Raw genomic sequence first — 68,387 nt, forward strand, 5'->3', positions numbered from 1 at the left:
GGCGGGGCTGGCGGAGGGGCCGGGCCGCCCCCTTCCAGCGAGGGCAGGCGGGGCCGCGCCTTTAAATGCGGCCGGGCCCGCCGCCCGCAGACCGTTGGCCCGGAGGGAGCGGGCGCCTCTCCCGTCGCCGAGCCCCGGGCATGCCCCTGCGGTCCCGGCGCCCGCCCGCCTGAGCCGCCGGCGCATGTGGCCACGCGCCCGCCCGCGTCCCCTCCGTCGGCCCCCCGCGCCCGGCCCCCGCGCCGCCTCGGCGTCCCCGCTCGCCCAGGGCCGGTCCCCCGCGCTGCCGCCCGCCGCCATGGCCATGCAGGCGCGCGCGCTGCTCCTGGCCGCGCTGGCCGCGCTGGCGCTGGCCCGGGAGCCCCCGGCGGCACCGTGCCCCGCGCGCTGCGACGTGTCGCGGTGCCCGAGTCCGCGCTGCCCCGGCGGCTACGTGCCGGACCTCTGCAACTGCTGCCTGGTGTGCGCCGCCGGCGAGGGCGAGCCGTGCGGCCGCCCCCTCGACTCGCCGTGCGGGGAGAGCCTGGAGTGTGCGCGCGGCGTGTGCCGGTGCCGCTGGGCGCACGCCGTGTGTGGCACGGACGGGCACACCTACGCCAACGTGTGCGCGCTGCAGGCGGCCAGCCGCCGCGCGCTGCAGCTCTCGGGGACGCCCGTGCGCCAGCTGCAGAAGGGCGCGTGCCCGTCGGGTAAGCGCTCGGCCCCGGGCGGACCGGCGTGGGTGGGGTTAAGGGAGTGAAGCTTTCTCCTGGGGGAAGCTGAGGCTCAGCGCTAGAGCGGAGCCTCGAGGCCCACACTCCCTGGGAGCAAGTGGAAGGCTCTGTAGAAATCATTTAGCCAGCCCTCTGGTCTTCCAGGTGGGGAAACTGAGGCCCAGAGAGGTAAACTCCTGTCCCTGAGGTCACAAAAGTCGTGAAAGTGAACCCCGGGGCTCTCCTGACTAGAGAGGGGCCTTGTCCAGCTCTGGCATGTGCCGACCTACCTGTCTGCGCCTGGTTTTCGCCGTCCGTGTGTCCCTGCTCTGGCTGGGTGCTTGGTGGGAGGCAGTCCCAAATGGCCGTACATCTCCGGTCTGGGTACTGTCTTCAGTGGCATCCAGTGTTCTCTTTCTTCTTAACTGCACTTAAAACACGTGTCTCCAGAGGGCTGTTGGGGAGTGCCTGGCGAGCTGTGGGGTTCCTGGGCTGCTCAGGGCTCCCTGGGGAGAGGCTCTTGGGGTAGAGAGCTTCTGAGCCCCTCCAAACCCCAGAACAGCCCCTCCTGGCATGGACTTGGCTCTGGATTGCTTCTTGCCACACAGATTAATGCTGTGCACGGAAGAACATGCTAGAAAACCCTGCAGCCCCCTTATTTTGGGGGGGCACTTCTTGGTAATGCAGGCTCCCGTGTGGGTTCAGTAAGTCCTCATGGACGCCCTGTGCTGGGCCCTGAGTGCCCTCAGCCTCCGTCTGTAGGGGAGGGATGCTGACCGCCGGGGCAGGCTCTCGGCCCCCATGCGGGGGTGCCACAGGGCGCACAGCCCGGCAGCCCTAAGGGAGCGGGGTCCGACGCTGAGTCTTACGGGACGGACAAGGCTTCCAGGTAGCCGGAGGCACAGGCTCTGTGGGAAAAGGGGCTAGCACAAGCGCCACGTGGAGGCTTGCTGTGTGTGGGGAGCCGTGCTGGGGGAGCAGAGAGCCCAGAGCAGCACGTGTGTGGGGGCGTGTGGGGTGTGGGGGCGTGTGGGGTGTGCGTGCGTGTGTGTGTGTGACACCTGAGGCTGGGCAGGTCGGCAGGCTTGGGCTGACAGTGGCCATAAGCATCGGGCCAATGGCTTAGACTTCATCCGGTTGGCCAGGGCTTCCCACATTGTGTCGGGTATTCTGAAATAAGTGCCCTGTGACCCAAAAAGGTTGGGAAAGTAAGTGCCGGCCCTGCAGTGGGGATTCACGCCACACTGGAGTCTGTCAGAGGTTCTGAGAAAGCTCGCAGTGAGAACACACGCGCACGCACACACGGTGATAACGCCCAGGGCCTCCCGAGAGAATTCCAGCAGAGCTCTTCTTTCCTGGCACACTGGGGTTCCGGGGAGCCCCGTTTGGGAAGCACTGAGTGGGGTTCACTATGAGTATACGGGAGGGCCGTGGAGGGGCTTTAAGGGAAGTGAGGGTGGCGAGGTCAGCTTGTGTTTAGATTGTGCCCAGGAGACCAAGGGGCGAGGGCGTGTGCCCCTCGACGTCTCAGAGATGGGCATTTTCACTCGGCAAGTGCCTGCTGCCCCCCCGGGGTGGCCCGTCGGATTTGGGGCTCGGTACCCGCAGGCCCAGCTCGGGCCGCGCTGAAGGGTCTGAGAGGCGGAGGGCTCAGGGGGCCTGGCGCCTGCCCGCTGAGCTTGTTCGTGCCTGTGACCTCCCCGACCCCGACCATGCGGTGGACGCTGTTTGAATAAGGCACCAGGGCCCGGGGCGGGCCGGGAGGCTGGAGGTGGTCCAGGTTTGGACCTTCTCTGTGTGTTCTGCTGGCCCTGGGCTGGTGACAAGGGCTCTGCGCTGAGGAAGACCCCGTCCGTGCCCTCAAGAAACTTAGACGAAGCTGAGACTGGGAGGCAGCGCGGTGAGCACAGACAGGTGCAGACGGCGCTCAGCGGGCAGGAGGCCTGGGCAGGAGGGCGCGGGCGGGGTGTCCCGGCGCTTGGTACTGACGGCATGGCCTTGGGTCCTTGCCCCAGTTTCCTGGTCGGTCCGGTGGGGGTGACGGCGACGCCGTCTGGGGAGAACTGTTGCTGGGTGAGCGAGCCGAGGTGCGTGCCTCCGTGAGCATCCTTAGACCGGTCGCTATTCCGTGTGCTGTTCTCTGGGCCATGGCTGCCGCCACCGTCTCTGTGTCACCTGCCAAGGTCAGGGCTGCCTCTGTGCTGAGTGTGGAAGGTGAGCGGGAGGGCTCAGCCAAGGTGGGGAGCACGGCGAGGGGCGGGCAGAGCGGAGGCGGAGGGACCGGCCTCAGAGGCGCAGGATCCCGTCTGAGCCCAGGAGGTTGGGACATGGGGCGGGGACCCTCGGTGCGGGAGGCAGGGCTGGACGGCTCCGGTCTGCGAGCACCTTCACTCTGTGGTCTGTTGCTCCTGCTCTTGGGCCTCGTGCGAGCGCTGTCACCCCAGTGCACGGGGACCTCAGACACCCGGGCCTCCGCAGGGCCTCAGTGCAGGATCCCGTCCTCGTGGAAGGCTTGCTGGCGCAGGGTCTCTCGCCAGCGCCGTCTCACCTGCTCCACGAATCTGGTCCCCGCTCTCCACCGCGGATGCGCTCACTGGGCCCGGCTGGGATCTGGCTGGCATTGAAAGCTTCCTCTCGCTGGCCCCAGGCTTCCACGCGGGCCGGGACAACAGGCTCCCTGAGGTGTGGAGTCGGGTCCATCTGGCCCCCTGGCTCCATCGGGCTCAGCCCCGAGAGCATCACGGGCAGGGTCCCCTCTCTACGCTCCCCAGAGCCCGGCCAGAAGTCACTGGGTGACGTCCACACATAGTGGCCTCAGGGCATTTCCACACGGAAGTCCTGCCAGCTCGCCCCTCGCCTGGGCCGGCCACGTACCCTTTTGCCCCTGGTGGAGGGTCCCTACCTTCTCCTGTCCCCTGGAGTGCCCCTCCCTCCCCTCTCCGCCCTCGGCTCCTCCCCTCCTCCTGGCTCCCTTCAGCCCCGGGGGAGCTGTCCAGTCCCTCCTCCAGATGCTCCCAGGTGCTGATGACTCAGGGTCCTGTCTCCAGCCTGTCTCTTCCCTGAGCTGGACTCCTCTGTCCGCTGGCTAACAGTACTGACAGGAGGACCACCCCAGGCTAGTCCTTGGCTCAACCTTGAAATGTCCCCCCAGCCAGCCATGGCTCCTTCTTGCTCTGGCAACACAGTCTCCACAGGCTTCCCCACCTCCCTCATCCTCCCTCTGGTCACTTCTCCACACAGCAGCCAGCATAACCTTGATAAATCCGTCTTGCTCGTCACTGGTGGGGCCCCCTCGGCAGCTCCCCAACTCTTGCCGTGACCCACAAGGCCCTGTGCCATCTGGCCCCTTCACACCCCTGTAAGGCCATCTCATCCTCTATACTCCAGCCACTCTGGTCTCTTTCGTACCTCAGGGTCTTTGCACATGCTTTCCCCGATGCTGGAATTCCCATTGTCTCACCATCCTCTCCCCTCATCCTGCCTTGGCCTGGGTGACCCACCACCGCTGAGCTGCCTTCCCTGCCCGCCATGTCCACGTCCTCCCTTCACTAGCCTCACGAGGGCCCCTGGGGTCTCCTCTAGACCCCTCACACCACCTGTTGATGCCATGCCTTTTCTCCATCTCCACCGGGCTCTGAGCCCCACAGGGTGGCGCCCTGGTCCAGTGCCTGGCGCACAGTCAGTGCTGTGGAATGAATAGATGGCCCCTGTGATGTGTGAGTGTCCTATGACCCTCCCCACGCTCCTTGCACACCCCCCAGGGCCAGGGGCTCACCACCTCTCCAGGGAGCCCTTGCCTGGTGCCGCCTCTGCCTTAGGGATAGCGTGGCTCCGTGTCTGTCAGTGGGGTGAAAGAAGGAAAGAAGGGGCTTGGGGGCTCTGTGCAGAGGAGAGGGTCCCTTGCACTTAACCGGAGCTCTGGGTCCTTGGGCCTCTCGGCCTGCAGCTGCCGACTAGACGGCCTGGGAGTGCGCAGTCGCGGGGCTGGGAGCCCGGCGGCTTCACGAGGTGGCGTCTAATAGCTCGGGTTGTGCGCCCGCGGCAGGTTCCAAGGGTGCCCTCGGCTTGACTTACTCAAGAGCTTTGCTTGGCTTTTGACTTTTAATCCTCTGAGTGGCTTCCTGGGGCTGCGCCTGTCTTGGACTTCAGCCTTTGGGCCTAAGCAGCGGGATGACGCCTGCCCTCCTCTCTGCGCCCCTCCCCGCGCGGGGACAGCAGAGCGGAGGGCACATCTGACCGTCCAGGGACTCTGAGGCCTCGGCGCCCAGGGGTTGGGAGCCTGGAGTGCAGCCCGGGAGGAGCTTCGGGGCCCAGGCCCTGTGCAGCTGGCCTTTCCCGCCAGGGCTTGGCCCAGGGAGCACCCTCGCCCTCCGCACCTCACCTGCCAGCCTCGGGCTATGGCTGGGACCCCACGGCACCCCTGGGGGTCTGCCTGCCAGGCCTCTCCCTGTGCCATGCACCTCCACACAAGGGCCCGAGGGGGCATTATGAGACTCCATCTCCCCGCCCCGGAAGCCTGGCTGTGGCTCCCCCTGCCTTCAGGATCAAGCACAGACTTCTGCGGCGGCCTGCAGGCTCGGTGCACTCTGGCCTCTGCTCTCTGCCCCCCATCGCCACCACCCAGCACAGCCCCATGAAATCCCCGATCCCACGTTGTGAGGGACAGACGTGTAGAACCCAGGCAAGGAAGAAACCACCTCCAGGATGGGGAGAGGTGTAGGTCAGGGAGGGCTTCCTGGAGGAGGTGGCATCTAAACAGCCACAGGAGGTGGGCACAAAGGGAGGACAGCAGGAGACGCCGAGTACGGGCTCATGCCCGATGCAGGGCCAGGAGGGTGACCCAACCTGGGAGGTGAGGACCCTGGAAGGTTGACGAGTAACCAGCGTGCAAAGTGGGTGTGGGGGCTCAGCTCAAGGGGCCCAGTGCCCTGGGCAGGGTGAGCTGATGAGGCCTGAGCCAGGGAGGTGGCCGAGGGGGCGGGCTCCAGAGGCACTAGGATCTCAGGGCTCGGGGCAGGGGGGTGTCAGGGTGGGTGGAGGGCCCGCCTGGAGGGGTGGGTGTGAGGACGGGTTCAGATTAGGTCCCGGCGGGGGTCTGGCGTGGATGATGTCCAGTGGGGGACAGCCTTCTGTGGCGCAAGCCTGGCTGGCGAGTGGCCCCGTGTGCGTCGGTGGCCGTGGGGCTGCGTCTCTGCGTCACCGGGAGCGCGGACCAGGGCTTGGGACCGGGCAGCAGGCCCATCCTCCCCAGCAGGCCCGTGGAGCCTGCCCCGCCCAGCCCACACGCAGGTCCCAGTCTCACCTCCAGGTCCACTTCCAAGGGGGCCCGGAGGGGACCGCCAGCCACTTGGGGATGAGCAGCGCTGCCCCGATGTGGTCAGACCGTGAGCACTGTGCTGGGACAGCTGAGCCCGAGTGTGCCAGGGTCCACCCGCTGGCTTCTCTGCCTGGCCTGGCATACACCCTCACCGTCCGCCAGCTCACCGGCCAGCAGCTTGGGGGAAACGAGGCCGGGGGGTGACTCGCTTGGCCCCCTGGAGGCCTGGGGTTCATGTGGACCGGACAAGGGGGTGAGGGGCAGCTGGCCAGGAGAGCCGACCTGTCCTGCCCGAGAGTTTGAACGCCGCCACCTCCCAGAGCTGCTTTGAAGGACAGGAGCCAGCGGGGTCACAGGGTCAAGGGTGGACCCCAGGCTTGTGCTCTGGGCTCACGAAACCTTGAACACTCGTCGTTGGGGTGTTTGTGTCATGGCCCTTCTTAAGAAAAGGCTCAGCTAGGGCAGGGAGCTGCCCCAGGTCCCTCAGGTGGGGAGGGACAGCTCTGCCCTGAGCCCGGGTCCCCTGATTTTCCCACTATGAGGGCTCTGCTCGCTCGGCTGGCCTCCAGCACCTTGAGGAAGTGGCCTCTCTGCTTGGTTTTGTTAAGGGTGTTGAACAGGTGGGTAAGAAAGAGAATGAATCACAGACCCTTGTCCTCAGCGCATGAAGATGCGTATGTGAGTGTCCCAAACCGAACGCCAGGTCTAATGCAGGGGGAGCAGGTGGCCCCCTGGAGTTGTGCAGTGCACAACCTGCCCTACTGTATGATTTAGCCCCTCTACTGCGTAACCGACAGAGCTAGGATGGAGACCCAGTTCTGTTCCCCACGTCTGGCTGCTCAGGCGTGCGTCCCAGCTCCACTGCTTCCCGTGGCGAGACCTGGCGTGTCTCCTAATCTCGCTGCATCTCAGTGTCCTTGTCTGTGAAGTGGGGGTAAGAGCTGTTCCCTCCTCACAGGGTCAGCGGACAGTCAACTAGTTAATGAACTGAAAGTACTTTGCACAGCGTGCGAACAGACCTGAGTGTTGACAGGTGGAGTCAGGGAGGGGAAGGAAAGGAGGAGAGGCAGCGAGAGGGGAGGGAGCTGGAAGGGGAGCTCCACGGGCCCCATCCAGTCCCCATGTCACAGCAGAGGACCCTGAGCCCAGGGGGTCAGCCGATGGACCAGTCAAGGCAGGGAGGGCTTCCTGTAAGCGGCAGGCTAGGGGCTGGCCCCAGCGTGGCATCCATGGCTCGGGCGGCCCTGGAAGTGGCCCGGAGCCCCCGTGGCCTGCGGGACCCCTTTGATAAAGCACAGCAAGCTGGTGGCAGGGCCTCCTCCACGGGGCTGGCTGCAGCCCCAGCAGAGTGTCACAGCCAGAGGAGCCAGGCTGGCCCCAAGCCGAGGGCTGGCTGAGGCTGGGCTCCCCTGGGGGCCGCACAGCCAGTCACGCTGGCCGAGGACCAGCACGGAGTAGGGGAAGTGACTGGGGTCGGGGGTCAAGGGAGCTGGCCGCGGGCCTTGGGTGGGTCTTGTGACCCCCCTGAGCCTGTTCCCTGCTCTGCAAAGTGGGCTGACCGCTCCCGCCTTGCAGAGTTGCTGCGAGGATTCGGCCCTGGACCCTGGCGGAGGAGGCGGTGTGACGCTCGGCCTGGGCTGCAGCCCTCGGCCCTGCCTTCCAGGGACGGGAGCCTGGGGCCCGAGGGCTGCAGACAGCAGCACGGCCCCCCCGGGAGCCACCGCGGGATCTGAAGCCACCATCCGCGGCTGGGGGAGATGGGTCACTTGGGGACAGGCGAGTCTTCAAGAGAAAGAAAAACACAAGGAGCCAGCCTGGGAGCTAATTAGACCGGAGGCGGCCCGGGGCTTCAAAGCCCGCCCCTCGTGGGCGCTGGGCCTGGGGCTGGAGGCCGTGAAGGCAGCCCCCCCACCCCCCCAGGACCGCTCCTCTGACCCCACAGGACATTCACGCCCCTGCTCGCTCACTCGCTCATGTTCCTGCTGCTCGCAGAGCCCAGGCCGCGGGACAGTCCAGAGGGACAAGCCTTGGGGGCTTATGAGGTGCTGTGGGAGGCAGAGGCAGAGAGCGGTCGCAGCCTGTCGGGTCAGGGCAGCGCCCGGAGGAGGTGTGCTGTCTGGGCGTACAGGGGGACTTGACTATGCAAAGGCACGGTGACGCTTAGGAGCATGTGCTTAGGGAACGGGAGCCGAGGGCACCGAGGGGAGAATGGCAGTAGATGGGGCTCCAGGTGTCAGTGGGACCCGGACACCCAGGTCCTTCCTGCATTGCTAAGAAGGTGCCGTCTGGTCTGCAGGCTGTGGTCAGCATTGTAGACAGATGGACGCAGCCTGGGACCTTGCGGTCATCCGCTGACGGCCCCTCCTCCCCAGCTCATAGCTAACCACTGGGTGACAGAGGGGCTTCAGATTGCAGGGGGCAATAGAAAGAGGGGCAATGACCTTGGAGTTAGAGGAACAGAACTGGGTCTCGGTCCTGGTTCTCCCCACTATGAGCTGGAGGGGCACTGCATAGAGTTGAGCAGGCTGTGCACTGTACAACCCCAGGGGAAGCCAGTCACGCTGTGATCTTTGCTAATAACGCTCCTGGAGTTGTGCAGTACGCCACCTGTGCAGCAGTACAGAGCAGCCCCGTAGGGTGTCCAGGCCAGTCGCTTTCCTGCTCTGGGCTTCCATTTCCCCCTCTGTTCCATGGCACTCGTGACTGTCCAGAGCTGGCACATGGTGGTCCCCTTGCAGGACTGTCACTGTCCCCAGCCCTCTGGAAGCCCTGTCAGGATGCAGGAACGCTGGTGGTGGAGCCCCAGCCCCACTCCTCTCCCAGCTGGCTCCTGTCCAGTGTCCCTGTCCTGGCTGCGCCCCTTCCTCTCCCTGGAGGCCCCGCCGGACACCTGGCCCCCAGTGCTTTGCTCTGTGTCAAGCTCCTCCCGACTGAAACTTCCGAGGCCTGTGGATTTCAGTTTATTTTTGAAAAACAAAAAAAAATGCTCCCAGCTGCATCTGGCCAAGGCTGACTGTTGACTTCAGAGCTTTGGCTCGAGGACGAGGTGGGGGTGGGGTTGTCAAAACCCCCAAATAAACAGAGTCTGCTTCCCAGCCCTGGGCCGAGGTTTTCGTGTGGAAGGAGGCGGTGGGAAGGCCTCCCTGCCCACTGATTCAGGGGTGACTCATCTCCTGTGGAGGACCAGGAAACGGCCGGCCCCCCACCCCCACCCCCCACCCACCACCCACCACGGCGGCTTAAAGGGACAGAGCCTGGCAGGCCCCGTGGCATCAGCGGCCCACCCTGGGGGGCCCCAGGCCCCAGGGTCAGGGAGGGCGCGGGCTCTGAAGTCCACAGGACCTGGGGCCAGTGGGCAGGCCTGCCCCCCCCCCCCATCACAACAACCTCCGCTGCCAGCCTTAGTTTCCTGGGACCTAAGATGGGCCACTGATGCCACTCTTGTGAGGCTGCTCCTCACGGGACTTGTTAATAGGCTGAACAGTGTTCTTTGTGGTGGAGTTTGTAGACCTACTGTGTGCTGCATCAGAGAGGGTCAGGGCAGCATCCTTGTCCCCTCTCCCTCCCTCCCTCGATCCTCTTCTCCTCCCTCCCTCCTTCCATCTCTCCTTCCCTCTCTCTCTCCCTCCTTCCTGTCCTCCATGAGCCTGCTGGGCTCCCCTGTGCTGGTTGCTGCTCAGCTGTGGGAGGAGCCAGACCTGTCTCTGTCCCAAAGGAGCTGGTGTCTGGGCTGGAGGTGAGGCAGGCGGGCTTCTTCTCGGAGCCCACACTAGAAAGGGAAGCCTTGGGGCAGAGGCCGTTGGGTCGGGACCTCAGCTGCCTGCGTGGAGCCAGGGTCTGTACTCGCCCTGCGGCCCTGGCCAGGCGGAGGGCCGCGGCAGAGCCTTCCAGCGCCCTGTGGAAGGCTGAGCCTCGGCTCAGGACTCCCTCATCAGTCACGTCGTCCCTCCGCCTGTGTTTTCCAGCTGGGCCCAGTTTGGAGCCTGCCAGGTCCGTCTGCAGCTGCCTTCATGCGTGACGCTGCCTTTGCACACACTGTTCCAGGCCCAGGTCGGGGACACTGCTGGCTTCCCTCTGTCCCCTCGCTGGTTACACCGTGCTGTGCCTGGCCGGTCACTGGCCTGGACCTGGCGCAGGGTGCGCCCGGAAGGCCCTCGGCACGCGTGGACGGAATACACTCCCACAAAGCGAGTGCTGTAGGCCAGGCCCGGTGCTGGGAGCCCCGGGAGGGAGAGGCCCGCACTCCCTGACGGGGAGAAGCCTATGGGGGCTGCCTGGAGGAGGCGGGACTTGGGCTGGGACGACAGAGTGTGGCTGATGGAGCAGAAACTCAACAGGTTGCACAGTGGGGAGGGGTGACACCCGCCCGGATGCTTGCCCAGCACAGCATGGGGTGGGGGCACGAGCCTTAGCCGGGCTGGGCCTGGCGCCCGTGGGGGAGCCGCCGACCTGCCAGCCCTCCCTCCGAGGGAGGGGCCGTGGGTTGGGGCCTTGGGGGTCGGGGCTGTGGGGACGGCCTGGCAGGCGCGTCCTGTCCCAGAACCAGGCTGGCACCGCAGGCTTGGTGCCCACCTTCCTTCCCCGCCTGGAAGCCCGACAGGATGGTGCGGCGCCCCCCTCGGGGTGCACAGCCGGGCTCAGCCCACCGCTGCCTGGCCTCACCTGCTGAGCTTCCAGGAGGACCCGCAATCCTGCTTGGGGGCACACATACCCAGAGGGGCTTGCCCCTGACCGTGACCTCTGAACCTTGAACCCTGCCCGGACCCGACAGGCAGCCCTCGACTCCACTGACCACAGCAGGCTGGCCTCCGCGGCCGGGTGGGTGCGCCCTCCTTGCCACCCTGACCCCGCAGAGCCTGCAGCCAGCTCTCCTGTGGGCCCCAAGTCCCAGCTCAGGCTGAAGGGACACTCAGGGCCTTGGGGGGGGGGGCCCGCGGGGGGAGGCAAGGGCCCCGAAGGAATGGAGCCCTGGGCGGCCGGTGGTCCTCCTCTGCCAGGCATGTGTCTTGGTTCGAGGGAGTGTGTCTCCCTGAGCCTCAGTTTCCCCCCTTTAGAGTGGAGACAGTGGCCTCGGCCAGCAGGAGGTTGGTGGGGCTGCAGGTCGGGCTGCATTGGCCCGTAGTGCGTGCAGCCCTGACCAAGGGCCCAGGCTGCCCCCGTGGCTGCTCTCCACATTGGCCTCCCCTCCCTCCAGACAATCCGGAAAACCAGATTTCCTCCCCTCCTGACGTTCAGTCGCTTCCCAGAGATCAGCAAGAAAAGCAGTGCCTGCAACATTGGCCTCCTCAGGCCGGGCCCTCCTTGCTCACACCTGGCAGGGTGGCAGGGTGGGTGGTGGGGCCCCCTGGGCAGGGAGCTTCACAGTGCAGGTCATGTTCATCCCCGCTTCCCTCAGGCTGGGGTGGGGGTCCAGGAAGGGGATCTTCAGTCTCATTTTTCCCATGAGCTGTTGGGGCTCAGAGAGGGTAAGTGATTTGCCTGAAGCCACACAGCTGGAGGGCAGCGGTGCTCAGCCCAGCCCAGGGTGCTCGACTCTCATTCCAACGCTGCTTCCAGGCCCCAGGAGCCCCTTACAAGGTGCGCTGGGCAGCGTGGGTTCCAGGTGGCGCCCGCCTCTTGCAGGGACCTGGGAGACCTCAGTGCATGCCTGAGCAGGGAGACCAAAGGGCTCTGGGCCTCGTGCCACCCACACGCCTGTGGTCCCGGCAGGCAGCAGCCCCAGCTGCTGACAGCAGCAGAAATCTGAGGCCTGGCAAGTCAGACTGGGGCGTGGCCAAGTGAGGCGCAGACTGGGGGCGCTGGCAGCTCGGACCTTGGCAGCCCAGAGTGGCCCTGGAGGGGGCCACACTGTGGCCAGGCGAGGACAGCTCAGAAGGGACCACCTGGGGCTTCTGCTGTACCCTCGTCCGTCACTGCACCAGCCCAAGGGCTGGAGGGCTGGACCAGAGCCAGCAAGGGGAGGGGACGGTGTTCTTGTGCCAGGTCATGGCTGTTTATGAGACAAAGGCAAAGGCCCAGGGGGACCGGCTCAGATCCAGCCTGAGCATCACGTCACTGCTGTGCAGCCCCAGGGCGAGTGTCCTAACCTCTCTTGGCCTCCTGCCAGCCTGGGGATGTCAGGAAGCTCAGCTTTAACCGTTCTTGAGGCAAGCACGCCCTCCTTCCCAAATGTCTGGGTGTCACTGCGTCGCGGAGCCTGGGGTGTCCCAAGGGTTCTGAACCCTGTGGGGTCTCAGGTGGGGCCTCCTCGTCCCTCCCCCTGGGCGGGGTTCAGGGCGGTGTCTGGGTTTCCCTCACGCACCTGGTTCTTCCTGCCAGTGTAGGTCTCCACCAGCTGACCAGCCCGCGGTACAAGTTCAACTTCATCGCGGACGTGGTGGAGAAGATCGCGCCGGCCGTGGTCCACATAGAGCTCTTCCTGAGGTGCGTGAGCCCCGCGAGGTGTCCCCTCGTCTGCTGGGCCCAGACTAGGCTCGATTCTAGCCCTGGGGGGGGCGTTGAAACCAGGGGGGCTTGGGGTGAGGCGGAGCTCACGCTGACCCCCATGCCCCTGGGGAGGACGCACCCTCTCTGACTCGGGTATCCTCGCCTGGGGAAATGACAGGCGCCTCGTGCCTCACGGAGCTGTGGGCGCTGAGCAGGTGCAGAGTGGGTGGCAGCTGTGGGTCTCATCCATCCTCCATCATCCATCATCCAACCAGTTCCATCGGGCACCTGCTGTGTGACTGTTCCAGAGGGGCCGCCGGGTAAAGTGCAGAGAACAAATAACCACGTTATGGACGACGATGGAAGGGCTGAGCCGTGGAGAAGAGCGGTCATGCAGGAGGGCGGGCCATCAGAACGCTGGGGAAGGGGCGCCCTGCGCAACTGGGGTTCAGGGAGGCCCCACTGATCCAAGTTGGAGCAGACACCGGGGGAGGTACCCAGAGGACGTGTGGAGTCGGGGGTGGCCCAGCTCGCAGCAAGGTGCCAAAGTCTGCCTGTTCCAGGTCACGAATAAGGCCAGTGTGGCCGGAGTGGGGGACAAGGTGGATGATGACCACCCCTCCAGCCTCAGTCTCCTCATCCGGGCCCTCCTGGGCTCTGGTGACACCCCACGAGGGACTAGCGTGCTGTGGAGGACCAGTCCATGCATTTTTCCCTCTCCTGCTGTTCCCGTGGCCTGGACACCCTCTGCCCACCGCGTTGTCCAGGACCTCTTCGGTTGGACTAGCTGTAGGCATCCAAAGCTGCATGTCATGGAAAGACGAGGCCGCCAGCTGAGAGCAGGGTGGGCGGCCATGGCCACACGTTGCTGAGCAGCAGTCGGGCCACTTCTGGCCTCAGGGCTCTGCTCCACGGCGCGACCTCCCTCAGCCTCGCTCAGACGCTCACCGCGTCCCCGGCCCTCCCCTGTTGGCCAGCTGGGACGGGCGGCCCCCAGTGACACAGGACGAGAACCTGAGTGAGGAGGTTCTTGGTTTCCCACCAGACAGACCTCTTCCGGGCAGGGACTGCATCGAAGTCGTCCCGAAGTCCCCAGAGCCCAGGGTCTGCCCCAGAGTGGTGGCTCAGTGAGGGAGTGGGCGTGCGAATGGATGAGTGGGTGTGTGAATGGATGAGTGTGTGAGTGAGTGTGTGAATGGATGAGTGTGTGAATGAATGTGTGAGTGTGTGAATGGATGAGTGTGTGAGTGAGTGTGTGAATGGATGAGTGTGTGAATGAATGTGTGTGAGTGTGTGAATGGATGAGTGTGGGAGTGAGTGGGTGTGTGAATGGATGAGTGTGTGAGTGTGTGTGTGAATGGATGAGTGTGTGAGTGAGTGTGTGAATGAATGTGTGTGAGTGTGTGAATGGATGAGTGTGGGAGTGAGTGAGTGAGTGTGTGAATGGATGAGTGTGTGAGTGTGTGAATGGATGAGAGTGAGAGTGTGTGTGTGAATGAATGTGTGTGAGTGTGTGAATGGATGAGTGTGCGAGTGTGTGTGTGAATGAATGTGTGTGAGTGTGTGAATGGATGAGTGTGGGAGTGAGTGAGTGGGTGTGTGAATGGATGAGTGTGTGAGTGAGTGAGTGGGTGTGTGAATGGATGAGTGTGGGAGTGAGTGAGTGAGTGTGTGAATGGATGAGTGTGTGAGTGTGTGAATGGATGAGAGTGAGAGTGTGTGTGAATGAATGTGTGTGAGTGTGTGAATGGATGAGTGTGGGAGTGAGTGAGTGGGTGTGTGAATGGATGAGTGTGTGAGTGAGTGAGTGGGTGTGTGAATGGATGAGTGTGTGAGTGAGTGAGTGGGTGTGTGAATGGATGAGTGTGGGAGTGAGTGAGTGTGTGTGTGAATGGATGAGTGTGGGAGTGAGTGAGTGGGTGTGTGAATGGATGAGCGTGGGAGTGAGTGTGTGAATGGATGAGTGTGAGTGTGTGTGAATGGATGAGTGTGTGAGTGTGTGAATGGATGAGTGTGGGAGTGAGTGAGTGGGTGTGTGAATGGATGAGTGTGTGAGTGGGTGTGTGAATGGATGAGAGTGAGAGTGTGTGTGTGAATGAATGTGTGTGAGTGTGTGAATGGATGAGTGTGTGTGTGAGTGTGTGAATGGATGAGTGTGTGTGTGAGTGGGTGTGTGAATGGATGAGTGTGGGAGTGAGTGAGTGAGTGTGTGAATGGATGACTGTGGGAGTGGGTGGGTGTGTGAATGGATGAGTGTGGGAGTGAGTGAGTGAGTGTGTGAATGGATGAGCGTGGGTGTGTGAATGGATGAGTGTGGGAGTGAGTGAGTGAGTGTGTGAATGGATGACTGTGGGAGTGGGTGGGTGTGTGAATGGATGAGTGTGGGAGTGAGTGGGTGTGTGAATGGATGAGTGTGGGAGTGGGTGGGTGTGTGAATGGATGAGCGTGGGAGTGAGTGAATGGATGAAGGGATAGATGACTGACTGGAGGAGCGAACGAGCGAATGAGTACCTGAACGTACTGTGGAGGAATGCATGAATGAGGGAATTGACAATAGACAGAATGAATGAGTGGATGAGTGAATGAATGGTGAAGGAATGAATCAGAAGGGAAGCAGTGAGCAGTGCAAGCTACCCCCTTGCAGAGACAGGGCCCAGACCCCCTCCTTCCGCCCCTGGTCCCCCCGCCCCCACGCACCCCTCCCCCTCCTCCCCTGATCACAGGGCCCGTCTAGGGACCCCGAAGGCTGCTGCCCTGCAGACTGGTGGCCCCGGAATCCTGGGGTCTCTTCCCAAGTCGACTTCAACACTCTACAGAGAAGACGTTGACAGCGTGGCCTTGCCAGTTCAAAGTGTTTCTTGCGTCCGTCTGTCTTCCCTTTGGCCCGTGTGTGGGAGGGGCCCGCACACAGCCCAGATGAGGCTCGCAGGGTCAGAGCCCCTTTCCACCCTGAGGGCTCGGAGGGAGCTGGCTCGTGTGCGCCGTTCCACTGGAGGGGACAGTCACCACAGGCCGCGACTCCAGGGCCTTGTTTGTCCTCACAGCACCTTCCCCGAGGGCTGGGGGCCGGCCAGAGCCACTATGCTGACCCCGAGGCACGGAGGCCCGTGGAGGTCTCCGGGAGTGGGCAGAGCTGGCTACACCCTGATTCCTGGTCCCAGCACAGGGCCCCCTGCCTGCTGGGTGTGGAGCTTGCCCAGTGGGAGCCCTTGTCACAGGCATCTCTGTCCCCCATCTCTGGAGGCCAAGGACTGGGCTCCCCATGGACGCTGCTCCCTGGGGGCGAGTGGACCAATGGCCTGCGTGCACTGTCAAAACACCTACTGTGTCCTGGCCCTGTCTGCTGCCTTGCCCACATTTTTCAAAACAGCCCCGGTGCACGCCCACCTCACAGAGGCCCAGCTCCCCCCCCAGCGCTGACGGATCATGTGTGCAGGCACCGTGCCCCGAGGCCCTTCCACTCTGGTGCCCTCAGCATCTTCCTGTGAACCCCAGAAGGCGGGCTTTCCTGTTCCGGTTTTCTGGATGTGGAAGCAGAGGCCTGGAAACTTCCCCAGGCTCACAGAGCCCCTGAGTGCTGGGTTGGGGGGCCCCCAGGTCTCTCAGACCCCAGAGCCGAGCCCGTCCTTCTGCAGCACGCTGACCCCTCACGGCCCTCGCCTCGGGCACAGACCCTGAGACGGAGTCACAACCGGACGTGAGAAGTGGCACGCCCCTGGCCTTGCAGGTGGCTCGGACAGGGGCAGTATCTCTCCAGAGGCCCTGGGCGCCAGGCTCCAGCCAGCTAGTTGCCAACTGCGGCCCGGCCGGGCGGCAGCAACACAGTGTCCCGTCAGCCTCGGAGGCAGATGTCTGAGCCGGTGGGCGGGTGAGGCTGAGGCAGGCTGATCCCAGATGCAAATGATGACCACTGACCATGGCCCCGGGGGTGACCCTGACCCAGGCGAGGAGGCCTCTGGGCGGCCTGGACCCTTCTGCAGATAGGCGCCGAATGCTACACGCGTCAGGCCAGGTTTCTGGAGGCACTGGGGGCAGCTCCCGCCCAGGGCCCACGTGGACTTGGGTGGAAAGATGCTGTGGTCGCCTTGCAAGGGAGCCGAGTGGCCGGGCCGCTTGCTTCAAACCCCTGCTCTGCCCTTTGCCTGTCCAACCCAGGCAAGTGGTTCACGTTGCTAGGCCTGTTTCCCTGCTTGTAAACTGGAAACCTACCTGCCTCGTAGGGTGGCCATGGGTGGGAAACGAGTTCATCCCTGGCTCAGAGGCAGCTCTTGGTGCTGTTAGCCGCTGTCACCTGTCCTGTCGGCCGAGGCAGGGCTTCTGGGCCCGCCGAGACTCACCTCCCTGGGGGACGCCGCCCCTCTGTGCTTCCTCTCCCGCACGACTGCCAGCCCCTTCGGCCCGTTTGTCTCTCTCCTCTCTGCTGAGCAGCCTCAGACACTGAGCTCCTGCTCCGTCCAGGCCTGTGCTGGGATCCCAGAGGTGTCCTGCCCAGGAGAAGGTCCTGAGCTGTGTCCGTCCCCAGAGGGGGCTGTGACTCCTCCCCAGAGGGCTCCGGCGAGGGCTGAGCATTGTCCCCGTCAGGGAATACTGACCTCGGGCCCCACGCCAGCTGCATGGCCCATTCGGTCCCATTTCACGGAGGCACATGCCAAGGCTGGGTGTCACCTTATGTCTGTGGGCACTTGTCCCGTCCTGCCACATCTAGTGCTCCCCGTCCCCCTGTGTCCTCGGAAGCATGGCGCCTCGTGCGGAGTTTGCTGAGCAGAGCCCAGCACCAGCTCTGCTTGTCCACCATTAGGGGCTTTCAGGCAGGCATCCCGAGGGGAGGGGCCGGCGGGAGGTGGGAGCCTGTCCCCTCAGTGCTTACCCTCTCTGCCTAGTCAGAGATCTGGAAACTGGCATCCTCTGGGCTTTGTGACAGTCCCAGTGGATGCTGTGTGCACCTCAGTCATTTTCCTTTGTGCCAGTGACAGCCGTGTTTGTTGAGTGCATTCTGGGCGTCACTCAGCGGGGTGGGTGCTATTGTTCCATTTCCTGGATGGGGAGACCGAGGCTCAGAGATTAAATGACCCGCCTGTGGTCAGGCAGACAGGGAGTGGGGCCTGGACCTGAGACTGGAACCTGGGCTGTCTGGCTCTGGTGCTCTGATGTTGGGGTGGCTGTGCCTGCTGTTGGCATCACAGGCCCAACATTTATGGGCCTCACATCCAACTGGCAAACTGCAAGTCAGAGATTATCATCCCCTCCTTACAGCTGTGAAATGGGTCTAGACCTAAGCAACCCGGCGAAGGCCACAGCAGTAAGTGTGGGCCCAGTGGCCTCCAAGCCCATGTCCTCTACCCCCACCCTGGCTCTGCTCCTCGCCTGCTGGCCCACGGCTGTGTGACCCCTGTCTGAGTGCACACCCACCCTGAACGCCCGCCATGCTCATCTCCCCGCAGACACCCCCTGTTCGGCCGCAACGTGCCCCTGTCCAGCGGCTCGGGCTTCATCATGTCGGAGGCCGGCTTGATCGTCACCAACGCCCACGTGGTGTCCAGCACCAACTCCGTCTCAGGCCGGCAGCAGCTCAAGGTGCAGCTGCAGAACGGCGACACCTACGAGGCCACCATCCAAGACATCGACAAGAAGTCGGACATCGCCACCATCAAGATCCACCCCAAAGTGAGTGGGCCGCGGGGTGGGGGGCGTCTTCCCAGACCCCAGAGCTCAGAGATGCACCAGCCCAACCTTCCCACTGGACACTTGGAGGACTGAGGCCCAGGGGGGACCAGCTGCTTGTCCCCTGTCATGGGTCAAGTCAGACTGGGACTCTGGGTGCCTGCCCTGTGCTTCCCTGAGCCGTGGGGCGCGGCAAAGGGAGGCTGCCGTCCAGGCAACGTGCCGCCACAGTCACTCCCACACAGAGGTCCGCCAAGGTGCAGGGACACTTCCGTTGTCCCTCCCAGGCCCACTCCAGGAGACACAGCTGCCCCCACGGGAGTGACGGAGGCTGGTGGGGAGCACTTGGGACACGTACCCCAGTCCCTCCATCTGCACATCCGGACCCCCCATAGCTGACCAAGCAGACTTACCCTGCAGCCACATTGATGCTGCCGTCACCACCACCATGTGTCCGGGAGGCCTGCTGTGCACACTCTCCTCTCACCACAGCCCTTGATGGAGGGGCATCAGTGCCCTGCTGTCTCAGAGGGGAAACTGAGGGCAAGAGGGTCCAGGGAGCTGCTCGACACGACCCCAAGCGAGGGCAGGGCTGGCCCGCTCGGCTCTGTCTGGCCTTCCTGAGTGGTTTCTTCCTGTCCAGTGTCGCAGTGATGACTCAGAGCTGCCGCGGGTCCCTGTGGGTCCCTGCGCCCTGCTGCGCGTGAGCTCCGGGTGGTGGGGCCGCCTGTGCTGGCCGGGCCAGCTGGGCCAGGTTGGACCTGGCTTCTCTCTCTGAGTGACAGTCGACAGCGTCTGTGGGGAGAGGTCTCCTTCGAGGAGGCCTCCTCTTGCCCAGTGGAGGGCGAGGAGACAATGGCGCCACGAAATCGTCCTGTCGTGGACCCTTCCCCAATTTTGAGCCCTTTCACGGTTGTTATTGAGTCTGGGGGCGCCACTGCCATTTTAAAGAGGGGGAAACTGAGGCTGGGGGATGAGGATGTGCTTGAGGACAGAGGCTGGCAGAATTTTCCCATGAAGCAACGGATAGTAAATAATTTAGGCTTTTGGGGCCCCGTCTCCTTATGGCAGCCCCTCAACTCTGCACTGAGGCCAGAGAGCGGCCAGAGGTGACACAACGGGCGTGGCTGTGTCCAGTAGAACTTTACAGAACAGGCAGCCGGCTGGATTTGGTCCGAGGACCACAATGCGACCCTTGCCCAGAGACCCCTGTTGGCTGCCGCTGGGTCTCTCCCCTTCCGGGCGCTGTGACGGAATCCCGCGGGCAGAGGGCACGTCCCAGCAGCCACCTGTGGCCAAAGTTGCCGGTGGAGGGCCGGGTGCCCGAGACCCCCCAGGGCCTGCAGGCTTGGTCAGTGCCCACTGCTTCCTCCCGACCATGGACGCTGGTTAACCTGACTCCCATGCGGGGTGTCAGATGGAGCTTTGGGGAGCCTGCTGGCCCGCAGCCCACCCAGGCACAGCAAGGAAGGGCTGAATGGACCCTTCCTGCTCACCTTGTCCTCGGACGTCGTTGTCCCCTACTCTATGGCCAGTGCGCCATGAAAAGGATTGGCTCTCTAGTCCTTGCTCCTAAAATTGTTGGTCTAGTTCCTCCACATGAGACCCCCTGCGCCACTGACAGAGGCTGCTCCCACCCCAGCAGCGCAGAAAGCAGCGCAGCGAGGCCCCACGTGGGCAAGCACTGCGCCGGGTGGGCCGCAGCTCACTCCTGCTGACAGGCGTTCTCCTGTCTTCTTTTCCTGATAGTGTCAGCCTATGAAAGCAGAAACCGCTAAGAGGTAAAGCGTTTATTTGAGATCAAAGAATTGCAGTTTGGGGAGCACAGATTCAAGTAGCAACCCAAACAGCGTCCAGATTGCAGGAGAGAGGGGCAGGGTTTTTGTGGGAAAAGGGAGGAAGGTGAGGTGAGCTGTACTGGGGAAGAGTTCATTGGTGCTGGATGAGGCCAGGCTGGGTCTGTACTTCAGAGCTGGCGTGAGATTCGGTCATGGGGCAAAAGGCTAGACTTGTACTTCGTTGATTGGTCAGTGATTAAGTCATCAGCAAAGCCCAATTTCGTCAGTTTTTACAAATGGGATATTCTTATCCTTATTGACTTCTTGGAATGTTGGTGGTTTGGTACAGTTTGGAAGATACAGAAAACAAGATGGGGGCTGGCCCGTGGCGTAGTGGTTAAGTTTGTGTGATCCACGCCGCTTCCACCACCCAGGGTTCGTGGGTTTGGATCCCGGGCACGGACCTACACACCACTCGTCAGGCCATGCTGTGACGGTGTCCCATATACAAAGTGGAGGAAGATTGGCAACAGATGTTAGCTCAGGGCCAGTCTTCCTCACCAAGAAAAAAAGAGAGAGAGAGAAAAGAAAAGAAAAGAAGACGTGCAAGGCAATTCCTCTGAAATGCTTGCTCTGGCTCTATTTTAATATGGCTCCACTCGTGTCATCTTTCACAATAGCTGATAGGAGAGATGCCTCTTTAAAGAAACAATTCTGTATTTGACATGGAGAAGGGACAGCCGCTGAAACGGGAAGGAAGAGCAGCGGCAGGTGGAATCGGGCAGTCCAGTGGCCGGGTGGGTCCTGCCTGCCCGTCTCCAGATCTCTAGAGTGAGGGCCCTGGCATCTGGCCGTGGCCGTCTCCAGCGCCTTGTTAGAAAGCTTTTTGTCTGGAAATAGTTCCAGACTCACAGGAAGCTGCAGCAGCCGTGCTGAGGGGTCCCCGTGCCCTCCTCCCAGCTGCTCCGAGGTGATATCTGACACGGGCGGTGCAAAACCACAACCAGGAACTCGACGTGGGTGCAGGCACCGAGCCCCACTCCCACCTCCTGACACACGGGGACCCCTCCCCTGCGCGAGCTCCCGGCAGCTCCTGGGACGCGGAGGCAGGCAAGTCACAGCCCGCTCTCAGAGCCCCAGTCTGGTCACAGAGTCAAATGACAGACAGACGCTGCAACGGCTCCATGTGAAAACAAGAGGGCAGTGTGTGGTGTCTGGGTGTGCAGGGATGATGGTGGAGCTGGTTAAGTCGCTCTCTCTCTCTGTGCCTCAGTTTCCTCATGTGTCTATAGTGGGAGATCAGGTTGTGTGCATCAGAGATTTCAAGACCGGGGTCCCAGGTCCCCAGCTGGGCCGGGACTCTGCAGATCTGTAGACTGTGTGCGTCAGACTGTGGGGGGCTGCGTCTTCTGGGTGGTGGTGTCCAGAGCTTCTGTCAATTTTCAGAGGGACCTGTGCCCATTGAACCACTGAGCTCAGTGACCTCGGAGGCCATGCCCAGCTGGACCCCCTTGGTGTCCTCCCCATGATGGACACCTGTGGCCTGCCCTGGGGGGACCTGTGGTCCCTGCTCCATGAGCACCAGCCCTGGGCCTCTTGCCCCACCATGGGTCAGCTGGAGGCCGGCCCGTCTTGTCTGCGTTGTTGACTTCCCATGGTCATTGCCCATGACCGCTCTATCCAGCTGCTCCTGGACCACCCCGCCGGGGGCCTGGCCGTGGTCAGAGCACTGAGCCTCCCTCCTGTGTCCCCTGCCTTCCCCCCAGAAAAAGCTCCCCGCGCTGCTGCTGGGCCACTCGGGGGACCTGCGGCCCGGGGAGTTTGTGGTGGCCATCGGCAGCCCCTTCGCCCTGCAGAACACCGTGACCACGGGCATCGTCAGCACGGCCCAGCGAGACGGCAAGGAGCTGGGCCTCCGCGACTCGGACATGGACTACATCCAGACGGATGCCACCATCAACGTGAGTCCTCCAGCCACCATGGCGGCGCTCGCTCCCTGTCCCCCAAGCTCACCCCATCACTCGTCAGTCCTCTTGCTAGAAAGTCCTTCCTTTACATTAAGTGGGGTCTGACCCCTGTGACTTCCACCCACGGGTGCCGAGTGGGCCCTGGGAGTGAGAGACTGCGGCCCTGACCTGAGACAGCCCTTCAGAGAGGTAGGGCCGTAGCCCAAGTTACACAGCCCAGTCGGCATTTCTTAGTTTTTGTTATTGTCACATTGGATGGCACCTTTTGCGTTCACAAAGCCCTTTGTGCAGATGCCCCCGCGCCCACCTCTGGGTCGGGCACTCTTCTGGAAATGTCAGTCACTGTAGAGGCTCCTTGGGGCCGGCAGGATGAGAATTAGGGCCCCACCCTGCGTCCCCCCAGTGCCGCCCAGCCTGCAGGCAGTGGAGACAGCGAAGCGAGGCTGGAGCTAGGTTGTGAGCTCTGTGCGGACAGCACTGGCCAGGTCAGACCCGGTCCTCAGACAGCTGTCCACTTGGCCCCTGTGGGTCTTGGCTTTCTCACCCATGAAATGGGGACAGCAGCCAGGCCTTACGATGTTGTTGGAGATAAAGTTCGATGACAAGTCTCTGCTGGTTAGAGTGATAGTTGGAGGAAGGCTCCAGAACTCGGGGACGGGGCTCCGGGCGCAACTAACGTCGCCTTTCCTCCCCTTGCAGTACGGGAACTCCGGGGGACCGCTGGTGAACCTGGTGAGTGTGCCCTAGAGCAGGGGCCTCTAGTTTTCGTGGGGGGCACAGCCTCGAGGCAGAGATGGGGCCCGGAATGCGGCCCTCGCACCTTCACGCCCGATGGTCAGGAACGCAGTGGGCTGGAGGCCCTGGAGGAGGACGTGCCCCAAGGGCCGCTGGTGCTGACAGAGGCATAAGGGATGACCCGAGACCGCAGCCCAGGCAGGGTCTGTGTGTCCATCAGGGACCTGGGGCAAGGGAGACACAGTTTGGGGCCTGACCCCCTCCCCTGGGCTCCCCGTCCTCGTGTTTACATGAGATGAGATGGGCATGCCACACGACTCAGCATCCAGGCCCCTGGGGTTGGTCCCTGAGTCTGGGCTCTGTAAGGGTGGACCGGGCCATGGGTGGGGACTTCTGGGGGCCACACGGCACAGCCAAGGTCCAGCCTGCTCCAGGACAGAGATGCTTCTTCCCCTGAAGCCAGAGCTCGTGGGAACTCCTAACCCTTGCCATCAGGCAGGGCCGGGGAGTCCAGGGCAGTCCCCGCCTGGACCAATGATGGACTCTCCATCCCCTGGATCCCCCACTTGGCTGGTCCTCCCACCCCGCGAGCTCCCATGGGTCAGGCAGAACAAGTGTGACTTGATCCAAAGCTCGGCCCCAAAGGGGGCCCCTGGTGAGCTGAGTAGGCGGTGGCCTGAATGCTACGTGCAGACATCATTCTTGCCATGGCCGGGAAAGCCCATGCCAGGCTGTGAGGAGGAGCCCCACCCTACACATGTGCCTGGAGTGAGGCCCCCGGGGGCCGGGCAGATCCGGCCCAGGCTGCACCAGCCTCAGGGAGTGCAGAATAGGGGCAGTGAGGGAGGCCAGCTCCGAAGGGGCAGAGAAAGTGGGAGATGCTGGGGAACTGCCCTGGCCTCACTCGCCCCCACCCTGCTTCCAGAAGGAAGGGATAGAGCCCATCCCACAGGCCTCCACATCCTTCTCTGCTCAGCCCTTCACAGTGCTGCCTGGGGGTGCCCTTGGTCAGTGGGCACTGCCTCTGAGGGGGGGCCGCAAGCTTCCCCGGCCAACACTCCCCAGCAATGAAGGGGGGCAGGTTTGGAGGCAAACGGTGGAGAGGTGGGGGTCCCTGACCCAGAAGTGAGCCCGAGGTGCCTTTCCAGGAAGCTCCAGGGCTGCCCCGGGAGCTGTGCAGGGAGGGGCTCTGACAGCCAGGTCAGCTCTGGGAACCGAGCCGTAGACACAGTGCTTTGCAGCTGAGGGCAGCGGTCGCTTGGGCTCCCCCAGTGACGGCCCGCTCTGGTCTCCCGCCCAGGACGGTGAGGTCATTGGCATCAACACGCTCAAGGTTGCAGCCGGCATCTCCTTTGCCATCCCCTCGGACCGCATCACGCGCTTCCTCACGGAGTTCCAGGACAAGCACATCAAAGGTAAAGAGCTCCCTGAGGGGCTGGCTGAGCCAGGGGGCACTGTGCCAGGGCTGGGGCCCCTCCTTCCAGGCTGTGTGCCCTTGCTCACTCCCGACTGGGCCCCGAACTCCTGAGACCCCCAAGAGAGCTCAGCCTCAGCCCCTCTCAGCTCTTCCTCCCCCACCCTCGCTTCATGGCCACGGTCACCCCCTGCCCCTCCACACTGTCCCCTTCTGGCTGAGGATCTCCGCCTTCACCTCCCACCTCCAGCTGCTTGGGCTCTCGGGCTCCACTTGTCTAGGCTGCTCCATAGCTGTCAAAACCTGGTTCTTCCTTCCTTCCTTCCACCCACCCATCCATCCACCCACTCACCCATCCACCCATCCATCTACCCATCCATCCATCCACCCACTCACCCACCCAACCGTCCATCCATCCACCCACTCACTCATCCACCCATCCATCTACCCGACCACTCACCCACCCACCCAGCGACCCACCCACCCACCCATCTTTCCTTCCATCCATTCTTCTTTTCATCCATCTACTCATTCTTTCCTCTGTCTATCCTTCCTTCCTTCCTTCTGTTCGTCCACCCATCTGTCTACCCACCCTTTCTTCCATCCACCCATCCTTCCTTTCTTGCATCTGCCCGTCCCTAGGTACTCGCTCTTTCAGCCCTCTGGCCCTGCAGACTGCCCAGTAGCGTAGCCTCTGCTTCAGGGGAGTGGAGCCCAGCCCCTGACCTTTGGTGGTCACTCTCCTCTCAGCCTGCATCTCCTCACCCCCACCCACACAGGGGAGTCCTGCCCACCCTGCCCACTCCTGGATGGCCATGAGCGTCCATCTGGGAGAGGCCAAGACAGGCATCGGTGGCTCTCCCTAGTGAGGGCATGCCAGTCACCTTCCTGAAGTCAGTGGAGGAGGGTCACACTTCTTCGGCTCTCAGGACCTTTCCTGGTGGCCTCCACCTTCCCACTTGTCTTTTCAACCCAAGTTGAAAGTTCTCCCTTCCGCCATTTTGTCTCCCATGCTCACCTCCTGGCCATCACCCAGACCTGACTCAGCCCTGCTACTCACACCTTCAGATTGCTTCCCTGTCTCCTCCCAGCCCCCTCATCGGCAGTTCGTTGAGAGCAGGGGGCTTCTTCATGCTTTCCCTTTCCTCCACAACCCCGCCAGTCAAGCACAGGGACCCCGGTCCGGTGTAGCCAAGACCTGTGCCGTGAGGACTGGCCACAAGAAGAGACGCTGTCGAGGACTCCGTGTGGTTCTCAGGTCCCTTCTGTGAAGACAGCCTGGAGCCAGGGCAGAGGCAGCCTGCCCTAAAGAAGCTGGAGGCTTCTGTTGCACAGGAGGACAATTAACCTCTTGAGCTTTTTTCCCCTTGGCTGCTAGGGAGCTCAGAACTTGACTCAGGGTTGCACCTTTATACCAGTCATAGCCTTGATCCTTTCTCTGATAGCCGAGCTTTTCCAGTGTAATTATCCTCTGCTTCAGGGGTGCCTTTGACTTGGGCCACCTTCCTGGAAATCGGTGGAGCTGCACTTTGCACAGATTGAGCCGTGTGGTGACCGTTTTGTTAGAAATGGGGTGACAGCATCTGCTTCCTTCTTGCCTCTCAGACAAGAACCCACAGGGGCCGGCGTTTGCTCCTTTGCTGTCAGTGCTGACCTCACCCCAGACCCCTAGGAAACATTCACCCATGTCCTCAGAGCTGTCACCTCCTCCCAGACACGTGGACCAATCGAAGAACCCCATCGATCTTAGCTGAATGACCGAATCGATAATTTAAAATCCTTCTGAAGTCGACTGGCATTCCCTTTTGCTTTTTTTTTTTTAATAAAAATACCAAATTATCCAAAACAGGTTAGTCTAAATTTCTTGAAAACCAACCATCCTTTTATTAAACCCAGGAGGCACTAGTCAAGGTGTGCATCTTGTCCCCATCCAGGAGTTGGGGTGGAGAGGCCCCTGGGATCTTTCAGGCTAAGAGGGACCACCATGTGGGGTCTGGGGGAACCTCGGCCTGGGGTCCAGGAGGCTCTGGGGGCTCAGCCAGTCCTAGGACCAGGGCACCCCTGCGGGGTGTTTGAGTTCAGGGGCTGGCGGTTACCGGTGTCTGTCCCTCTGTGAACAGTGGGAGACGGCTCCTCAGTGGTCATCTCCGGCCTGGGGAGTAGAAACCCTCCCTCATCTCTTGATCAGGGGGTCTCTGTGGCCTGGGAGCAGGGGAAGAGCTGCAGAAGGGGCTGGCGGGGGGGGCAGTGGGAAAAAGGGGCCCAGACGCACATTTCCTGGTCTCAGGGTCACGGGCAGACTCGGGGTCCCACGTGCTGGGTTCCTGAATCTTCCCAAACAGACGAGGACGAGGCGGGAGGCAGGAGCAGGGGCCGAGAGGTGGGGGAGAAGGTTCTATGTTATGGAGCCCCGGCCCGGCCCAGCACCTGGATGGTGCCCTTTGCCTCTCCCGTGTCCCTTCTTCCAGGTACAGAGGCTTAGTGTCCCTGCTGTGACGCAGTCTGGGCTCTCCCCCAGCTCTGCGACGGGCCCCCTTACGCCTCAGCTCTGTCACCTGCAGAGCGGGGCCCATTCAGCCCGAGAGCTGCCCGGGTCTGAGGCCCGCTCGGCGCCGTGGACTCTTGCACAGCCGGGAGCCGGACTCATGGTCTCTGCCCCCAAGTTTTCGCGCTAGTGGAGAGGAGGCCATGAGAGTGCCAACATGTAATGTGACGTCAGAGTAGTGGCCCCGTGGGCCAGCGGGGCAGGGGGAGAGGGCCGCAGGTGAGAGCGTGGGACGCTGGGCTCGTGGGGGGGCCGCGGAGGGTCTTGAGCGGGGTTGGGTGGGGAGTGCCAATTCCAAGAACCCCGCCAGCCCCGGTGCGGTGGGGGGAGGGGGACGGTGTGTCGGTTGCTGGGAGACAGAGAAGATGCCGGAGGCGGAGGCCGTGCGGGACCCAGGGCTGCCTTCCTGGTGGCTGACTTGGGGTGGTGGCAGCGTGGGGTCAGGAGTGCTTGGGTCCAGGATGGATGTTGCACTTTGAGCCAATGGGACTTGCCGGAACGGAATGGAATGTAGGATGTGAGCTAGGGAAAGGAGCTGATGCGGCCGAGGCCGGAGCCCTGGGAGCTGGGAGGCCGTTTCCTGGGGTGGGGTCAGGGGCAAGTCAAGGACTAGCGCTGACGCCCCAGAAGCCCCAGGCGTGGCCTTCCCTCTCGCTGTGGTCTGGGGTTTTCTCTCCAGGTGAAATTCACGTGATACACACGAAGCCCCCTCCAGGGCCCCCGCAGCAGCGATAGAGCGTTCACAGTGCTGTGCAGCCGTCCCCTCGCCAGCTCCCAGACTTTGTCAGTGTCCCAGAGAGCGCTCTGCGCCCCTTACGCGGTCACCCCCACCCCCTTGCTGTTGTTTTGTTACCATCGTTGATGTTCTTGCCTCAGTCCGGTCCAGAGTGGTTCCATGACATGTTTAGAAGGACTCGGACCTCTAGCAGCCCTATGTCCAGTGCCGCATGGCTGGCACGGGTCGTTCAGGGGATTTCCCAACAAGGGTGGGAAGATGAAGGGCTGGTGCTTACAATTCTGCTGACCGATAAGCTCCTCCTGGCCGCCTGCACCCCGTGTTCCTGGAGAACCCCGTGTGGCCAGGCCTGCTGGCTCTGGGTTGGGGGAGGGGGCTCTCCTGCACAAGGGCTCCAGTGGGACGGCCGAGTGGCCTGGGCTGCACTCCGCCCCGCCAGGGCGCTGCTGCCGCACAAGCACCGGAAGCATAGGTTTCTTTCTCCTTGTAAGTGTGACCTTGGGGTTATGAGCAGAGCTGACCCGTGGCTGGACTCATGTCAGGAGCAGGATGGAGGGCCAAGGCCTCCGTCCCTAGGCCTTTCCACTTTCCTCTGAGGACCTCATCTAGTCTCACGGATTTAAACATCATCTAGAGAGTGACTCCCCCAAATTTACCTCTCCGGCCGCCCCTCTCCCCGGCCTCTAGACACAGAGGCACAGCTTCTTGTTGGACATCTCCAGTCCCTGGCTGCCCATCGCCATCCCCTCTCAGTTATGGGCAGCCCCATCCTCCGGATTTCCCACCCCGCATTCAATCCGTCAGCCGGCCCTGTTGGCCCTACCTTGGGGATCTGTGCACCCCGCACCTGCCCTGTCGCCATCTCCAGCTCCACCACCGGGACCAGCCACCAGGGGCGCTCACCTGGGCTGTTGCCCCCTCCGTGGTCCTCTGTCCCCTCCCTGACCCCCACAGACTCTTCCTGCTGCTGGAGGGCTCCTTTCAAAATCTAAGGCGGACCATGGCATGTCTCTGCCCATTCCCTCCGGGCTCCATCTCATTTGGGGTCAAGACCAGAGCTTTCCGAAGCCCACCAGACCCAGGGGGCCGGGCCTCCCGCCCTGCTCTGACCTCAGCTCCCGCGTGGACCATCCCTTGCCATCCATCAGTCGCCTTTGGTGAAATGTCTGCTTAAATATTTTGCCCATTTAAAAGATTTAGGTTGCTTGTGTTCTTATTAAGTTTTGAGAGTTCTTTATACGTCTGGATGAGCCCTTTGTCAGATAAACGGATTGCACATATTTTCTCCCATGGCCTGTCTTTTCATTCTCCTAACTGTCTTTAAAGAGCAGTTTTGTAAATTTTGATAAAGTCTAGTTCACCCATTTTTTAAAATGGGTTGTGGATCTGGTGTTGTATCTGAGAAATCTTTGCAACTGAAGTCAGAAAGATTTTCTCCTACGTTTTCTTCTGGAAGTTTTACTTTCTGACGTTTTAGATTTAGGGCTATGAAGTATTTTGAATTAACCTTTTTAAAATAGTACTAAGTATGAATCGAACTTTTTTGTTTTGGTTTTTTGCTCTGGATATTTAATTGTTCCAGCACCGTCTGTTGAAAAGACTATCCTTTCTGCACGGAATTGCTTTTGCTCCTTCCTTTTGTCAAAAACAAACGAGCGTGTTCTGTTCCCCTTGTCTCTCCGTCTCCGTTACGCCATCCTGATTCCTGCGACTTTACGCTGTCTTGACGTCAGGCAACGTCCGTCCTCTAGCTTCGTCCCTCCTTTTCAAAGCTGTTTTGCTTATTCTAGACCTTTGCTTTTCCATATGAATTTTAGAATCAGATTGTCAATTCCTACCCAAAAACCTCCCGCGGGCATTTTGACTGGGATTGTGTCGAATCCATAGGTGAATTTGGGGAGAATCGTCATTCTGACAATATTGAATCTTCTGACCCATGGACACAGAGTGTCTCCCCATTATTTACTCTCCTTGGCTTCTCTCAGCGGTGTTATCTGGCTCTCAGCGTACAGGTCTTACACTATCTTTCAGTAAAGTTATTAAGCATTTCATAATTTTGATGCTATTATAAATGGTGTATTCTTTTAAATTTAAATTTCTGATTGTTTGTTACTAGAATGTACAAATAAAATTGATTTTTGTATGTTGATCATAAGAGATCCTGCAACCTTGACAGCTCACTTGCAAGTTCTACTAGCTTTTTTCGTAGATTCCATCAGATTTTCTACATAGATGATTTTGTAGTTTGTGAATAAAGACGGTTTTACTTCTTTCTTTCCAGTATGGATTCCTTTTCCTTTCCTGCCTGGCTAGACCCTCCCACAAAATACTGCATGCAAGTGGTGAGAGTGGACATCCCTGCCTCATTCCTGATCTCAGGGAGAAATCTCTAGTCTCTCCCATTAAGTATGATGGTAACTAAAGGTTTTTCATAGGCACCCTTTATCAGGTTGAAAACGTTCCCTTTTATTTCTAGTTTTTATTCGGAATAGATGTGAGATTTTTGCCAGATACTTTTTCTGCATCTTTTGAGATGATGGTTTTCCTGTTTAGTCTGTTAATCAGGTAAATTGCATTTGTTGATTTTTGAGTGTGAACCATCCTTGCATTCCTGACATAAACCTCACTTCGTCATGATGTATCCTCCTTTTTGTGTATTGTTGGATTTTATTTGCTGAAAACACGTGAAGATTTTTTGCGTCTATCTTCATGAGGAATGTTGGTCTAGTTTTCTTTTCTGGTTTGGTGTTAGGATAATGAGTTGAGAAGTTGTTTAGGAAAGACACCCCTCTGCTGTCAGTTCTCTACTACACCACTTCACTTCCAACACTTCCGGTCACCAAATGTGTGAGGTTTTCCCACACCAAGCTGGGTGTCCTTCACTTTAACCCAATTCTGACACTGTGTACCTGGAGATAGCATCCGGCCCCACAGGTTAAGGGCTCAGTCCCAGAGCCTTCCCCCACCCACCTTCACATACATGGCATCACAAGTCCAGGTTGTCACCTGTGGCTATAAGTCAGAGTTTCCCATGATCCCCTCCTTGTCAGTCATTTGCTAGAGAGGCTCAAAGAACTCAGCAAATAGTTTACTTACTAGATTGCCAGTTTGTTATAAAAGTTTATGACTCAGGAACAGCCCAATGGAAGAGACACACAGGTGGGGTACGGGGCCGGGGTGCAGAGCTTCCACGCGCTCTCCGGGGGCACCACTCTCACAGCACCTCCACATGGCCACCAACCCAGAAGCTCTTCCAACCTGTCCTTTTGGGGTTTTATGGAGGCCTCATTACGTAGGCGTGATTGATTAAATCATTGGCCATTGGTGATTGATTCAACATCCAGCCCCTCTCCCCTCCCCAGAGTTGGGGTAGGGAGGGCAAGCGCTGAAAGTTCCAAGCCTCTAATTACATGGTTGGTTCTCCTGGCGACCAGCCCCCGTCCTTAGGAGCTTTCCAAAAGCCACCTCCTTCACATAAACGCACGTGTGGTTGAAAGGGACTTATTCTGAATAACAAAAACCCATTTCACCTTTATAGCTCTGGAGCTATTTCAGGAGCTGGGAGCAAAAGATGCCCCTTATAGCTTTTCTCACTTAGGAAATCACAAAAGTTTTAGGAACTAGGTGCTAGGAACCATGGATGAAGACCAAAATATCTATTTCTTATTATAAATTACAAGATCACAGAAGAATTCACTTATTTTTAGTTTTCTAGAGGAGTTTGGGTAGAATTGATACTATTTCTTCCTTAAACATGTATATAATTCTCCTGTGAGACCCTCTGGGCCTGAAGTTTCTCTATGGGAAGACTTTTAACACAATTTCAATTTCTTTAACAAATATAGGGCTATTCAGGTGCTCTATTTCTTCTTGATTGAACTTTGGTAGTTTGGAAATTTTGGGAAATTTGTCTGTTTTATGTAAGTTGTCAAATTTATTGGGATCAAATTGTTCTTAATAGTCTCTTATTATCCTTTTAATACCTGTAGAATTTGTAGTGATGTCACCACTCTCATTCCTATCAATATTTGTGTCTTTTCTCTTTTTTCCTGATAAGTCTGGCTAAAAGATTATCAATATTATTGATCTCAAAGAATCAGCTTTTGGTTTTTATTTTCTCTGTCATATTTCTCTTTCATTGATTTCTATTTCATTGATTTCTATGCTTTATTATTTCCTTTCTTCCGTTTACATTGGATTTCATTTTATCTTCTTTTTTCTAGTTTTTAAGGAGAAGGCTGAGGTCATTGATTTGAGAACTTTCTTCTTTTCTAGTGTTTAGGGCTATTAGTTTCCCTCTAAGTGCTGCTTTACCTAGATCTCACAAATTTTGATATGCTGTATATTCATTTTTATTTCATTTTAAATACTTTCTAATTCCCTTTTTGATTTCTTCTTTGAAGATGTGTTGTTTAGAAGTGTGTCATTTAGTTTTTAAGTTATTGGGAATCTTGTAAAGACCTTTCCATTATTGATTTCTAGTTTAATTCCAGTGCAGTCAGAGAGCATACTTTTATGTGATGAAATTTTAGAAGTGTGCTGAGACTTGTTTTATGGTTCAGAATATGCAAATGCTATTTCTGGGTCTAAGACATCAGCTAAGTCACAGTCTGGAGCAGTTGTGGGAGAGAGGTGAGCTGTGTGTATCACGCTCCAACTAAAGGACCGGCCGGGCACACGGGTGGTGCTCACTGGGCGTCAAGGATTAATATTATTATTTATGGGAAGGTGGGGAGATGACGAGTCCAGATCTGAGCAAGGCAAGTTTGGGGAGACTGCGGGTGGTGGCTGGAGAGGGAGCCCTGCTGGCTGCTGGGGGCTGGGTGTGGAGCTCAGCAGGACAGTGGATATGGGAGTGATGTGGTTGATGGTGCCTGAGAGTGAGGGTGGCATGGAGCTACCAGACCAGAGCGAGAACATCACCCAGCCCTTCAAGAGCAGCCGGGAGGACAGAAGTGGCTCTAGGCTCTGGGCGCCTGACCACAGGGGGCTGGGTTGGCCCAGGCAGTGGCTCCTGCTGCCGTCTGCTCCTGGGGCATCTCTGCTCGATGATCTTCATGATGCTCTAACTGAGTCCTGTGGTCTTTGTTTCCAGACTGGAAGAAGCGCTTCATCGGCATACGCATGCGGACCATCACACCCAGGTGACTGTCTGCCCCCTGCTGCCCCTCCATTCTCCTCCCAGACCCCGGCCTGGCCTCTCCCGGCCACCTTCAGGGCTCCAGTGGGCCAGACGCACTTAGGCTTCTGAGCTTTGCTCTGGCCTGTCCCTCTGCCTGGGATGCCTTTCCCTCCTTTGCCTAATAGATTCCTTCGGCTCCTTCAGGACTCCATTCAGGTGCCCCCTCCCCCAGGAAGCCTCCTAGATTAGTTTCCTGTGGCTGCCATAACAAATTACTGTAAACGTGGTGGCTTGAAACAACAGAAATTCGTTCTCTCACAGTTCTAGAGGCCAGAGTCCAAAATGAAGGTGTCAGCAGGGCTGTGCTCCCACTGAAGGCTCTGGCTGGGGGGGCGGGGGGGGTCCGCCCTGCCTCTCCCAGCTCCTGGTGGCTCCGGTTTCTTGGGTTGTAGTTGCGTCACTCCAGGCTCTGCCTCTGTTGTCATGTGGCTCCTCCCCGTGTGTCTGTGTCCAGCCCTCCCTCTCCTTTCTCTTATGAAAACGTCAGTCTTTGGATGTAGGGCCCACCTGAGTCAGGACAATGTCCTCTTGAGACCCTTAACCACTTGCATCTGCTAAGACCCTGTCTCCAAACAAGGTCACATTCTGAGGTCAGGGGTGGACACGAATTTTGGGGGACACTATCCTACCTCCCAGGCCACTCAAGCGGGAGGAGGTGCTTCCCTCCCCAGCACCACAGTGGTCCCATGGTCTTGGAATTGCCCGTCCGTGCCCCTCCACCTTGACCGTGGGCTCCTTGGGAGTGAGGACTGTGTCCTCCTCGTCCCTCTGCTCCATCCCAGCACCAGCTGTACGACAGAGTGGGCGCCTGGAAATCCTGAATGAGTGATCTAAAGAAGGGGGTGGGGAGGAGGAGGGAGAGCGAGGAGGGAAGGGAGGCAGGCAGGGAGGAAAATGCAAGGATTGAAAGGAGAAAGAGGTCACTGCACTGGGGAGCTCAGGGAAGAACCGTTCAACTGGCCACACGCTCAACCCCACACAGTCCCTGAAATGATCCTTCCTCCTGTTCCAGCAGCTCGTAATCTAGGGATTAAATCTGAAGGCAATTTGTAATCAAGACCAATATACCTTTTTTGTGCCGGTGTGTGTGAGGAAGATTGGCCCTGAGCTAACATCTGTGCCAGTCTTCCTCTATTTCATGTGGGACACCACCACAGCGTGGCTTGACGAGCAGGGCTAGGTCTGCACCTGAGATCCGAACCTGCGAACCCTGGGCCACCAAAGTGGAGCACACAAACTTAACCACTACGCCACTGGGCTTGCCCCCCAGTTTATCTTTTAAATGTGTCCTTTCTTTCTTTCATCCGGCCATCACACCAGCCATCACACCAGCCATCACACCAGCCATCCAGTCTTCTATCCATTCCATCACTCATCCATTGTCTGTTCATCCCTCCTTCCAACTGTCCATTTATCCGTCATTCCTTCCTTCCATCCGTCCATCTATCCCTCTTCCTTTCCTTCCTTGCTCTCATCCCTCCTCCCCCATCCTCCCGTGTGTCCATCGTCCTCTCCGTCCACACTGCTAGCCACCCACCTTCACTGAGGTTTCTCTGGAGGAGCCGTGTCGAGTAGGGGACACAGACAAGAGCCAGTGACGACCCAGAGTTGTCCGAGGCAGGACGGCGGTGTGGGCGGCAGCCCGGAGGAGGCTCCTTGTCCAGCCTGGTGGTGGAGGGAGGAGGGGGCAGCTTCGTACCAAGGAGTCAGTTTAGAGGCAGAAGCTGCCCTTTAACAGCGGAACTGTCCTTTCAGTTTGCTGGAGGAACTAAAGGCCAGCAACCCAGACCTTCCGACGGTCAGCAGTGGCATTTATGTGCAAGAGGTTGTTCCAAATTCACCTTCTCAGAGGTAGGTGCCACCAGAGGACACAGGGAGCCCAGATGGGAGGAGGTCAGACATGCCGGCGGGCGGGGTGGGTGGGCATGGGGCCTGGGCTGGGCCTGCTTCACTGACCTTGAATGACCTTGTTCTTCTTGGCAATGTGACATGATGTGGAAGTGGCGGGTGGGATTCTGGCCTGTTCACTAAGCCCGGGCCAGGCTGGAGGGATGAAATATGCTTTAGAGTCTTGGCCGTGCCCTTTCCTGGCCCAGAACATCCTTTCCGTCAGGTCTGGGGAGACAGAGCGGGGAGGCCCCGCCTGAGCGAAGCCGCTCCAGGCTGACTCTCCCCAGCCCAGCGGGCCAGCCTGTGTCTCCCTGGACCTGTTCCCTCTTCCACAAAGTGGGCATGACTCAGCCCTCTCTACCCTGGGGAGAGTTGTCAAGATCAAATGAAATAAAGCATTGCTTTCTTTGAAACCGCCAAGAACTAGAGAAAGGTTGAAGTTGCGACCCCGGGAGCTGAGGCAGACCGTGCGGCAAGGTTACCACATGTGAGGGATCTGTCGGTCCCCTAGACGGCTCGGAGGAGGTCGCTTCCCTCCTGTGCGCTGGGTCTCCATCAGCATGGTGGGCGGGCTGCATTAGCTCAGTGCTTCTAACCTGTAATTCCTGAGCTGCAGGGAGTCCGTGCTGGGCTCTGGCTGCTGTTGGGGGCGAGGCAGGGCATGGGTGGGAGGGGCCGGCCCCAGCCCCCACGGCCCCTTTGGCCAAACAGGAACCCTCTGCCTGTTTCATAAACTCTGCTGCTTCAGGAGGCCGTGCGGAGGAGGCGGCCCCACATGCCCTTCTGTGATGAACACAGATAGCACCATGCTCAGCCTCCAGCGGCCGCAGGGGAAATGGTAGAAATACAGACCTGTGAAGCCACAGAAGAGCCACCAAACTCAGGCTGTCGATCGGGCTTGCTGCACACTGCTGACTCTGCAGCGGTGGTTCCAGGAGCGGCCACGCGCAGGGCGCCCGAGAGCCGGGGAATGAGATCAGTGGGGACGGTGGCACCGCTGAGCCTGGCGGCGGTGTGAGCCAGGCGTTCCCCACGCGTTGTCTGCCTTATCCTCCGTGCAGCCCCTCAGGCTGCTACTCCGTTTCCAGATGGAAACTGAGGCTTAGAGAAGTACTCCTCCCAGGCCACACCGCCAGCACGTGTGGATCTTGGCACTGGCACCCACGTGTCTAACCACCACGCCACCTTGCCTTGTCCTGGGTGGAGGGGAAGGCGGCGGCGAGGCAGGTGCAGGAGGGAGGCCGGGCAGCGAGCTCTGCCTCTTCTGCACCCGTCTTAGTAATGGCAGCAACGTTAGGATCAAGGCCCTGGGCCTCATTGTAATTTGCAAAGTATGTTCCCACGTAAGACTGCAGATGTGGAAACTGAGGCTCAAAGGGGCAAAGTGCCTGGCCCGAGGCTGCCCAGCTAGGAGGGCTGCAGGCAGAGCTTGAACCAGCCCTTCGGAGGTGTGGAAGAGCAGGCCGAGAAAGTGCTTGCCCATCTAGGACCCTGATTTCCACCTGGCGCGAGAGCCTTGCTGTCAGGGCTCTGTCCTTACCTGTTGAGATGATTTCTGGTGAATCACTGCTGTTAAAGTGGATTGTGCCCCGACCCAGGCCAGCCTTGTGGGGCGTTGGGGTGACTCTGTGTCTCTCCTGTTGGCAGAGGGGGCATCCAAGATGGCGACATCATTGTCAAGGTCAACGGGCGCCCCCTGGCGGACTCCAGCGAGCTGCAGGAGGCCGTCCTCAACGAGTCCCCGCTGCTGCTGGAGGTGCGGAGGGGCAATGACGACCTGCTCTTCAGCATTGCACCCGAGGTGGTCGTGTGAAGGTGCGGCCGCCTGCCTCCATCGCCGAGCTCCAAAGCCTGCAGTCGAGGACGGGCGCCGGCCGAGCGGTTCCGTCCAGAGCCACCGGCCACCGCAGGATCAGGACGAAGGACCGAGGTCGGTCCTCAGCAGAGCCAGCAGCCTCCTCCGGGCCGTCCAGGGGCAGAGCCACGGGCTGGGCTTGGCCAGGGGCCACATCTCAGCCTTTGGGGAGCGTTGGCTCCCACATCATGGTGCCCAGGGGGCCAGCCCAATGTCTCCCTCATACAAATGCTCCTGAGAGCCACCTTCCAAGTTCTCGGGAGATCTAGAAAACTCCTCTGTAGTCCCTGGAAGTCCCAGCCCCTCTCCCACCTTCCTGCCTTTGCCCTGTCGATCCCTCTGTCTGAAATGCCCACCATCCTCCTACCCCACCCTCCCCGCACCACCGACTCCCACCTGCTCAGGTCTCAGCTCTCAAGCCTCCTCCTCCCCTGGGAACACCTCCCAGGCCCCCGCCCCCGAGCCCAGTACCGCAGCGCCCACCACGTTGAATGCCCAGGGCTGTCTGCCCCGCCAGCCTGGAGCCCCCGGTGGGCAGGCCACTTCTGACCCCCCTTGAGGAGGCACCGAGGGGATGTTCCCCGGCTGCCCAGTCCAGCCCTGTGGCCGGTGCTGATGCTCCCCCTTCCCAGGTGGGAGCGAAGCTGGAGGAAAGCAGAGTGTGTCTGACATACTCTGGGAGGCAGGCGTGTCCTCCTGGAGGTGACTGTGGAGCAGAGCGGGGAGGAAGCTGGGACCTGCCAGGGGAGGGGACTGCAAGGACTGAGCCAGCTTTGCCTCCCTGAGCTGTTCTGGATGGAGCAGCTGACTGCGGACTCGCCCCTGAGCGGCAGCGGGAGGCACCCAGCAGCCGGGCGCGTGTTTCTAGGTGTGGTCGTGAGCTTCGCTGTGCGTTGATTCCCCATGTTGCCTGTACTGTAAGTTTCTCTACTGTATGGAAATTAAAGTTTACAAGTGCGCAGTGCCGAGCCAGCAGGGTCTTTGGGGCTGCCCGACCCCCACCGGCCACAGCTTTTCCTGAGACCACAGCCATCAGGAGGCATGAAGACCTGGGAAACCGCCTCGAGCCCAAAGACAGCCCCACACAGCAGCTGCCCGGCCGCTTGGCTCCTAGCTCCCCCACTTATTCCGGCTCCGTGGCCTCAGTCAAGACACCCCCTGCCCCTGCCCTGGCCTCTCCCCCTGTCCGGAGGGACACTGGGACCACCGATGTCCTGGTAGCTGGAGCAGCTGGTAAGGTGCCTGGCTTACAGAGAGCCCCAGCTGAGCGTGCCAGTGGCTGAGAGAGCTTTCCCTGTGTCTGCTCCGTGTCCCCCTCACCGAAAGCCGCCCAGCCTCGGGGAATGAGGCAGAAAGAGACAAAGCAGGGACACGGCCATGGCGGGGGTGGGGCTGCAAGCAGGGCGCTGAGAGCTAGGACTTGCCCAGGGCGAGCTCCTCGGGTAGAAGTGGAGGCGTTGGGACCAAGGCCGAGGGGCCCGGCCTGTGTTCTGGACCGCCGAGCCCAGAAGGATCGAGGCCCCCTGGGCCAGCCCTTGCTGAGGAGCACGGTCTGTCCTCAGCTGGCATCTGGGCAGCTGTGTGACCACAGGCCACCTTCTCTCGCTCGGGGTTGGGGGGTGAACTGCAGAACTTCAAGCCCCTCCAAGCTCTGAAAGTGTGAGAGTCAAGGGTCCAGATGACCCCACCACGGGGCTGATCGTAGGAGATGCTTCAGGTGGCCATGGCAGCGGCCGGAATCCTATTTGTTACCTAGGAGTGACCTGCAGGAGATCCCTGGAGACTGGCGTGCCGGGCGTTGGTCACACTGGGTGTGGCTGGCTGTGAGCACTGCAGCCGGCCAGATGGGGGGCATCAGACCAAAGAGCAACAGCACCTGGTGCAGAAAAGGACCCAGAACGGTCCCCAGCAGCTCGTTAATGTGGACGCTGTGATCTTTTCACCATCTCAGAGTCACAACCCCCAGGCTCAGATTGTCATGTGAACTGAGAACCCCCACTCTCCAGCCGCACCAGGCCCTGCTGGGGAAGCAGGGGGCCCGGCACAGAGGCGGCCCTGTCAGATGCCTCCCAATCCCACTGTGCCTCCGTCCATCCCCCCACCCCAGTCTATCCTGATCTGGCCTCGGACAGTGGAGCCCGTCCCACTGTCAGCATCTTCTAGAGAAGTCAGAGCCTAGCCAGGAGCCTGGTTCAGCCCACCCCGTGGGGCTGCCCACCTCCCAGCCTGCCCCCATCCCTCCGCTCCCACCCAGAGTGGGCCAAACCCAGCAGGCCGGGTGCCATCCCAACCCCACTTTGTCCCTGCCCACCCCGAATCTAGAACAGTCCTGATGCCCAAAGTCCGTCCACCCTCCCAGGCCTCTCCTGTCACTCCCACCGGGCTTTCCCCACACGCCCTGCAGGATGCTGCAGGAATGAGGCTGCAGACCAAGGCTCCTGAGAGTAAGGAGCCGGGGCAGGCGTGGGGCAGGAGTCTGGACGAGGCCGCCGGTGTGTGGGCCTGAACTCGGGAGAGGATAAGCTGGAAGCCAGGCGTTGAGAGCCAAGCCATGAACTTGCCCAGGGCCAGGCGGCTTAGAGGGATCTGGAAGATGGAGGCAGGGTCCATTCTGTCTCCAGGCAGGGTCCTGGCTGGCTGTAGTGTGCACTCACACGCTGGGGGTGGGCTGGGGCCTCTCGCGTCGCTTCTTGTGAGGGCAGCAGCCTCGTCATGAAGCCGGCTGCCTTGCCTGGCCCTACTCACCTCCCAAAGGCCCCACCTCTGCATCACTGGGGTTATGGCTTGGGCATCCTGGGTGGACACAATCCAGTCCACAGCACGGAGACTGAGGCAGCGGGGAGAGCAGCCAGATGAGGCGCGTGGCCCTGAGCTGGTACCTCTGGAGATGCTCTGAGGAACCATGCAGATGAGCTGGGAGGCCACCCCCGGGCGTGGGGGGCCGGCCGTGTGCACCCACAGACACCTTCCTCTCTCCCTCCCACATGCACGGGGCCTGCCCTGGGGGGTGTCAGGTCCCGGGCATTCTGGCTGCCCTACCCAAGGCTGAGCTAGCGTCTGTGGTGCTGGAGAGACCCTCGGGTGGAGGGGCAGAGGGATGCAGGCTCCATCCGACAGCCAGCCCAGAGCTGTCCCTCATGGCTGCAGGTGAGCTCGGAGGTGCTAGGGGCATGGTGGGGGCATGCACCTGCCCAGTGAATGCCCATCGGTCCACACATTTCCAGAGCCCCAGACAGGCCACTGGCTCCCACCCCAGGGCATTTCACAGACCTTCCTTAGCCCTGAGGTCTGGAGCAGTGAGGGAGGGGCAGGGGCAGGCTCAGGCCTCGGGGGGGTGGCTGCTGCTCAGAGGGGGCCAGGTGGAAGCCAGGCCCTGTCTGCTGCAGTAAGCAGTGGACTAGATGTCACAAAGAAGGTTCCTGACTCAGGGTCTGCCCCGAAATGTCACTTCACATCCTCTCACTCCCCGCCACCAGCTCCCAGCTGACCATGGCCGACTCCCACTGGCCTCAGGTTGTCCATGTGTGAAATGGGTGGGTGGATATGGGGAGCTCTGGGCTCCGGAGTCAGCGGCCTGGGCAGTGGCCTCTGTCCCTCTCTGGCTGACCTCTGCGGGGCCCTCAGCTCCGAGCTTCTGCATCCAGCGGGGCCGGTGGTTGCACCCCCAGGAGGAGGGACCCTCACCCGACGCTGGGGGCTGCCCACTCGCTGGCCCCGGCTGGCCCTGCAGCCGTGGAAGTGGGCTATGTGGTGCTCCAGGCCTCTGTCCTCTGCCAGCTGCTCGCCCCCGGCCAGGCAGAGCTGGCCTCCCGGCGGCTCCTCCAGCTGCACTTGGTGAAAAACAACTTTTTTGGAGCCGACCAGCTGCCGCCAGAGCCATCCATTGTGCAACCCTCCAGGCTCCTGGCGCAACCCCCAGGGCTGGGCCCGCAGCCCACCCTCCACTGTCAGTCCTGGAAGCTGTAAACAGAGTGCTGATGAGGCCAGCTCCTGCAGGGAGCAGACCCCTGTTCCAGCCCAGCGTCCCACAGACTCCTGGAACTCCAGAAGGACAAGCCCGGAGGAGCGTCACAGCTCCCTGTGACCAAACACCCCACTGGACAGAGGCGGAACCTGAGGCCCAGAACGAAGGACTTGGGGGTCACATGTGAGCTCGCGGCTGCCTCCAGGGGCCCAGGGCTGAGCTCCTGGCTGCCCCTCAGGCTGGGCTGGAGCAGGCAGCTGTGGCTGAAGCTGCTGCAGGACCCACCTCCACTGCCCAAGCCGTGGGGCTGCGCCAGGATCTCCAGGAGGGGCGGCTGCTCCCCTCCAGAGTCCCTCCCTGGCCCCTCCAGGATTAGCGGATCCAGAGCATGGTGACCCAAGATGGAAATTCTGGAACGGGTCAGAGTCGAGGGAGACAGCAGGGGAGCTGGCACTGTTACCCCAGCCTGGAGCAGCGCCTGGGGTGCCCGGGGCTGGGGCCCGCCTGCCCACACCTGCCCCAGCTCTGCGTCTATACACAGCGTCCCGCCTCCAGTCACTTCCCTCCCCTCCCCCCGGAGACTCTCATCTCCCCGGCTCAGCGGCTCTGCTCTTGGTTGGTGTTCACCAGGCCTTCCAGGATCCCCGGCTGCTCTCCTCCCTGTCCTCTCCACTCCTTTTCTCAGCCCTGGCCTTTGTGCCAGCTGCTCTCTCTCCTCTCCTGGGCTCCCCTGGGCCTGCTTCATTCCCAATGACCATCCCCTCTGTGGCTGGGCTGAAAAATGTCCCCACAGGTATCCACATCATAACCCCCGAAACCTGGGAGTGAAACCTCACGTGGCCAAAGGGACTGTGCAGCTGTGATCAAGTGAGGGCTCCTGAGATGGGAGGTGATCCTGGGTTCTCTGTTGGGCCCCAAGTCACCACAGAGTCCTTTTAAAGGGAGGCAGGAAGGTCAGAGCAGAAGATGTGACAGTGTGGTGGCAGGGGAAGGGGCTGAAGATACAGGGACTCCTGGAAGCAGGAGACACTGTCGTCTTGCTGAAGCTTTGCTGTCTTACATTCACGTTTAGACGCACAATCCAGCTGGAACTGACTTTTGTGGATGGTGCAAAGGAGAGGTTTTTCCATCTGGACATACGAATATCTAATTGCCCCCTAGAGTATTTAAAGGGCAATTCTCTCCTCCTTTGTCGTAAACCAAGCTCCCAGATATATATGTGTGTAGGTCTGCTTCTGGATGCCGTCGTCCTGTTGACCTTTCTGTCCTTGCCCAGTGCCCCCGTCTTAATTGCTTGAGCTTTGTGAAACACTGCGTTATCTGCTACATGAAAGCAGCCACCTGGTACTTTTGCTCCAAGGCTGCTTGGCTGGTCTTGACTCTGCTTTTCTGCACATGGGTTAGAACAAGTTTATCCAGCTCCACGTCTTGTCAATGTGATTAGAATGGCACTGAATCTCTAGGTCAGTTCCAGAGAGGTGACATGTTTATGACATTCAGGCTTCTAATACATGAACATGAGTATTCCCCCATTTATTTAAATTTTCCTTAATTTCTCCCAATAGTGTTGTATAGTTTTCTGTGTAGATATCTTATATTGGATATTGTATATAGCTCCACATTTTTAGTTTTCTAACTGTTGCTGATGTAAAGACTTGTTTTTATTATTTCTTCTTATTTTTAATGATTTTTTTATACTAACCTTATATCCAGCAACCTTGCCAAAGTCACCAGCTAATTCAAACAATGTATCTGTAGGTTATTTTGGAATTTCTATCTACTCAACCACGTCATTTATAAATAATGAGTTTTAATTCTTCCTTCCCAATCCTAACACCTTTTATTTCTTCTTCTTGCCATACTGCGCTGGCTAAAACCTCTCGTTCAATGTTGCGGAGAATTAATGATAACAGACTTCTTAATCTTGTTCCTGATCCCAAAGGAGACTTTCAGCATTACGCCATTGAATATGTTTGCTTTGGGTTTTTTGTAGTTACCCTTTATTAGCTTAAGTTCTCTTTTACTCCCAGTTTGCTAAGAGTTTTTCTTATTCAAGAAAACTGAATTTTAACAGAAGATTTTTCTGCTTCTACAAAAATGATTAAATTATTTCCTCCTTTGTTCTGTGGATGTAGTGAAATACATTGATACAGAAATGGTTCACCAACGTTGCATTACTGGACGTTTTATTTGGATGTATTCTCCTTTTTAAATATTTTTGCTGAGATTTTGCCTGATATTTTTGTGTTCCTAGGTACAGCTGGCCTCTAATTTCCTTTTTCCTGATGGCCACCTTGGAGTGTGCTCAGGCTTGCTCTGACCTCATAGACTGACTCGGGCAGTGTTTACTCTTTTTCTGTCCTCTGGGAGAGTCCGTGTAAGACTGGCATTAGTTCTCTCTTAAATAGTGATAGAATTTAAAAATAGGCATCTATTCTTGGAGTTTTCCTTTGTTTAAATAGTGGATTCTATTTCTTTAATAGACACAGAACTGTTCATATTTTCTATTTCTTCTTGTGTCAGCTTAGCTAAGTTGTATTTCTATGGCAATGTGTTCATTTCATCTAAGTTTTCAAAATATTGACATAAAGTCGTTCGTAATTTCCTCTTTTTCTTTCTTTAACACTTTCCATTCTCCAGTTATGTCCCATTTTCATTCTTGACGTCACCATTTGTGCCTTCTCTCTTTTTGTCTTGATTAGTCTTGTTGGGAGCTTATAAATTTTATTCCTCTTAAAAACAACAGGGGTGGGCCCAGTGGCACAGCGGTTAAGTTCACCTGCTCCACTTCGGCAGCCCAGGGTTCGCCAGTTCAGATCCTGGGTGTGGACATGGCACTGCCTGTCAAGCCACACTGTGGTAGGCGTCCCACCTAAAGTAGAGGAAGATGGGCACGGATGTTGGCTCAGGGCCAGTCTTCCTCAGCAAAAAGAGGAGGATTGGCAGCAGATGTTAGCTCAGGGCTAATCTTCCTCAAAACAACAAGAAGAAGATTTGGCTTTGTTGATCCTTTCCATTGGATATTTGTTTTCTATGTCACTACTTTCTGCTCTTACCTTCGTTAATTCTTTTCTTCTACTTCCTTCTTTGGGTTTAATCGGCCTCTCTTCTTTTTTAGCATATGCTCTTAAAGGTGTAAACTTCCCTCTGGCACGGCTCTGGCTGTATCATCCCGGTTGTTTTCTTCTGGAACTCTTGTTAGGCAGATGTTGCCTTCCTGGGTTGTTCCAGAAGCAATATAGCATTGTGTGTAGAGCACAGCATCCGGGATCAGACTACCCGCACTTGATTTCAGCTCTGCAACTTTCTAGCTGGGTGGCCACGGCCAGTTTACTTAACTTCTCCTTCCTCAGTTTCCTCATCTGAAAATGGAGATAATCGTACTGCCATCTGGGGATTAAATACTAAAGCGCTGACAGCGGTGCCTGGCATCCGACGTGCACTCGGAATATGCTATTAGCTGTTACCTCTTCATTGCTCCCAGCTTCCCATTTCTTTGGCTATATAAATTCAGGAAGATTTCCTTCTATTTATTCTGTTTAATTTGTCCACAAACTGTCTTGTTCTCAGACTGCTTCCTTTGTATGTGCTAACCTCTTCTTGTGTTATGGATGCAAATCTCTCTGGGACAGTGATCAGCCTGCTGTCAGTCAACTGTCTGGACAGAGAGGACTCTGCTGTCTCTGGAGTCGGCTGTTGGCCCCCTCAGCCTCCCCGCTGATTTGGCTTTGTCGATCCTTTCCATTGGATATTTGATTTGGTCCTCGCTGGCTACCGCTGCTTCTCCTCTGGGGCCAGCCTGTCCTTGTTTGTGCCTGGGACGTATCACTTAGGGGCGTGGCTAATTAACTAAGTACCGTAGGACAGTGTGGGTTTCCTCTGATGTGTCCAGCCTGTCTGCTGAGAGAGAAGCTGCCTGTGATCCGTAGGTGCCGGGGCCTCACTCGGGTGGGCGGGGGCGGGGGGGCAGGGAGGCTGCCGTCCTGTCCAAACGATGACATGAAGAGGGCCACCCCCCACCACCCCCAGGAGACCTGGCGTCTACAGAGGACTAGATAGCCGTTCTCCGCCACCAGGCTCGGCTCACCTGCAAATAGGACTCAAGCTCAGCTCCTGTTCTCTCTCCCTCTTCTCACCGCACGCTCCACACCCGCAAACCCTGGGCGGCCCTGCAGGTGGTTCCCCTAGCGTCTCGAGTCTTCCTTTAGCCAGTTCCATCAGCTGGGGCCCCCTCTGCTCCCAGCTATTTGTCCCCCAGAAACTTTCCAGGAGCTTCAGTGGTTTGCAGGCCCTGTTCAGGCCTGAACAGCTTTTTGAGTTTTTCTCCTTGTGCCTCTCTGCTGTCATTTCAGTGGGACCGGGAACAGAGAGGGAGGCAGACGCACACACCTGGTCTGACGTCTTAAGAATGTCTTTCGTTTTGTTTCTAGATTTCTCACTGTGGCCCCTCTCCCCAGGCCGTGACATGTGGCCATGGAGGAAGGCTTGGCGCAGAGAAGGAGCATAGACTCCTCTGGTAAGACCTGGGTCCAAATCCTGGTTCTGTCAAGCTTGGTAAAGTCTCTGAGCCTCAGTTTCCCTATCTGTACAATGGAGCTTTTAATCTGCATCTCACAGAGCTGCGACAACAATTGCCTGACCTCCCCCCTTCTAGCCTGAAGCGTGTGTTGGTGAAGTTAGAAAATGCTTCCCATTCCTCAAGACTCTTTACCGCCATTTCCCGGGAAGTGACAGTCACAGGCATACAAAAACTCTCTGACCTCGAATATGAACGACACGATCTAGAGGTAGCCAGCCTGTGATGTGACGTAATGCATCACACGTCTGAGTGTCCAGCTCAGAGGGGACACCCCAGAGCAGCCGCGCCCCTGCTCCTGGTTCAGAAGACGAACCCTCCAAACGACCTGCACTGCTCCTTGATGCTCTGCGGCCGACAGCTTCCCCGGAGTTCCTGGCCTCGGCGGGGCTGGGGACAGCGTCCCTTTGGCCTTGGTGGGATACCTCTGGGTCTCTGGGGGGCAAAGCTTGGGCACAGCATATCCCTCACCACATGCAAACGCACTCGCAGGACGGGGGACGTGCCACCTGCAGGGCTGAGCTCTGAGCTGACCTCCTGACAAAGGACCAAGCAGGCGAAGACCTCCACAAACCACGGGTCACCCCAGTCCAGGGGCCGGCAAGGCCTTCGTGTATGTTTGCTTCGCTGAAATAAAAGAGAAAAAACCACCCTTTAGAGAAGCAGAATGTCCCTGACCCAAAACCCAGGGGTGCTGAAGAGTGAGTCTGTCCTGTGTCCACCTTGCCTCCAGGTCAGACCTACCTGCAGCAGGTGACACAGCCACGAGGAAGCTTTGCGTCTGTGCTCGTCCCACCCGACGTTCTGACCTGAACGCCCCACTCTGCACTCAGCCCCTGGGGCCCTGGGGGACTCGAATGCTAGAGATGCGATGTGTAATCATTGAACAGTCAGCCGAGGGATGCGGCATTCCAACTGGGGCTGTGCCACCTTCCTGTCCAGACACCAGCCCCTCCTCCCGCACACGTGGCCTCCTCCACGCTTCAAGGACAAGGGCCCGGCCTGCTGCTGGGCTTCAGGAGGTCGGGCGGATTCTAGCAAACCCTGCTGGTCCCGCCATCCCATCGGGATTCTCAGTGTCTGGCATCCTCTGAGTTCCGTCCCTCTATGTTCCGTCCCCTCGGAATCCCGTGCCCTCAGAGTCCCATCCCCTCGGAGTCCCGTCCCCTCGGTGTTCCGTCCCCTCGGTGTTCCGTCCCCTCGGTGTTCCGTCCCCTCAGAGTCCCGTCCCCTCGGAGTCCCGTCCCCTCGGTGTTCCGTCCCCTCGGAGTCCCATCCCCTCAGAGTCCCATCCCCTCGGAGTCCCGTCCCCTCGGTGTTCCGTCCCCTCGGTGTTCCGTCCCCTCGGTGTTCTGTCCCCTCAGAGTCCCGTCCCCTCGGAGTCCCGTCCCCTCGGAGTCCCGTCCCCTCGGTGTTCCGTCCCCTCAGAGTCCCATCCCCTCAGAGTCCCATCCCCTCGGAGTCCCGTCCCCTCGGTGTTCCGTCCCCTCGGTGTTCCGTCCCCTCGGTGTTCCATCCCCTCAGAGTCCCGTCCCCTCGGAGTCCCGTCCCCTCGGTGTTCCGTCCCCTCAGAGTCCCATCCCCTCAGAGTCCCATCCCCTCGGAGTCCCGTCCCCTCGGTGTTCCGTCCCCTCGGTGTTCCGTCCCCTCGGTGTTCCGTCCCCTCAGAGTCCCGTCCCCTCGGAGTCCCGTCCCCTCGGAGTCCCGTCCCCTCGGTGTTCCGTCCCCTCAGAGTCCCATCCCCTCAGAGTCCCGTCCCCTCGGAGTCCCGTCCCCTCGGTGTTCCGTCCCATCAGTGTTCCGTCCCTCAGAGTCCCATCCCCTCGGTGTTCCGTCCCCTCGGTGTTCCATCCCTCAGAGTCCCGTCCCTTCAGAGTCCCGTCCCCTCAGAGTCCCGTCCCCTCGGAGTTCCGTCCCCTCGGAGTTCCGTCCCCTCAGAGTCACGTCCCCTCGGTGTTCCGTCCCCTCGGAGTCCCGTCCCCTCGGTGTCCCGTCCCCTCGGTGTTCCGTCCCCTCGGAGTCCCGTCCACTGGTAGTCCCGTCCCCTCGGAGTTCCGTCCCCTCGGAGTCCCGTCCCCTCGGTGTTCCGTCCCCTGGGAGTCCCGTCCCCTTGGTGTTCCCTCCCCTCGGAGTCCCGCCCCTCGGAGTCCCATCCCCTCAGAGTCACATCTCCTCGGAGTTCCGTCCCCTCAGAGTCCCGTCCCCTCGGAGTTCTGTCCCCTCAGAGTCCCGTCCCCTCGGAGTTCTGTCCCCTCAGAGTCCCGTCCCCTCAGAGTCACATCCCCTCGGAGTCCCATCCCTAGGAGTCCCGTCCCCTCAGAGTCCCGTCCCCTCAGAGTCCCGTCCCCTCGGAGTTCCATCCCCTCGGAGTCACGTCCCCTCAGAGTCCCATCCCCTCAGAGTCCCGCCCCGTCGGAGTCCCGTCCCCTCGGAGTCCCGTCCCCTTGGTGTTCCGTCCCCTCAGAGTTCCATCCCCTCAGAGTCACGTCCCTCGGTGTTCCATTCCTCAGAGTCCCATCCCCTCGGAGTCCCGCCCCGTCGGAGTCCCGTCCACTCGGAGTCCCATCCCCTCAGAGTCACATCCCCTCGGAGTTCCGTCCCCTCAGAGTCCCGTCCCCTCGGAGTTCTGTCCCCTCAGAGTCCCGTCCCCTCGGAGTTCTGTCCCCTCAGAGTCCTGTCCCCTCAGAGTCACATCCCCTCGGAGTTCCGTCCCCTCAGAGTCCCGTCCCCTTGGAGTTCTGTCCCCTCAGAGTCCCGTCCCCTCGGAGTCCCGCCCTGTCGGAGTCCCGTCCCCTCAGAGTCACATCCCCTCGGAGTTCCGTCCCCTCAGAGTCCCGTCCCCTTGGAGTTCCGTCCCCTCAGAGTCCCGTCCCCTCAGAGTCCCATCCCCTCGGAGTTCCGTCCCCTCGGAGTCCCGTCCCCTCAGAGTCACGTCCCCTCGGAGTTCCATCCCCTTGGAGTCCCGTCCCTCAGAGTCCCGTCCCCTCGGAGTTCCGTCCCCTCAGAGTCCCGTCCCCTCAGAGTCCCATCCCCTCGGAGTTCCGTCCCCTCCGAGTCCCGTCCCCTCAGAGTCACGTCCCCTCGGAGTTCCATCCCCTTGGAGTCCCGTCCCTCAGAGTCCCGTCCCCTCAGAGTCCCGTCCCCTCGGAGTTCCGTCCCCTCAGAGTCCCATCCCCTCAGAGTCACGTCCCCTCGGAGTTCCATCCCCTCGGAGTCCCGTGCCCTCAGAGTCCCATCCCCTCGGAGTCCCGTCCCCTTGGTGTTCCGTCCCCTCGGTGTTCCGTCCCCTCGGTGTTCCGTCCCTCAGAGTCCCATCCCCTCGGTGTTCCGTCCCCTCGGAGTTCCGTCCCCTCAGAGTTCCATCCCCTCAGAGTCACGTCCCCTCGGAGTTCCATCCCCTTGGAGTCCCGTCCCTCAGAGTCCCGTCCCCTCGGAGTTCCGTCCCCTTGGAGTCCCATCCCTCAGAGTCCCGTCCCCTCAGAGTCCCGTCCCCTCGGAGTTCCATCCCCTCGGAGTCACGTCCCCTCAGAGTCCCATCCCCTCAGAGTCCCGCCCCGTCGGAGTCCCGTCCCCTCAGAGTCCCGCCCCGTCGGAGTCCCGTCCCTTGGTGTTCTGTCCCCTCTGAGTTCCATCCCCCTGTGACGCTCTTTTCCTGCTTATCCTCGTCAGTACTGACGCACTTGTCAGATGCCGGCACTGAAGTTCCTGTTGCCTGAACAGGTGTGGACACAAATACCGTCTCGTGGAATTTTGTGCAGAGACCTGGGGACGGTGAGGGCTAGGTGCCTCCTGGTGGCGTTTATCCTCCACCTGCCTCCACGTGTCTGCACCCGGAGCCTGACCCTGAGACAGGCAGGGGGCTGCTGGTTTCACGGGCTGCGACCCCCAGGGCCCTGCTGCCACGGGGCACTGAGATGGGACACAGAGCCCGCCGAGGGCCAGTGGGCCTGCTCCTGCTGCGGCCCTGGGCACCATGGCCCGGAGCCCTGGGAGATGGGCCAGACACTGGGCCGCCCCGCCCACCCGAGGGGCCGAGGTGGGCCTTTATCCTCCACCCTTGTCACCGGCCCAGGGTCCTCCAGGATGCACCACCTCCCATGTGTCCTGGGTGAGGGCGGAGTGACAGGTCACGGCCAGCGTGCCTGGGATGGTGATGAGGAGGCTGGTGTGTGGGCACCCGCCCATCCACGGCACACTGACGCATCCCGGGACAGACAGACACAGGAGCTGCTGCCGTCGGTTAGGGATGTGGCAGCCCTTAAAACCTACGTTTTAAAACTTTTTGCTTTGCTCATATTTTTAACTTGAAAAATTTCAAATTATGAAATATTTCAAGCAGACAGCAAAGAACAGGAAATATAATTAAACTATGAACCTCCCCGGGGCCTGCCGCGCAATAGCATTCGACGCGTTCTTTCAGAGCTGCTTGTTTTAAACACACGGATCCCCCCACACTCCGTGGGCAGCCCCGGCCCTGAGGCGTGGCGCACACAGTCGGCTGTGCTGTGGGCTCTGTCGGTGCCGTGGGGCCGCGGGTTCTCAGTGTGGTGGTTGCTCCTCTGAGGGTCAGTGGTCTTTCTCTCTGGAGGCTTTTAAGCTCTCTATGTATTTGTTGTTTTGGAGGAGGAGGAAAGAGGAGGAAGATGAGAAAGAAGGAGCAGGAGGAGGAAGAGAAGGAGGAAGAGGAGCAGGAGGAGGAAGAAGAAGCAGGAGGAGGAGCGGGAGCACTGGTGGAGGCCGTAAGTGGCCTGCGAGGTCTAGAACCCTTCCCACCTGGCCCTGTAGAGGACTTCGCCCCCCTGCCCTCGAGGCTCTCACTCCCCCAGCACGGGCACAGCGGCTTCCTTCCACACACGTGGGTCTGCCCTCGGAGAGCTCCGCCACACACGATTTTCTTGATGCTTCCTCCCCAGCGGAGCTGCAACACGTCCTGTGGCCTGGCGCCCCCAGCAGCTGCCGAGCTCGCCCACCCATCTGTCCGGCTGCGTGTGTCCACTTACGTAGACACCTGTGCACGCTCCACCCACGTCCGTGCGCCTGTGTGAGTCTGTGCACACATGCACGCCCAGGACTTGCACGCAGTTGCCTCCGCTGGGCCTCCATCTGTGCAGTGCATGCAGCTCTGAGGGCGCACGTGCCCCCAGGGCAGGTGCTCAGCAAGGTTACTGACTCTCTGAAGTCACTCGTCACAACCTTTTCACAGATTTCCCCCTGGTCAGCTGATAGAGTCCATGACAGACGCATGAAATTGCATCCTGGAAACAACTCACGTGCCCCTCGATGGAGGAACGGATACACAAGAAGACACGGAGCCGCGCTCAGCCTTCAAGGGGAAGGGATCTGGTCACCTGCCTCCAGGATGGGCCTGGAGGACACTGTGCTCAGGGACGGGAGCCAGTCACAGAAGGACAAAGCCCACAGAATTCCACTGACATGAGGTCCCCAGAGGGGTCCAATGCAGAGACGGACGGCAGGACGACGGGCGTCAGGGGCTGGGGAGAGGAAGGAGGAGCTCATGTTTGATGGGGACGGAGTTTCCGTTTGGGAAAGTGAAAGAGTTATGGGGATGGATGGGGTGACGGGTGCACAGCAATGCGAATGTACTTAATGCGGCTGAACGGGACACAGAAATACAGTTAAGGTGGTAAATTTTATCTTATGTGTATTTTACCCCAGTTTTAAAAAGTGAAAAAAAATCGCCCACTGGGCACGTGGGCACAGCCTTTATGTAGATGAAACAAGGAGATCGGTCGGTTTTTCCCTCAGTTGGTGCGGAATTGGGGTCTGGGTTTGATAGCGACAGGAGCAGTCCTTTGCGGATCCCTGACCGGCACAAGCTGTGGGCCGAGGCCGCGAGCTGCCTGGTCTTCAGCCTGACGCTCCGGTAACCGGGGCCGGGGGCACGTCCGTCCTCCTAATGTGCACAAAGAACTCGGGCTCCTCAGCAGGGGTCTAAAACCTGGCCGGTGTGAATTCAATCCAGGTCACTCTGACCCTGGACTCTGGGACCCTGACCAGTACACTGTCCCGCCTGCCGGCCCTCCCTTGGGCCTCAGTTTCTCTCCCTTTAGAAAAGCTTCACTCGTTCACACATCCCCAAACCTCTCCTGAGTGAGCTGTTGGGCCGGTGGGATGTAACAGAGGTGACCGCACACGGTCCTCGGCCTCAAGGGGCTCTCGGGCTGGTGGAGAACGTGTCCCAGTGTGGCCACTGCTCTGAGAGAAAAAGCATCCAACCTGGCCTGGCAAGAGGACACGCTTCCTGGAGGAGGTGACCTCTGAGCTGGCCTTTGGGGATGAAGGGGAAGAGGGAGTGACCCAAGACAGAGAAACAGCGTCATGGAGAAATCAAGCCTGTGGTCTCTGGGGTTCGACAGACTTAAATTCCAATCCCAAACCTCCTACTTACTGGCTGGTGGAGCAAATGACTTACCTCTCTGGGCCTCAATTTTCTTATCTGTGAAATGGGATAACAATGTGTCCATCTCGTGGGGTGGTTATGTGGATTGAGAGAGGAAGCAGGTAAATTACTCGGCATGGCGCCGGCACCTGTGAGCGTGGGATAAATAACTTGGGGCTGTGACGATTTTTGTATCACTGAGATGGTCAGCTCCCACATCCAGTGGCTTTCCACCTTAGAAAAGTATTGATAACCAGGAGAAACCGCGTCGAGCACACTCACATGAGTGAGTGGGCCCCTGCACGCTCTCTCTGCGGTCTGCTGGCACTGTGGTCTGCCCCAGAGAAAACTGCCTTTTTATGAGATTAAGTGCAACACAATTCTGCACGCATTTTTATCCTGTATTTGGGTAGGGAGCATCCATGTGTCGGGTCCTCCAAAGGCTAAGCCGTGATCTGGCCTCGGTCCACGGAAAGACGAGGGCTCCGCCAGCAGTCCATGTCATCCACAAGTGGAGCTATTTTCTATTCTGGGTTCCAGAGAGGGCCTGCTCAGGGACGGGGTCCAAATTGGCCGCCGTCTTGACAGTGTGCTTGCGTTTAGAGCTGAATCGGGTCTAAAAATAGCTCTGGGAGAGGAGGCTGCCGAGGCGGGTGCTCTGCATAGCCAGCTGCAGGTTTGGGGGCTCAGGCCGGGGCCTCTGCTGAGGGGAGCCCCTACTAGACCCTGCCTGCTGGCCTTCCTGGGCCCGCCGTCTGAGCTTTTTTCCTTTCTCCCCCGGCCCACATGTTGCCTCCTCTGGGAAGCCCTCCTGACCTTTGGCTGGAGTGGTCTCCTTGCTCCTCTCTTGCCATCAGCTCACCTGCCTGTCTCTCCCATGAGACTGTGAGCTCCTTGAGGACAGGACCAGGCCTGGCTGAGTCATCCTCCCCTTCCTAGCACTTGGCCTAGATTCTTAGTGAAAGCTTTGAGTTCCAGCCTACCTGAGCTCCCCCCTTGTCTCTGTCATCCCCAGCTGTGTGACCTCAGGCAAGTCGCTCTCCCTCCCTGGGCCTCAGTTTTAGCACCTAGGAAGCTGAACAGCGAACCTTGCCCATAGGGGTGGTTGTGAGGTTCAGCATATCCAGGCACCCCCTCTCTTGCTGCCCTTGGACTCCCGTGCCCACATGAGCAGCTCTTTCACCTGGAGCAACCTGGGCATGGGACTCATGCTGGGAACAGTAACGGTGTGTATTCCAGAGGTTTCGTTAGGATTACGTGGGATAATCCAGGTCAAGCGAAATTAAAACTCTGCCTGGCACTTAATAAGTGATCCCAAAATATTGGCAGGCTTCATCATCATCACCATCCCCATCATCACCATCATTGTCAGCATCACCACCATCATAATCCTCCTTCTCCTCCTCATCCCCATCATAACCATCACCATCACCAAATTTTTCCATCATCAGCATCACCACTATATCATCATCATCATCTTCACTATCATCAGCAGCATCACACCATCACTATCACCATCATCATCACAGCAGGAGCATCACCACCGCCATCAACAGCATCATCACCATCATATCATCACCATCACCACCATCGTCATCATCACCATCATCACCATCACCACCATCATCATCATCACCATCACCACCATCACCACCATCACCATCATCACCAACACCATCACCACCATCACCATCACCACCATCATCACCATCACCATCACCATCATCACCACCATCACCATCACCACCGTCACCATCACCACCATCACCGTCATCATCATCACCATCACCACCATCACCACCATCACCACATCACCATCATCACCACCACCATCACCACCATCACCATCATCACCGTCACCATCACCATCATCACCACCATCACCATCACCATCACCATCACCACCATCACCATCATCACCATCACCATCACCACCATCACCACCATCACCATCACCACCGTCACCATCACCATCACCATCACCATCACCTCCATCACCACCATCACCATCATCACCGTCACCATCACCATCATCACCACCATCACCATCACCATCACCACCGTCACAATCACCATCATCACCACCATCACCGTCACCATCACCACCGTCACCATCACCACCGTCACCATCACCATCATCACCACCATCACCATCACCATCACCACCATCACCATCACCACCGTCACCATCACCATCATCACCACCAGCACCATCACCATCACCACCATCACCATCACCACCGTCACCATCACCATCATCACCACCATCACCATCACCATCACCACCATCACAATCACTATCATCACCACCATCACCATCACCATCACCACCATCACAATCACCATCACCACCGTCACCATCACCATCACCACCATCACCATCACCATCATCACCACCATCACCATCACCATCACCACCATCACCATCACCACCGTCACCATCACCATCATCACCACCATCACCATCACCATCACCACCACCACCATCACCATCACCACCATCACCATCACCACCATCACCATCACCACCATCACCATCACCATCATCACCACCATCACCATCACCATCACCACCATCACCATCACCATCATCACCGTCACCATCACCACCGTCACCATCACCATCATCACCACCATCACCATCACCACCATCACCATCACCACCATCACTATCACCATCATCACCACCATCACCATCACCACCATCACCATCACCATCACCACCGTCACCATCACCACCGTCACCACCATCACCATCACCATCACCACCGTCACCATCACCACCGTCACCATCACCATCATCACCACCATCACCATCACCATCACCACCATCACCATCGCCATCATCACCATCGCCATCATCACCACCATCACCATCATCACCATCTCCATCATCACCATCACCATCATCACCACCATCACCATCACCACCATCACCGTCACCATCACCACCATCACCATCACCACCGTCACCATCACCATCACCATCAATAGCAGCAGCATCACCTCCACCACCATCATCATTACCATCACCATCTTCTTTGTGGGGAGCAAGGGAGGGGAGGCGCAGCACAGCCTTGCAGTAACCCCCTCGAAGATCCCTGCTGTGCCACAGGAGGGTGGGCTCCCCTGGAACCCCTGCCTTCGCTGGAGGGCCCCCTTCCCCTTTGACCCCATTCCGCCTCCTCTCTGCACACTACTCCCTTCTCTCCCAGGTCTCCCCGAGGGCAGCAAATCCCTTGTCCTGTCTCACAGAGTCCCCCCGTGGCACCGGGCCCCGCAGACAGCCCGGCCCTGAAGGCCCTTCCCAACTCGTGTTGAGGCATCTTCCCCACAAAGAGGCCCAGGACAGACAACGGCTTCTGTACTTTGCTCTGCGGTGTTACGTAGACTAGGTCTCTAGCCGCGTGCTAACCACTCAGTGCACAGCATCTCATCCAGTCTTTCCAGAAGAAACTGGAGCTACGAGACGCCAGAGAACTTGCTCTCACGGCCCAGCCCGTAGGTGGTGGTCCCCAGAAGGAGGCAACACCCCCAGCCCAGCGCCGGCTGCGTGCGGTGTGGCCCAGCCCACGCCAGCTATTGCGTCTGCAGCGCCATCAGCTCAGCTGAACTGATGTCAGGCCTGCACCAGGCTGTGTGGCCTTGGGTGAGTGACCCGCCTCCGAGCCTCGGTTTCCTCACCTGTAAGATGGGGATAATAATATCTGTCCCTGAGGGCTGTAAGGATGTGCGACAGGCAGGCCGAGGAGGAGGTCCACACAGCTCCTCTGAGGAAAGTGGTTCCGGCGCGCGCTTCCCATGAAGCTCCGAGGATGGTCACAGCTGGTCTTGAACATGCAGTGCAGCGGGCAGGCCTGGCATGGGGGACGGTGAGGGACAATAGCCACTAGATGCCATTCTACTGTCACCGGGCAAAGCTTAGAGGAGGCCTGGGCATGGGGACACGGGCCACTCCCACCCCGCGGGGGGTGACCTTCTGGCAGGCCACTTGGCTCCGTGCATCCGTTAGAGGTTTAAATGCTGCGTCCTCTGACCCAGCAGCTCGGCTCCTGGAAACCGGCCCTGGAGAAAGCCACACGCTCACGGGAGCATCCTGCAGGCCGCAGCTCCCGAGACCCTCGCTGGGCCAAGCTCAGATCCTGCCGTCGGGAAGGATGACCTCAGGAGCACTGTTGTCGCCTCCCCACTCGTGGTCTGCAGGCCGCCCACCCGGATGCTCTCCCTGCAGCTCCTTCCCCGGCAGGAAGACGCTTGGGCAGGCCCCTGTGGTGGCTACCCTGGAACCAGGGCACTCTGCCCACTGCGCTCTATGAGCCCCAGGGCCCCTATCCCACCTCCCTGCACGCCTCGGGCCTTCAGACTTTTCCAGGGCCCATCTTAGTGTCCTCCAGCCTCCAGCGGGCTCGGGGGGACCAGCTCTCTGCAAGCGGGCCGTTCTCGCCAAGCTCCTCCCCGGGCCTGGGGGCTGCACACCCCTCTCCTCCCACCTGGGGATGAAGATGCACAGCTCCAGGCCAGCTCTCTCCTAACCATCCTCCCTCTAGTCTCTGGATCACATCCATCAAAGGCGGGTGATGAGTACAGGTGGTGTGTCCAGCACCCCTCAGGTGTCCCTCAGTCAACCCTCAGTCGGTCACCCCTCCATCACCTCTCAATCACCCCTCAGAGAAGTGCTGGCTCTTCCTTCAGAAGGAGTGGGCACGTAGCATCCTTTGCTCTCAGATGCAAATTCTGGGCTGGGAGCCTGTTACCATAGTGACACCGTGTTGACCACTCACCACCGGGACAGCACGGCTCTGAGCACTTGATGTTCGGGCTGTCATCCACCCTCTGATGACCCTGTAAGTGACTCTTTTTCCCACTTTTGCAGATGAGGAGACACGCTCAGAGAGGTGAAGGGGTGTGCCCAGGCCACACAGCACGAAGGTGGCGGAGCTGCACTGTGAGCCTGGGTCTGTCTGATTCCAGGCAGGCCGTGAGCGCCACGCACGCTGCCTGCAAAGCCACGGCCCAGGCCCACCCTGAGCCTCTGCCTGTTTTATAGGGTCTGAGGGTCCCGCTTTTGGGTCGGGGTCTCTGAGCCTCTCCCAGCCTCCGTGCAGGCTCAGGCTCAGGGCCAGGCAGATACGGGGCGGACGATAAATACTTGTTGAGTGAAAGAATACGTTGTCATGCCTCCAGGACTGGGTCAGAGCTGGCACGGACCCTCCTTGCTCCCTGTTTTCTTCATCAAAGCTCCCGCATACTTGCTCTGGGCCCGAGGAGAGAGGGCTCCGGGATGGGCCGGGCGGCCTCCCTGGATCCCGGCCACGTGCTGTGCATCCAACACTCCTTCCGTGCAGGCCGTGGGGGTGCAGCCTCAGAGGCCCCAGCCAGCCGAGGACACAAGAGCAGGTGGGGTGGCAGCGCCGCCCCCAGCCAGCTTACCTGCCGACTGTCCGTCACTCCAGCCAGGGGCTGCTCTATGTGTCTGCCTGTGGCGCTATCAGGCCAAAGGACCAGCCTGCGACATGCCAGCCAGTGCCCAGGGCAGGTCCCACGTGCCGGGGAGGCAACGCCCAGGAGCGGCCCTCGGGGAGCCAGGGATCGCCACTTGTGGATGGCGTCAGCTTCCTCGTGCCTTGGTGGGGCCACTCGAGGTGGGCTCCATGTATTTTCCCAGGGAGCCCCACTGGGATGGAGCCCCAGGTGCCCACAGCCGGGACCCACTCCTTGACGCTCCCTCCCCTCCCCTCTCCTCTGCTGAGGCTTCCTAAGGGCAGCCTTCGCCAAGGGAGAGAGAGCTCCAGGACTCGGGATGGGGCAGGTCAAGTGCATTAGGACTGCAGGAGAGAGAGGGAGCACTGTGGGCCCAGGAAATCAGGGGGCCCTCCTGGAGGGGATGGCGCCAGAGCCAGGCTGTGAAGGCTGAGCAGAGTGTGAGGAGCAAGGCTGCAACTGCCCTGGGGCCTCCTCGGGGCCTTTCTGCTGCAGGCTCTGTGGACGGAGCTTGACCATGAGGAACTGCGGTTGGGTTTCTCACAGTATCGGCTCCATCATTTGTTTTAAAGGCCTTTTAAAAGAAAGGACCCCAGCTGGAGAAACAATCCCCTCTCGGCCCATCCAGACCGTAGAAACTGGCTGCTTCCCAGGCCTCCCCCTGCAGACTGCAATGCAGAGGGGCCCAGATTCCCAGCCAACCCCGAGCTGACCTCGCTGCCGGACTATCTCCCATCCGAGTCCTCAGACAGGAGGGGCTGCCAGGCACCAGGGAGGGCCAGTGATACCCCTGGGCCCCCTCCAGCCGACTCCAAAGAGACTGTGCTGCTGAACTCATCCGCCCGGCCCCTCTGCTTGCTCTTCCTCTTCCTTCATTTGTCCTTAAAAACCAGTTTATTTCCCTTTTCTAATGCTCAAAGTAATATGTTCATTGCATAAAGACACGAAGAAAAAAATTAAAATCATCGGTAATGTCAGCACGCAGCCACAGCGTCTGCCGGCGTTGGGGTGAGCGCCCTCCAGCCTCTGATCGACAGACACAGAATCACTTGCTGGGCTTCTGATGGGCGCTTTGAGTCTGCAGATCACGTCAGGAAACTGACGTCTTGCCAGCACCGAGGCTTCCTGTCCGTGAACATGGGGGAGCTCTGTGTGCATTTAGTTCTTGGATGTTCCCGTCTCTTTTCTGTGTGTGTCTTGTGGCATTGAGGTCCTGCCGTCGGTAAATGTCAGCCCTGCTTCCCCACTTCACACTGTGCAACATGAAACCTTTCTCCAAGCACAGAGGTTAATTCCTGCCTAACTTTCCAATCTGCAGAGACGCGATCACGTGCCTGCCGTCTCCCATCATGGCCCCTCTAGGGCACGTCCAGGTTTGCTGTTAACTGTCCAAACAACAATGCAGAAACGCTTGTCTTCTGTTCCCTGGAGCATGGGAGCAGTTCAGGGAAAAGCTCAGAAAACGCCTCGCACACACTTGGCTGTCCCTATCACTGTGCAGGCTGCACACGCTCAGTGTGGTCCCGAGACCTACTGTGTGCTCGGCCCTGGGAGACTCAGAGCACAGGAATCTCCTAAAAGTGCGGGGTCACGATGGGAACCCCATCCACCAACGCTTGACCATCAGGCTGAGTTCACAGCTGGCCTTTCCTTGGCCTACCTCTCTATTTTTTCAAAGCAGCCTCAGACTGATTCCTTTGGGGGTTTTTTGAGACTCTATCCCATTGTTGACACCCTCAGAGTTCACTGTTGATGAAGACCCGGAAAACTTAGATATGTCCTTCATCCTATTTTCATGCTTTTTTTTTTTTTTTCTGGTGAGGAAGACTGGCCATGAGCTAACATCTGTTGCCAATCTTCCTCTTTTTGCCTGAGGAAGATTGTTGCTGAGCTAACATGTGTGCCAGCCTTCCTCTTTGTATGTGAGATGCTGTCAGAGCATGGTTCTGATGAGCCGTGTGTAGGTCTGCGCCCAGGATCTGAACACACGAACCCCAGGCCTCTGAAGCGGAGCACACGAACTTAACCACTATGCCACTGGGCTGGCCCCTTTTTTGAACTTTTTTAATGAACTTATTAAATAAAATTTTGGCTGGCTATAACGCACATACAGAACAGAGAGTATCATAAATGTATAGCTTGTGAATTTCCACAACGTGAACATACCTTGTGCCCACCCCCAGCTTTGAAAGAGAACAGTCTCAGGTCCCCAGGAATGTCCATGGGTAACCTCTAGTCCAGTGGCTGTCCACCCAGGCAACGTTGCCCCAGGCGACATCTGGCAATGTCCACTGACATTCTGATTGTCCCAGTGAGAGGGTGCTGCTGGCATCAGTGGGCAGAGGCCAGGGGTGCTGCTCAGCATCCGCAGCGCCCAGGACGGCCCCAGCATGGAGGATTACGCAGCCCCCATGTCCAGGTGCCAAGGCTGGGAAGGGCTGCATTGGTCCCACCTGACTTCTACCCAAGTGGACTGGCTCTGCCCGTCATCTAGTCCAACAAGCGAACCTGGTTAAATGTGCTCTTGCCAGAGTCAGTTCATGATTCCACCCATCCCTTCCTGTCCTTCCTGTCACTGAGCCCAGGCCGTACCCTGCCCGAGTCGGGGTCAAGTCTCCCCAGTGAGCCCTGCCTGCACGCCAGCCCGGACTCAGGATGGTGCTGGCTTGGAGGCCATGAGAGGACAAATGGGGACACCACTGCTTCAGAGCTGGCCACATGGAGATGGCGCTCCCTGGGTCCCCAGGTTCGGACCCCCAAACAGGGTCCGAACCTTTTCTGCCCAAGGCTCCCTGAGGCCCCTACATCATGTTCTTGGAGGAGAAGGGGGCCAAAGGTGGCCCAGCCTCCGGGACAGAACAGCAACAGCCCCAGGGCGGCCTCTTACCCTCCTCACCGTGGGAAGGTTCCACCCAGCTCCGCACCCAGCCAGAGGCTCATTGGTGAGATTCCAGGAGCCCGTCGGGCCTTCCTGTCCTTAGAAGGGCCATGTGGCCTGGGGGAAGTGCTCTGGAGCCAGACAGGCCTGGCTCTGGCGCCTTGACTCCTCCTGACCCCCCAGCTGTAAGACCCTGAATTAGTCACTTTACCTCTCGGGCCCCACCTGTCAAATGGGCACAGGGGTCTCTACCTCTCAGAGTCATTATGAAGGGTTTCTGAGACCACCGGCCAAGGGGTCAAGGGTCGTCCACAGCGCCTGGCTCCCAGCAGAGACGCCTCCCTGCTCTGCCCGGTGAACGCAGCAAGCCCGCCACCCCAGGAGGAGCCAGAGCCTCGCACGGTACGCACCCACCTGGGTCCACGGCCTGCTTGAGGCAAACTCGGGAACTTCTGTCCCCTCTCCTAGACTGGCCGGCTAGCCATGGCCGTGGTCCCACAGCTGGCAGGCCCGGGCTGGTGAGGTAGTGTCTGTGTCCGGTCCCGTCTAGTGCCCACATGATGTGGGCACAGAGGGGGAGCTGGGCGGTCAGACACAGGCCTCTGGGGAGACGCTCAGCACGGCAGGAGCCCGTGGAGGCACCAGGTGGCTGGCCCAGCCCCCGCTCCACTGGGGACCACAGCCCTCTCCTGTGCAGTGGGAGACACAAGCCCAGGCTGGCCTACTGCCCAGGATCTGAGGGAAGTGGGTGGACAGTCCTCAGGCCCCAATGGCCCTCCTGGGGTCCTGCCAGCTGGACAGTTTGGGGGAGCTGCAGAAAGATGAGGTCACAGGGACAGAGGGCATCACTTGTGTACAGAAAATCACCCAGAGCCAGAGTTGTGTGGAGGGTCACACGCAGTCCCACGGTCAGACGACCCCTGGGCAGAGAGGGCAGCCCCCGGAGGCCCTGGGGCCCTGGCAGGCAGGCCTGGTGGGGAGGTCACGGCAGGGAGACCTCAGTCGTTGGCCAGCATGTCTGCAAAAGACTCTGGACAGCACAGAGGTGACACTCGGTCACTTGCAAATACGGGGCGCTGCTGTGGGCTTGAGCCACCTGGCCCCCAGCAAACTGTGCAGAAGTCACGGCTGCCACTCTCCTCAGACCCACAGACCGGGCACCCGAGGGCCTCAGAGGGAGGCGGGGCGGGGGGTGGTCAGAGCTGAGGACCCGGGGCCTCGGTCTCCCCGTGGGCGCCCAGAGGACCAGATCACAGAGATGTCAACCCCCCTGTTCTAAAGAAGGGGACACTAAAGCAGGTTCAGCGGGAATGACGGTGACCAGGAATGCGTCCTGTGGCCTGGACTGACCTGCAGCCCCGGGAGAGGGACGGGAGGATCTGGGAGTCATCACCGTGTGTGACACACCCACCCCACTGAACTCACGCTCACACACATCAGACTCACACATTCACACCCATTCAACTCACACTCACACACACACACACCCCTGTGCAGTCCAAGTCCCGGGAAGACGGAAGGCACGGTGGCTCCCTCCCAGCTCGCCAGGGAGCCTCCTCCAGCTGCTCGCTGACGCCACGTGCACGCAGACTCTGAGCCTCCTACGTCCGGACAAAGGGACCAGAACTCCTAGTCCACTTCAGCAGGACCTCGGGGCCTGTGTTCGCGGCCTGGACGACAAAGCCGCCTCTCGCCTCGGCTGTCAGAGCCCGGGAGCTGCCCCGGGAAGACTCCGGGCCTCAGCTGGGCTGACACGGTGCGGTGAGAAGGAAGGGAGCAGCCGACTCACCCAGGTGCGTGACGTCCCGCGTCCCCAGGGGCACCGCTCAGCACCGTTCACACACCCTGCCCAGCGCTGGCCACCGTGCAGGTACCTGGGACAGAAGCTCTCGCTCAGCACCAACCGGGAGCTCCCAGGGCCGTGGAGGCTGACTCATTACTAAACATTCCTATTATTAGCTTCACTTTTTCTTCTGATGTTAAAAGAAATTAAAATCACACATCTTTAGGGCCCCTAGGAACCCAGTGGCCTGAGCGTGCCGTGCCTGCTGGAGGAGTGGGCCCTGATCCCGCCAGGCAGAGCCTCGGGTGCCCACCTCACCCAGCAGCGTGCCCCAAGCCCAGGGCACCGCCGTCACCGAGAACACTGCCCTCCTGGCGAATCACGTTCGTGAAGGGGCGCTCGGGGCGCTGGAAACCTCCCCTAACTCCTGCAAATCACGGAGGACCTGTCACTTAGGCCATGGACCGCCCAGGAAGGGAAGAACCCCGAGGATGGAGACCAGAGAGGTGCGATCTGGGAGGAGCGGGGGAGCATCCGAGACGGGCCTTGGGCACACAGAGGGAGCCCTCGCCCCGGCACCTGGCTGAGTACCCAGTGACCTCCTAGATACCTCCACCCATCCTTGCCCCCTGCCCCATCCCGGTCACCCAGAAATCATTCTGGACACGGCCCGCCCCCTCAAGCCCCTGCAGGAAGTGCCTGCCCTGAGGTGGCCCCCGGGCCCTCAGGGGAAGGGCCAGCTCCTTATCCCGGCATTCCAGGCCCTACCTGTCTCTGCTGGGGTACCCCCTCCCCAGCCACGCTCACCTGCCTGCAGGAGAGACTTCTGACCCGGTCTCTGCTCACAGATGGAAGGCTCGCAGGCCACCTGGTTCAGGTGGCTGGACAGCATCTGCGGCTCAGCTCGGGCCTGGCTCACGGGTCCAGAGTCCAGGCTCGGCCTCTTCCCCCTCCTTTCTGGAAGGCGCAGCTTCCCTGGCTTGACCCTGCTGAGCTGACAGGACTTTCTGGGCCGTGATGGTCCCAGGAGGACGGTGAGGAGTGCTGCTGCCCAACAGGGAGGGGCCGGGCGGGGGAGGTGACAAGTCCTAACGAGAAGCAGAGGGAGCTGGCGGCCCGTCCTGGCGCAGTCCCCATGTCCCAGAATGCTGTGGTCCCCAGGCTGGGGCGGAGGGGGCTGCGTCAGTATCCGCTTTGCTCCCTGGAGACAAGCCTGGGCCTCCCCAGGTGGAGCCTCAAGAGGGCCCACGTGCCTCCAGTGCCTGGGCCCAACAAGGGCCCCCGGCTCTGTGGCAGACAGTCTGACAGCAAATTTGAGGACCTACTATGTGCTACGAAGTGCTCATCAAACCACATCTCGCATTGCTTTAACATGCAAATTAGCTCTCTCCTCCCCATTTCACAGATGTGGAAACTGAGGCCCAAACCAAGACCCTGACCGTGGTTTACACACTGTGAAGGCAGCCCTGTGATTTTGATCTTGTAACCCGTGCTCACAGCCAAGGCCCTCCTGTTCCACCCAAGGTAGACAGGACGAGGGGACAGCGTCTGCTTCCCTTGGGGCTCACCCGCAGCCTCTGGGGCCTCTGGGGCCGTGTGTGCCCCCCACTCTACCTCAAGTTGGGAAGAGATGCACACAGTCAGTGCTCGCTAGCTGAGGGGGCCACGGAAACCTGGGAGGGGCTGACGCAGGGGCAGCCAGGGCCAGGGTGTCTGGGAAGAGCCCCCCACTCCACTTGTGGATGGGAGGGCGCAGGGGCCCTGTGCCGGGGACGGTGGTGCTGGAGGCTCGCCCACCACCGGCCCCCTGTCCGCCAGGCCCTCTGCTCTGCGCTCTGCAGCCGGTCCTCACAGCACCCACGGAACAGCCCTAAGAGCTGTGACGACGAGATTCACCCCCTGACGGCGTGATGCCCCAGCGGCGCCCTTCTAGAGGGATCTGAGGAGAAACAAGGCTGCGACTCGCTCCTGAGGTGACTCTGGGACCTTGTCGTCCACCTCCGAAGACCAGAGGTGAAACCACGACTCGCTTGTCCCTCTGGGAAGGACACAGGAGTGAGGGCCAAAGGAGGCCGCTCGACAACTATCTTGATTTCTGCATGGGTGACACACGGGGGAAAGGTCACATAGAAGGAATCAGGGCGGCTTTGGACTCGACGATGGCTGTGGGAGCCACTGGAAGACGATGGAACAATTCCTGCAAAAGTGGCCTCTGCTTAGCTTTTTCTATAGGAAAATGATTTCCAAACTGGAATTCTATACTCGGTGTGACAGACTGCATGTTTGTGCCCCTAAATTCACGTGTTGAAACCTAACCCCTGATGTGACAGTGTTAGGAGGTGAGGCCTTGGGGAGGTGAGTAGGTCATGAGGGGGGAGTCCCCATGATGGGATCAGTGCCCTTATAAAGAGGCCCCAGGGAGCTCCCTTGTCCATTCCCTGTGTGAGATGGTGAGAAGACACCCTCCGTGAACCAGGAAGCCAGTCTCACCACACACGGAAGGTGCCCGCACCTCGGTCCTGGATTTCAGCCTCCAGGCCCGTGAGAAGGTGGGGGCTGTGGAAAGCGGGTGTGGGTGGGGCAGGCGATGAGGAAAGTGAACACTGCTCCTCCCTAACGGAAGTCAGGAGATACTGACTAAGCTGGAAAAGCAAGAAACGGCAATACAACAGAAATACCAAAAGAATTAGTTAAAAAACAAAAAAGGAAGCAGTTGCCTCTGGGGAAGAATAATTGGAGCCGGTGGGTGGCAGGAGACTGCTGTTTTTATAAAAAGCCTTGGGACTTGTTTAACTCCTTAGGTGACATTTGCATCCAGCTCTGATTTAGAGAGAAACAGAGCTTTCCTGTGAGCCGTGGAGAAGGCAGAGCTCAGACAGCAGCCCCAGGTGGGCGCACATGGAGACCCTGCTTCCTGAGGATGAGGAGGCGGGAGGTGGAACGAGGCCCCAGGGCCCTGCGTTCCCTGGTGGAGAGGGGAGATCTCGGAGGCCGCCAGGTCAGTGTGGGGCTCCCTGCTCTGTGGCCACGTCCACCTGCCCATCACAGCCGGGAGGAAGACACTCGGCGCCACCGTGCGGGCAGGGCATCCTCTACGCCCTGGTCTCACCTCCCCTCGGATCCTAACTGGAGACCCTGGAGGGCAGAGCCGTGGACACAGCCTGGGGACCCGCTGGTGCTCAGCGCTGCGAGCTGGCCCGGCCAGCCCTCACTCTCTGCTGGGATTCTGTCCTCAGCTTCCGCCACCAGAAGTCAAGCCAACACTGACACCATTTCCCCATTTGAAACACACGAGTGAGGCCCGCACGCTTTTGTGCTCTGAGAAAATGCAACGTTCTGGTCCCTCTGCCCCAAGGGTGGGAACAAACAACCCCTCAATGGTGGGGGGCGGGAGGGGGGCTTGTGGAGAATCACGCTCATGGACCACATCTGTCCTCTGGCTTTGGGCTAGTTTCCTCCAAATTACTGGCAAATTCTGCAATTCTGACCCCAGCTGTGGACACTGCTTTCTCCTGTGAGTCCCCAGGCCAACACTAAGGGTTGTCGAGTCCCTAAATTGGCCCCAAGCCCTGCATGTCCCCGAGCCCTGGGCAGTACTGCAGGTGGAGGGTCTGACTCGGGGGCTCGGCGAGCCCAGTCCCGTTTATAGCCGGGCCTGGCTATTCAATGTGGGCCGCGGCCGGGCAGCCTTTGGCTCACTCGGGAGCTGGTTGGAAACATCAGTCGCCAGCTGCACCACCAGATCCACTGTTTCGGGACCTGCGTTCGAGCAGATACCCAGAGAGTTTAAAGTTCAGAGCACTCTGGCTTGTAGGAGGGAATTCTCACCCCAGTCAAGCAACGTAGGGTGTCACCTTCAGGTGAGGAGGCCCAGGGAAGCTGATCGAGTGACCCCCTCCCTAGCCGTGGCCAGGCCGGCCGGGGCTCAGGAGGGCCACCAGCTTGTCTGGACGCGGCCTCTACAGACACACAGTGGACTCACCAAACATCTGGGCCTCAGCTTCCTCTCCTGAAAACTGGGGAGAGTTGTACCTAAGGGACGTCACCCCACAGGAGGGCCTCCCATGCCTCACACGCTGTGACGAGCCCCGACTCTGCTGTGGGCCTGTGATGCTCAGACACAGTCTTGCCTGGGGCCGCGGGAAGACAGGGTGGGATGGCCAGGACAGAAGGCCGCGCAGATGTGAGAGCCAGGCGTCCGTCTGAATCCCGACTCCACCCTGATGGCTGTGTGACCCTGGGCAAGCGACCTGTCCTCTCTGTGCTTTCAGTTTCCACTTCTAAGAAGGGGTGAATAAGCAGGATGAAGGAAGTTACTGTCCGCAGGGCGCTCACAACGGAGCCTGGCACCAAGCACGCGCCCTGGGTGTGTTTGTTAAACAGATGTTAGAGAGAAGGGCCAGCTGAGTTCAGCTCAGAGGGCAGAAGGGGCAAGGTGGTGGGGGAGAGGCCCAGGGAGCAGCCCCCAGGCTGAGACCGCCTCGGAAAGGAGGGGCAGGGGGCGGGCCGGGCAGGGAGAAAGGAGATGGGGACCCTCGAGGATGGGGCTGGAGCAGGTTCTGGGGCAGGGGTGCGATGTGAGGAGGCAGGGCCTGCTGGACCCAGCGCCCGCCCACAGGACCAGACACAAGGTCCTCACAGACCCAAAGGATGCCCAAACCAAGTGAGAGGTTTCCTTTGTCTCTAGAAGGAGCCAAACGAAGGACGTTGGCGAGAAGTGAAAGGCGGCCTGGGTTCTGACCGCTGAGGGCTGCACCCAGGCTCAGCTCACGGGGAGGAGCTCAGGCCCTGCGGAGACCGAGGTTCCTCCCAGCCTGCCCTCCATGTAGGGGGCGCCTCTCCTCATGGCACCCCCTGCTCAGGGCACCCCTCACGGCCGTCTCTTCCTTCACAAGCTGGGGCAAGGGGCTGACCCATCCACGTGGAGGTGTCCCCAGGACAGGGGATGTGGGGCCACAGGCTGGGGCTGCTAGCCAGTGAAACCACAGGCACGGGGGGCATGCAGGAGCAAGTGTGGCCAATGGTGCCAGAGCTGGGTGACCCTAAATGACCCCTGGGAGCAAGAGGACGCGGGTGCCCGGGACAGGACCAGGTAGCAGCCTTCACGGGAATAGCAGCGGGATCCTTGGGTGGCAGCCTCCACGTGCAGGGTCTCCTCTCCCAGGCCCTCAGCGGGGCTGTGTTTCCACTGCTCAGTTGGGAGGCCGGGAGGCAGGGACCCGTCACTTGTCCCAGGTCACCAGGCTTACAGATGGCAGAGTGTGCTCCCTCTGAAGCCAGCCCTGCCTATCGGCTCCCCCGCTCCAAAGTCCTGTGTCCCCCGCAGGGTCTCCACCCTGGAGACCGTCCCCCGGCCTCCTACCTGCTCAGGGGGAACAGCCTGCACCAGCTGTCACTCGGTCCCCTGAGTGTCACATGCAATCACTAGCACGTCCTGAAGGTGCCACCCCCAGCAGCTCCAGAACCTTCTCACCACCTCTGCTGCTCCGAGCCACATCCGCCGGCAGGTCCCCGTGGGAGCCTCCAATCATTTCTTTGCTTCTGCCGTTGCTCCCCTCAGCCTGGCCCCCGTCTTTATCTCCCCACAGCACTTACCACTGTCTGGCGTCCTGTGTATTTACTCATTTACTGTTTCTTAGGTGTTATATGGAGAATGATCAGAGAACGGGGTGCACCAATGGAGGGGATGCCACCCAGGGGCTGGGGAGAGCTCCCTGGAGGAGGTGTGGCTTGGCTGAGTTGGCCGGTGGTACACACTCAGAGACAGTGCAGTGCAGCGACTCTCACCCGCAGGCGCTCAGGAAGGACACCACATCTCCCCACCGATCAGACGCAGCGTCAGAGGAGCTTCTGCAGAGGGCCGGGCCCGGTGACGGCAGCGGTGCTCAGGAGCCAGCAGGCACCCGGTCCACTGGGGCCTTCCTCCAACGAGGATTAACCGACACTGGTCATATGTGCCAGCTCTAGAGACCCACAGAGCTGTGGCCCAGCCCACACCTTTAAGAGAGGACGTGCATGAACAGAAGAAGGCCACTGGGTTGCAGAGGCGGGTGGGAGGCAGAGAGGGGGGCCTGGTCTGGGAACGGCCCCCAGAAGAGAAGCTGCTAGGCAGACAATGACAGGAATGGTGTTGGAGGCAGAGGGAACAGCCTGTGCAAAGGCTCTGAGCAGAAGGCCCAGCTGCCCCTCTGTCCTCGGAGGGCCTGACGGGATTGTGGGAGGACGGTGCTTGGCCCTTTACACAGCAAATTCAAGCCAGGGGGGCCAGGGCTCTTTTAAGCTGACATTTTCCAGCACAGCTGTTCGTGTTGTTCACATATCTGACAGCGGCCTGGCAAGCGTGCCCGCGAAACCCCGCTTCATTGTTTTGGTTTTACTTTGTTTTTCTTTTTAAGGAAAAACAGCTGCAAGGCCAAGAGAGAATGGATGCTTTGGAGAAACTTCTGATGCTACTTGCCCGGCTTATACACTCAGGGCCAGGCCCCCAAACAGTCCACTGGGGCAGGGCAGGCCACAGCCGTTCCACACACAGGCTGGGCTAAGCTGCCCGCCCATCCAGGGTCAGCAGCGGGACCGAGGACAGCCCCGCCCCTTCAGGCTGCAGCCTCCGGCCAGCAGGAGCTTCCGCCTCCTCCGCTGTGACCAGACCAGACCCTGCAACGAGCCCTCGGGCCAGCTCTCTCTGCAGCTCCCATGAGCCCTGTGGCCGGGCCAGGCTGGGCGTCTGCAGGACATGGGGCCCGTCCTCTGTGCACCCCAATTCCCAGATGGTCTGTCCTCCTCACTGTGACACTGTATGATGGTGACAACAGCAGCAGCATGACAGTTCCCACTCACTGAACATCGGACAGGAGCTGGCCTGCATCCTCTCAAGTCCTCCCAGGCGCCCACTGTGTAGACGATGTGGCCCCACTTTACAGACGAGGAGAATGAGCTGCCACAAGTTTGTGTCAGTTGCCGGAACCCAGAAGAGGCAGCCCGGGAGGGCTCGACATGAAGATGCCGCCCCCGCCTCCCTCACCGCCACCCCGCCCCCACCCCCCTCCCAGCGAGGACTTGAGGACGTGAGAAGGGGCTGCAGTGAGAGCCTCGGGGGTCCAACCTCAG

At 59.6% G+C, this 68,387-nt stretch overlaps 1 protein-coding gene and 3 long non-coding RNA genes across 10 annotated transcripts in view; 2 read left to right on the forward strand and 2 right to left on the reverse strand.

Moving 5' to 3' along the window:
- The first annotated feature begins 304 nt into the window (after positions 1-304).
- Positions 305-38,377, forward strand: HTRA3 (HtrA serine peptidase 3). 3 transcript variants are annotated; one of them, XM_014855254.3, is made up of 9 exons: positions 305-689; positions 12,333-12,432; positions 17,877-18,099; positions 21,641-21,835; positions 22,541-22,573; positions 23,877-23,991; positions 32,367-32,415; positions 34,209-34,304; positions 35,991-38,377. In XM_014855254.3, the coding sequence occupies exons 1-9, from the start codon at positions 305-307 to the stop codon at positions 36,154-36,156; spliced, it is 1,362 nt and encodes a 453-aa protein (XP_014710740.3). In that variant the 3' UTR covers positions 36,157-38,377. The 3 variants fall into 3 exon arrangements, with proteins under 3 accessions (XP_014710740.3, XP_044623830.2, XP_044623829.2); XM_044767895.2 differs by lacking the exons at positions 32,367-32,415; positions 34,209-34,304; positions 35,991-38,377 and adding an exon at positions 25,153-29,580; XM_044767894.2 differs by lacking the exons at positions 32,367-32,415; positions 34,209-34,304; positions 35,991-38,377 and adding an exon at positions 25,596-29,580.
- Positions 32,422-35,984, reverse strand: LOC123284823 (uncharacterized). 5 transcript variants are annotated; one of them, XR_011502383.1, is made up of 4 exons: positions 35,196-35,984; positions 34,410-34,983; positions 33,991-34,118; positions 32,422-33,663 (listed from the first exon to the last, which is right to left on the reverse strand). It is a non-coding gene; the product is annotated as an uncharacterized lncRNA (long non-coding RNA). The 5 variants fall into 5 exon arrangements; XR_006526216.2 differs by having other exon boundaries at positions 34,410-34,568; positions 34,826-35,984; XR_011502382.1 differs by having other exon boundaries at positions 32,422-33,283; positions 33,522-33,663; positions 34,410-35,984.
- A 9,964-nt stretch (positions 38,378-48,341) lies between the features above and the next one.
- Positions 48,342-62,694, reverse strand: LOC123284824 (uncharacterized). The gene is made up of 4 exons (XR_006526217.2): positions 62,088-62,694; positions 61,287-61,371; positions 54,823-54,995; positions 48,342-50,652 (listed from the first exon to the last, which is right to left on the reverse strand). It is a non-coding gene; the product is annotated as an uncharacterized lncRNA (long non-coding RNA).
- The window catches only part of LOC139044903 (uncharacterized), a 13,753-nt gene continuing 7,543 nt past the window's right edge, over positions 62,178-68,387 (forward strand). The window contains exons 1-3 of the long non-coding RNA XR_011502384.1: positions 62,178-62,314; positions 62,686-62,804; positions 63,099-68,387. The exon at positions 63,099-68,387 is cut by the window's right edge and continues 7,543 nt beyond it. This is a non-coding gene — a long non-coding RNA (uncharacterized lncRNA). The remainder of the gene's footprint in view (positions 62,315-62,685; positions 62,805-63,098) is intronic.

The sequence above is a fragment of the Equus asinus genome, chromosome 3 (assembly GCF_041296235.1).
Source record: "Equus asinus isolate D_3611 breed Donkey chromosome 3, EquAss-T2T_v2, whole genome shotgun sequence".
Lineage (NCBI taxonomy): Eukaryota > Metazoa > Chordata > Mammalia > Perissodactyla > Equidae > Equus > Equus asinus.

Bases quoted from the DNA above. Each gene is read 5' to 3' on its own strand.
- HTRA3 (XM_014855254.3), top strand. From the start codon at position 305: ATGCAGGCGCGCGCGCTGCTCCTGGCCGCGCTGGCCGCGCTGGCGCTG. The intron at 22,574-23,876 runs GTGAGTGTGCCC...TCTCCCGCCCAG, and splicing joins GGGGACCGCTGGTGAACCTG to GACGGTGAGGTCATTGGCAT. The intron at 23,992-32,366 runs GTAAAGAGCTCC...CTTTGTTTCCAG, and splicing joins CCAGGACAAGCACATCAAAG to ACTGGAAGAAGCGCTTCATC.